Below are 72,089 nucleotides of genomic sequence, written 5' to 3'. Positions count from 1 at the left end.
GATCAACCTATAGCATTAGGATTCATCTTAATCAAGATAAAATGTGCTTTCAATCATGTTATGTGTGGTGAGAGCTCCATAACAAGATGCACACGGAAAACCATCGGTCATCGCATCTCTGAATAACCACCGTGGCTAGCCTTCTGCAAACCACATGTTGACCATCACAATTAAGGGTTTCCCCATGGTTATCGATATGAGCTTGGCGAGTCTCCCTTTATCCCCTCTCCTATGTGTTAAAGTGCCGATACGGTGATGTCACTTCTCGTCGTACATTTTACCACACTTCAAAGGGTAGTTCCCTCTCGAGACCATAAGGCAAATATTACATGGTGCAAAACATATAATATCAAGAGAGCGAACTAACACACATTAATACATCCAAAAGAAGCCTAGTGATACGTGAGCACGCATCCGTTGAGTGACATGTGTCTAACGCCATCCGTTCTCTCCGTCAAGTGTTGTACTACTAAAAAATTGTTTCACAGGGATTCTTTTCCTCCATCTACTCCCACTCCGAGCCGCCCCCATCAGCGCAGAGGACTGGGGAGGCCATGCTGCTCTCCGCGCAGCCGCCGATGTGTCTCTTTCCCCGTGGCCGCCGCTCCTCTGCATTGCCGACCGCGCCGCCCGAGTCAGCATCAGCCGCCGGCGCCTCCCGTTGAGCCTCGCCGCATGTTCCCCGTCGTCGTCCGGCAAACCGCCACGCGCAGGCCCGCGCACCGCCACGACCATCGCTCCGCCTGTCTGCCTCCAGCGCGAGCGCGCCCGCCCACCGCCATGGCCAGCCGCGTCCTACCAAATCCAGCTCGACATCACCCGCGAGGGCGAAGGCGCGCGCGAAGAAATCGGCAACGGAGAGCCTCGCCCCGACCTCCTCAACCGCGGCCGCAGGGAACGCCTCGGCCGAACGCTCCCTAGCATTCGCCGGGCTTCCGAGCGCGTTGCTAGCACGGCGGCCACGTCGCCACCGCTGGAGAGCGCCGCCTCAAGTTCTCCGCCACGGGCGAGGTGGTGGGAATCTTCTTTTAGGACCCGGTGACAGCGATGCACATGTTCTCTTCTTATCCATCCTTCTTCGTGCTCTCTCCCTTCCCAACAAACCAAAAGAATCCCCACGAAATCTCTCTCTATGCTCTCTTTCTCGTATAGACTTAAATCAATCCCCTTTTCTGATTGTTGTTGCTATATGAACCTATGAATTAAGATTAAAATGTTTCTGCCTTCGAATGGCATAAATCATCTGCAATTCTGAAAAGACAAAAAGGGGATTCCAGGTCCGTTCCAGCCATAGCAGCACTGGCGGCCACTCTCTGGCTCCTCGTCAGTGACTCGTATGGCCGCCAAAACGGTGCCGCCGGCCAGGGCGAACTGAACGCCACCGCCTCGATTACGGACGGGGAGCAATACAGCAAGAGCCGCGAGATGCGAGCAGCGCCAGAGCAGAGCCTTGAGTTGGACGAACCTGCAGTGGACGCCGTCTCCAGGTGAAGGTGCATTGAATCATATGCACAACAAATTTCATAGAAGAGATGGAGAGAGAGACTATGAGGTCGATCCGTGAGTGTAATGGCCGCACCATAGTCCAGAGCGGCGACGCCGGTCGACAATGGAGAAACAGTGAGGCAGAGGACGGAAATCCGGTCTCACCTGGACCGGGCCCCTTGCCTCCGGCCTCGCCTAGACTTGGGCCAGCGTCTCCGACCTCCGCTCAACCCAGCTCCACACGAGCATCTCCTCACCGGGCCCGGGATACAACAGCTGATGGCGCGGTTCGCCGCAGCGGCGAAACACGGTGGCGCGGCGGCGTAGGTGGACTGCGGCGACGGTGTTGGGGGCGAGTCCGGCGAGCAGTTGCTATCGGTCCTTTCCAAACTCCAAACCAACAGCTCGGCCCACGTGGTCCAGAAGGGCCACATCAGCCAGAAAAAGTAGCTATACACGCTGTCTGTCGCTGTGAGCATCTTCGCGCATGCAGTACGAATCTGAAAGCAAATCCAATGATGGCTAGTGCGTGCTCACCTATACACCTGGTTACCAAATTCACTCTCCTTAATACATCAAAACCATAGATCATCTTTGATTCATCTCATATTCATGCTAGGTTTCTCCATCTCCCCAAGAACAAGAGGAACTACTCAAACATGGAAACAATCAAGAACCTCATCATATTCTTATGGATGAAATGAGAGTAATGGTATGAATTCGAATACAAATCGACAATAGCAATCAAGATCACAACTATGGTTGAAGGAGAATGGGAACGGTGATGGTGATAGTGATGCAACAGTTGTTGGTGAAAGGGATTGATGCCTTGTCCTCCGATGATCTGTGTAGCAGCCCGGATGATGTCTTCTCCAAAGTTTCTCCTCCAGATCTATCCCTTAGGCGATGTTTCTATGTTTCCCGAGGCTTTGTATCCTAGGTCTCGCTGCTGTCTGCGCGAGATGAAAGTATTTGACGAGGCGGTGCTCCTGGTACGGCGTACGGGCGGACGGTATTGGTAGGGTCTCCCTGTATCGGTGTCCGCTAAACCTTCTGATGTTTGTCCTCGCATTCCCCTTTCACCCAGGCGTATGGGTAAGTGCTTAGATGATTTTTATCACGTCAAAATACCATAAAATGATAGTTTTTATTGATATTTTATCATTTCTTTAATATTTTTAGATCCCGCGTAAACAAGCATAAAAGACGCGTGGAAGCGCAGTGAAATACAAAAATCCTATTGCTACTCAGAGATATCTATATGAAATAACGGTGTAAAAGCACTCTAAAAATGCACTCATCAACTATCTTCTACTAAAAACTAACACGATCACGTTAACAAATGAACAAAACAAAGATACATGAAGTAGTTTCAATAAAAACTAGCACAATTATGTTTACAAATGATCGAAGCAAATATACATGAAGTACTTCCAACACGATCATAGCACGATTAATTAGTTTTTTTTAACAAGATTAATTAGTTGCATAGTATGATAATCATTTAGAGATGGGCTAAAAAGAGAGCAGCACGCATGTACTAGCTGCGCACGGACGGATAGACCAGGAATCACTCGATCGGGTGCGACAGGGACGCATGTTATGACGCGATGAGCACGCGGGAAAAGGAAGAGAAGGGGACGAATGCATGCAGAGTGCTCCGCGTCAACTCGACCCTGCTGTAGCTACAGCTGGTGAATATAGTTTTCCATGTACAATTTCTAAGTCTATTTTGGACAATAGAATTGAACAAACAAGACTTTCTTGCATGAATAGTCTGAAGGGCAACATCCTTTGGATCGACATGGAAATTCCCCAAATTAACAAGGAATCAAGGATACAGAGTGTGACATGATCGTTGTTTGGGGAGAAAAAGGTTTTTGCGATGCTCTAGAATTTGAAGCAACATGAAGTTCACCGATGTATAACTAAAATCGGAAGAAAATTGCATGCATGTCTCCTAGATCGATTACGAGAATGGCAGCTGGTTAGCGCAATCCAAGTTTGGTCCGAGGTTTCGGACGCCGAGGATGTCGCCGTAGTGGCGGTAGTAGCCGACCCTGTCGTCCGCCTGCGCGTTGCCGGTGCGGTTGCACTCGAGGCCGCCGTTGATGATGTTGGTGGTGAGGCCGAAGCCCGTCCTCCGGTTCGCCGCCTTGTCGGCCCTGGTGGGTCTGTAGCGCCCCACCATGACGTCGTGGCACGACGGCTTGGGCGGCTGCGGCGTCATCCAGAACCACAGCGCCGCCTTGAACGCCACCACCGGGTCGCTCGCCACCACCTCCGGATTTCCTAGCCCGTCGAAGTCCAGTGCCTCACCCGCCGGCCCGTAGTTGTAGTTCCTGGTGGTCAAACAAGTAGAGTTTAAGATATTACCTGAAAATCCATGGTAATCGGGGTGGAAAGCTAAGCTCACCAGGAGAGTTGCATGGGTCCGCGGCCGTGGTAGGACTTGCCGGGGACGCAGGGCCACTGCGTGTTGTTGGCGTCGCAGTAGTTGCTGGGCGGCGTCAGCTCCTCCTTGAAGCAGAGGCCCCACGCAAAGGGTCCGTCGGGCGCGGTGGCCCACCCGCCGGTGGTCTCGTGGGAGATCTGCGCCAGGAAGGCGGCGACCTCGCGCCGGCGCGTGTCGAAGTTTCGGCCCGTGCTGCCGAACTCCGGGAAGCGCTCCGCTGCGGACACGAAGGCGGAGTAGTTGTAGAAGCCCTTGGCGGGGCAGGCAGCGTCGTCCTTGTGGAGGAACAGGGAGGCGTAGTCATCCTCGGAGACGATGGACGAGATGTGGTCGTGGTGGCCGTACCGGCCGCGGAAGATGTGGCGCCACCCGTGCCAGTGCCACGCTTCCGCGACGCCGGCGTTGGAGACGACCGACGCCGCGGCCAGGAAGAAGGCCAGCAGGACGGGAGAAAGAAGCGAGCGCGCCATCTGAGCTATCTGCTGCGTATGAGCAAAGGAAGTCTTGCTCATATGTAGAGTTCCGGATGTGGTATGGTGGAGAACGTGGCACGTGATGGTGCCATTGGCGCGCGTAGCAGCCGGACGGAGAACACGGCGACACCTGCAGGTGCTCGGTCGGTGTGTTCGCGCGAGAGGCCATCTGCATGTGGTGTAGAGTTTCATGGGGTTTGACTTGAGATGGGGGCAATTACTGCTCCCGCCCTCCTTGGAATCAGTGCTAGGTCAATGGCTAGCTTCCTGGGTAGTTTAGTAGGTCAACGAGCTGGAAGCATGCGGCGATCGGAAGGCCACGTGCATCCTTCCGTTTAGCGTTATAAACAGAGGATGAATGGAATGCAGACTGTCGTGCTGATCCATGTACTTGCGCCGAGCATCAGTGATCTCACTTCAAAAAAAAAAAAAAAAATTATTATCTGTAAGCTTCATAAAAATCTGAAAATAAATCATGATGTAGCCGGTATTGTATCCCACAATCATGTAAATTTTGAACTGAAAATAATGTGCATTTTAGGCCGCACAAAAATAAAAAATGCATAGATCTGAGTGTAGTGATTCAAATCTACAAAAAGAAAACAGATTTTGTCATTTTTATATAGGTCAAAAAACAAAACATTTGAAATGGAGATTTTGTAGGTTAGTGGGGTACATCATTAGGTACTTTTAGAATTTTGTTACATAATTTTTTTTAAACATATAAGTATAATTTTCGAAATTTTTTAATCTGTCAAGAGCACTGGTGCCCAGGATCCAATATGACTTTTCGGTTTTGATTGGAATACTCTATCTGAGCTACACAAAAACAAGAAAAGTGTAGACATGAGTATAGTGAAAAACGCACATTTCTAATAGTCGTAGGATACTTTACTGTTCATTTCTAATTGCTGGGAGAGGCCGCCTGTTTGCGTTTATGATTCCATGACTTCAGATCTTAATAAACCTGGTGCTCAACCGAATTTTGTGGGTTCTCGGCTCTATTTGGAACTATTACTTGGTCTATTTGGTTGGCTTAGAATGATCTGGTTTCAACAATAAAACCTGCGGGATCCTCTGTTGCTAATATTTTCAAGATGATCTCATTCCTTTGGCAGTGGACGACACTGTTACCAAAAGCATAGGACAAAGTGCATGAAGATGATGAATCGGGTGAAGATGGCCACGAAGAACTCCTACTTCCTTGTCAGACCACTTGGATGGATTGGATAATGTATGTTCATCTGGTGGTGTTTAGGCTAGTTGGTGTCGACTCTTGTGCGGGTTCTTTCATTCATGTTAAACTTGTGGATGTTCGCTAGCATAATGTTTTGTGGCTAGTTGTTTTTGGTGATGTGTGTGTCTGTAATAACCAAAGGTCCCAATATACTACTCCCTCCGGACCAGGCGCGCATGTAGTTTAAAAAATTATTTTGACCATTATTTTGGTCAATAAAATGTAGAATATATGTTATAAAAATTATATCATTGGAAACCTTGTTTAAATACGAATCTAATGGTATAAATTTTGTAGATATATAATTTATATTTTATTAACCAATTCAACGGTCAAACTTTACCTTAAATTACGTGCGCACCTGTTAAACTGATCCGGAAGAAGTATGTGTTTTCTTCAGAAAGCAGGACAAGTGATTGTCTTTCCTCTGAAAACAATAGGTGTGGTTATTATTTTGGCAGTGCTGAGCGTGTCCCGGGGGATCAGAACTCCCGATCCCCCGCCTCCACTGACTGACACGTGTCCATATCATCTTTCACCTTTCTAGCATCGTCCTCCACGAACTGCCCCAGGATCGAAAAAAAACACACGCAAAAACGGGGATGGGAAATCCCACCCGGCAACTCCTACCGCCCACCCCTCTCGGTTGGCTCTGGTGAGAGACCTTGCCGGTGTCGACCACGCTGATAGCACCACCGCCAGCCTTAGGTAGCATCGCCATTTGCCGAACGTAGCACACCGACACCGTCCTTTTGTAGCACCGCCACCAACCTTTTGCAGCACCACCGCCGGCTGGATGTCGCATCTCCGCCGTCCTCTAACATCGCTTGTAGCACCGCCGACGTGGCGTGTAGCGAACGCCGCCGCCGCTTGTAGCACCGGCCGACGCTGCGTGTAGCAAACACCGCCGCCGCAAAACGACGACAGCCTTCGATGTCGCATGTAGCACCGTCAGACGCTTCTTGTAGCAAATGTCGCTGCCGCTGGTAGCACCAGCCGCCGCTGCGCATAGCAAGCGCCGCCGCCGCTATATGTAGCAAGCTCCGCCGCCACTCGTAGCAAATAGGAGGCGCCCTTGTAGCATGCGCCGATGCCGTTTGTAGCAACCGCCGACGCCGCCTATAGCACCACCGGCAGAGGTGGAAGAGCTACGATGTCCCCGGGCCGGCCGTCCGCGCCCTAGCCCAAGGCTTGACGCAGCCGGTGGGCCGTGTGTCCGCCGCCGCTAACCGCCCCCTCTATGGCAGCCCGTAACTCGGTCCGAAGCTGCCGTTGCGGTCAGCCGCCGCCGATTGTCCGCTTTGTGGCTGCCCTCGCCTGAGAGAAAATGGAGAAAGCGCATCGAGGAGATGGCGCGGGACGGCGCCGCGGCGGCGTTCCGGCGAGATAGGAACTGCGGATGCAAGTTGGCCGGCGAGGAACCAGAGCTCTGCGTCGGTAGCAGAGCTTAGGAGGAGAATTTCATGGCGTCCCGTCCCGTGACAGTAGAGAAGAGAGAGCAGAGATAGAAGACGAGCGGTGGAGAAAAGAAGAAGATAAGGTTTGGGGGAAGCAGTGTTGTGTGGGCCCGTAGTGGACGCGTGTCACCACGTGAAGGCGGAGGCCGTGACGCGCTCGATCCCCCGGGGGGAAGGAAGCATTTTCCTTATTATTTGGTCCTTCTTCGTAGCTCGTGAAACAAGCCCATCAAAACAACCGTTCTTGGTAGCAGTTTACCGTCAGCTTCAGTTATCTTAACATAAAATATTTGTTCCTGTTCTGTTTTAGTATTCACTAGGCACACAACAAAACTCATAATTTGTTTCTGTGCGGCCACTTCTTGAATCAGAGTACCAGTGCAGCAATTCCAAGTAGACCGCAAAACGATATGTTATATTTTCTCATCTAGTATTAGTACTCCCTCCGGCCCTGTTTAATACTCATGAGAGTGAATTAAGTTGTAAATCTGATCAACTTAATATGTGATATATGTTACAAAAAATATATCATAAGAAACTTACAACGCTATATTTACTAATGGTATAACCTTTAGGTTATATAATTTTTATTATATGGATCAAATTGATGACTTGGAGATAGAAGGATTGAACCTCTCTTGTTCCCCTCCCCACCCCACCGCGCTCTCTCGTTCTCCACCAGATCTGGGCCGTACGGCCTATCCCCCTCCCTGCCCGGGCGACTGCCGGTGTCATGGTAGGTGAGGGACCCCTCCCCTGTATAGAGGTAGAGTAGATCTAGGTTTTTGGTTTGGCTGTTACCTTGTTGGCGTTATGCCGTTGTGTTGGAGCGTCTCACCGTTATTCTCGAGCTGACGGTGGTCTTCGGTACTACTCTTCCTCGTGCTGACGGCATGGTGCCGTGAGTGGCCAGTGGGGGTGATGCCGACATCTCCTAGAATAAGCTCGATTTCATCTTGTAGGTTGGTCGCTGGTGGTTACGACTTTGGGCTCCTTCCATCTCCTCGAGGTGATGCTGAGGAAGGGAGAATCCCTGACCGTGGTTGTTGGGTGGCAAGTCGGCAGCAGGGGAGCTGAAGCTGCTCTCCGGAGAGCATCCATGGTAGCCCATCTTTGGCTACCTTCTTCAATGGTCGAATTGCAACCTCTCCCACCTCCATCGCCAGCTATGGTTTTTTTCGTGGTGATTGAAGGAGATGAACAACTTCCAGGCTGCCATGCCAACCAGGAGGCCCCCAAGCTCCAGTAAGCTCTCGGTACTGCGCCCCAAGTGGTTCTACCCATGGCGGCATTGTGCCTGGCTATACTGCGGCGTGTTGATGCGGTGGCAGTGGACCTGGACCCGATGGAATTTTCTGTTCTACTTTTAGGGCCCACATTGCTATTTGTTTGGACTTGATTGCAATTTTCAACTTTCTTTTGGTCCTCTTTGTAAGTGTTTCCAGTGCTGAATGAAAGCTTCTAGGTCTCTCTTGGACCGACCCCTTATAAAAAAAAAACTTGGGGACACACGAATAGGACTTACAAACCATATCAGAAGATTAGGTATCGATATGTTCATTTCATTTGTGTAACGATCTGATCAGACAACTCTCTGGACTACTACACCCATGTATCTCGTAGGTATGGCAATTTGGCTTGTCGGACTGGTCGGGTCCAACTTGTCTGTCCCCGAACCATTGCATGGGCTATTATATATGTCCTCTTATCCCAAGCATTAGAGATTGTCTTTACTTTGTTAGTACTAGCAAGTGAGATAGATATGCCACGATTACCTTACATGCAATGTTGCATATCTATTCTTCTTCCGAAGTAGTACAATCTAGCCTCTGCATCAATCGATGATACGGCTTTTTATTGCAAATATGTCAGCTGAATATTAATGGGAATTGTCGTGTTGCATCTAATTTATTTCTGCTTTAAATATAGTGGAGAATTGTTTATATATTCAACATAATTTGGGTTGGTTTGGTCCATAGTAAGACAAAACCCATTGCATCCCAGTAGTATGCCCTATGCTTCGGTAGTTTTTAAATTTACTACTCTTTCGGCTTATTCACTAAACACATAACCAAACTCTCTAGTCTGAGTACCGCTAATTCGTGGATCATTATTTGTCCATGTAATGGCAGGTTCACCCCAACCCACGATCCTTTTTCTTTTCAGGATTATTACGCATATATTCAGGTGGTTTAAATGTTTGGATTTGACATAGCAGTTCCTGATCGATTCATATGTGCAATTATCTTGCTCCACTTGTACGTGTAGGTAATATCTCTCTTTTACAACGACATGTCATTTCTTAAGGAATAGGATGCTCCAAAGAATTATAGTCTCAACGTACCTCTTCATATTACAGACGATCCACAAATCTGAAAGTGTGTCGATCTATTAGTAATTCACTACTGGAGGTCAGTTCCAACCAAGGTTCAACACAAATCTTAATGGAGCATCAGCAACAAGAGTAGCATCAACAGGAATTTACTATATTATTAGGTAACTCTTCATCATAATATTTTACATGACCGAAACTCAATTGTTATGGACCTCAATAAAACCAGGTCTTTTTTTTCTGTTGAACAATATTTATATAGTGCCTTTCTAATCACATAAACTTCGGAAATATTTGTCTTCGCAGGTTTAACCGTTTGGTTCTCAGACTACCCTTTAGTCTGCTTCTTTCCCTGGTCAAGATATTACATGCATGCAGTTATTTTTTTCCTTTCTCTAAATGGAGGTTGAGACCCCCCCCCCCCCCCCCCCCGGGCTCTGCATCAAAGAGATGCATACGATCTTTATTTACATTTTCTTCAACAAAGATCTGCTATGAACATACATCACACAATCCGAAGCCATCACTAATCAGCTACAAACCTGACAATGAGTGAAGAACATGACGTTAGGGCCTCATGACCTAAAAACACAAACAAATGCCTTACCGGTTATTTCCCGGAGCATCGCAGAGTCACCCTATGACGAAGCAGGAGGACACATCTTATCTACCCCGGCCCGCCCCTAGCGAGCATCTCACACACTTGCTTCAAAAGATGTCATCCCCATCAACCGCTGGTCTGAGAACATAGATCGGCATAGTTCTTGACAGGCATGCTGACGACACTTACTGGTGCCACATAGTGCCCCCACCCCACGGGATTCCATCACATCTGGTACGTGCATGCATGCAGTTCTCCTACATGGTTCGTGCCAAAAAATAATAATATAACATTAACTGAAACTACTCTAGCCACTCCGACACTAATGGTAATATTCGAACATATAGGCTCTATGTTGGATTATCTTTGGCCATCAAAATACTTAATTGTTAATAATGTTTTGTGATTTGTGTTACCCAAGTTCCCAAGAAATTATTTACTCCTTTTAGACTACTGTAATTCTACTAGCCTGGTTGTTATTATGTGGGACTAGCTTAAACTACTTACCTTGCAAATCCACTATTTAATCTTTTGTGAGCCTATACTTTCTTTTAGATAGTCATAATTTCATAAATGAAGATACCATGGTGCAGTCGTTGAATTACTCCGGATATAGAGCAATTTCAGCACGCTTACTACAAAATAAGTACCTCCAAATTGCCTTGTGTTTGTTTTTCCTTTTAATTGCATTGATTCGCATGGAAAGCATATATTTTGGTTTATTTAAGTAATTATGAAGTGGATTTAATTCTACTTGGTTTACTTCTACTTAATGCTGGTAGTTATAAAATAATAACCGGTAATACAGTTTCTACTTAGTTGTTCGCTACCATGACATTCCGTAGATAATTTATATATATGTATTACAAAATTTACGCAACAACATCTTACTCTTTGACTTAAGCAATGTAATTATATGCTTAATAATCTGTGACTTTGGGTGCATCGATCGGTACATATTAGTTATAGTCTATTAGTACACCATCAATTGTTCAACTCAATATAAGTCATAGTTGTTGTTTGTTAGCATTATTCGGTATCTTTTCATGAGAACCTTAAATATGTCTGAGAGCCTTGGTTCTACATGGTTTTTAATGAAATTTGGTAAATATCTTTTGCCAAGAATACAATCATTTTTATCATTTTATCTATAGAAATTTATTTTGATATTTGCATAAAACATTAATTTGCATACCGATCTACTATATGCAAGCATATCAATTCAAAATGCTTATAGTGAAATAAACGGGGCTATGTGCTCGATTTTGGATTGGCCATAAATCACACTCCTTAAGGGTTGAATTATCTTCTGCGAAAAAATCAGTAATTTACAAAAATATTGTTCGCTGTTTTGATTTGTCCAACTATACTTAGTATTGCAATACAACCTGTGTTTTTTTTTTCACTTTACTGCCTAAAATCTAACCTGCACCTAGTCAGCTTAAAATTCTTTGTAACTCAAGCAATCTGTGTATCATCCGAGATACTTATAGTTATAGAAATTCATCATACGTGTGCCAATATTGGGCCACTACATGATAGAGATTATATATTTCGTTTGTCACTAAGCAAGATGTTCAAAGCAGTTACTTTACCTTTTTTTTTGGGGAACCAGCAGCTCCAAACCGGCATAGATATATTGTTTAAAAATTCAAATTATAAAATTGCAAAGAAGTTATCTTTCTTTGGTATCCAACTGGTTCCATTCTACCATATGGTGTCATGATAATACATAATTACTTTGGTTTTCAAGAGCTTAATTAGATTCACATGATCCAAATACAACTATTGACGATGTAGTTTCCAAGTTCTAATATACCATATATTACCGTGCTAGTTTGGATAGAAGATATGCATGCATTTTAAACAAACAAGATTAATTCTGTGTTGATAATCATATAGTGTTCCAGAGGTTATGGAGGTCTACGTTCTTGAGAATGAGACAAAACCAGTTATCTTGGCCTAAAATAGTGATGAACTAAGGCTCTCTGGCATATTCAAGACACTCATGAATAGTTACCAATTAATTCTAACAGACAACAACTACAACTTATATTGAATCTTCCCTCAGAAAAACTTATATTGAACAAGAACCTGGGCTGTATCTAAGTTTCACTATAGCTGGTTTAGTAATAAATTATTATTAATTTGTACACATGCATCCAAAGGCATAGGTAATTAATTCCTCGTCTTCAACTTGTTTTCCCTCAAATAATCGTGTTATGTAAGATTTTTGGGTCTAGAGTTTACCTCAATAACTGGTTAAACTCTTTTCTTCTTAATTATTGCAGAAAGGCGCGGAAACCCCGTGTGCTCCCAATGAGGTTTGTGAAAACAATTTGTAAGACTTTCAAAGCCCTTAGTATAGTTCAAGCACCAAAATGACACGGGAAATCATTTTTTTTTCAGGAAACAAGGCATATATCTTAGGAAAAATTACAAATTATGAAGTACTTCTAGTTTGGTTTCATTTGGTTTTGCTTGTTGTCAGAAATTGACATTGGATTTTTTTATAGAAATAACCGTATAACGGGGGATTCTTGTCGACTTCTAGGATGCCTTCTCCCAAACGCTACCCTCCCTCGGCATCTTTTAGAAGCACGTCTCTCAAACTTGTTTAAACTTCTATTTTTTTTCAATACTAATTTAGAAACTAAAAAAAATTTAGGAGACGAGATTCTGGGAGAAGCTGAGAGAGGGCAGCTTCTCAAAAAAATTCCTTTTAGAAGCTGAATAGAAGTAGGCCTAAGCATGTTTCTACTTAGAGCATCTTCAGCAAAAGCGTTATAACGTGCCCTCGCCAAAATAGCTGCTAGTATAGAGCGTGTGAGGCTATTTTTGTTGGAGATATGCTCAAGAAGGAGTAATAAAGTGGTTATTATTATATCTTTGTGTTTATGATTAAAGTATACATCCCATGCCATAATAGTATTAACGGGAAACAATAATATTTGTGTGTTTGGTAAACATAAAAGAGTCTCTAGTAAGCCTCTTGTTAAACTAGCTTGTTGATTAATAAGATGATCATGGTTTCCTGATCATGAAAATTGGATGATATTAATAACAAGATCATATCATTAGGTGAATGATGCACCCATAGTAAGCATAGCATTTCATCTAGTCATTAAGTTCATTTTGTTACAAACTTTAAGATACATAGTAAACTAATCGACCATAAGATCATGTTAATCACTTACACCAAATGGATACGTTGATGACATCAAACACCACTTCGTAATTGGGTGGTTATAAAGGAGGCATTAAGTGTTTTGAAAGTATGACTTGAAGCACATGGATCAAGAGTGAGATTTGTCCATCCAAATGACGGATAGATATACTATGGGTTCTCTCAGTGAAATGTCATCCAATTAGCTTGCAAGCATGTGAATATCTCACAAGGGATGTCATATCACGGTACGAGTAAAGAGTACTTATCGGTAATGAGGTTGAACTAGGTATAGAGATACCGACGATCAAATCTTAGATAAGTAAAGTATCGCGCGACAAAGGAAATCGATATCGTATGTTAATAGTTTTTCGATCATGAAGTTATCGTTGAATATGATTGGAGCCTAGGGTTTTCCACCTATATATAGAGGAGGAGAGGGGAGGGGCCGGCCACCACATTGGCTGCATCACCCAAGGGCACCAAGGCCGGCACCCAACCCCTCTCTCCCAAAATCCTAGCGCCACCCTCCCCCACCTCTCTCCTGCACGGCTACGACGAAGCCCTGCAGGAAATCTCCACCACCACCGTCACCGTGCCGTCGTGCTGCCGGGATTCCTAGGAGGATCTACTACTTCTGATGCCCGCTGGAACGGGGAGAATGATATCTTCATCAAAACCGTACGTGTGACCGAGTGCGGAGGTGCTGCCGGATTGCGGCACCATCAAGATCTTCTACTCACTCCAGAGAGCGGCAAGTGATCTACTACTGTTGACCACCAAAACCCACGGGCAACACGAAGAGCCGGGAGGCTCCCAGGACTGCTGGAGGGCCCTGGTCCCTCGGGCGACGGCCCGCAAAGCTCCGGCACACACGTCCGATGCTGGTGCAAGGGCGTGCCACCTGACCTATACCTGGTCAGGAAGGTGATGGATTGCTTCGACTAGTTTCCTGCATGGCATACACGTAAACATTAAATACGAGCCTCGATCGGCTCTCAGGTTGTCCTGTGAATCGGCTCAAGGAGCCGATCCACCCATGATTCGTATGAGATCTACGATAACATGGTGGTCCTGCTTGATCAATATTAAGTTAAAACGATCTACGACGATCTAGGGTTTTCACCACATAACCGGAACGTCCTACACGTAATTGAGCCTGGCAGACACGAAAGATGATAATAAACCAGTCCTAGACAAGGCCTAAAAACCAACGTGGAGTTGATTCCCGGAACATCTTCTTTAGGACTAGCAAACTATACCCTACGTGCTACTGGATCCTTCAACCCGTTTATAAGGCCTAACTATGCAGATATCAAACTAATCCTTGAAGAACAAGGAGCAATCATAACGGATCGAATCTACTAAACAATGACTAAGCAAGGTGCCACCCTTGCACCTAAGATCGGTACAAGGGTGGCTAGATATCCAGGGGTAGCATGACTAATCAAATACATCGAGAAAGTACCGATGCTAACCCTAACATATCCATGATAACGGTGTTCTCGCCATCAAAAAGGCTTCAGTACGAGCAACACATGAACAACAGATAAACAGGATTCTGCCTAGATCGCAAGATGCGATCTAGGCAGCATAGCGCTTACCCGGAAGAAACCCTCGAAACAAGGGGTGGCGATGCGCCTAGATTGGTTTGTTGTGAACGTGATCGTCTTCTTTCTCAATAACCCTAGATACATATTTATAGTCCGTAGACTTTCTAACGTGGGAATAATCCCAACCGTGTACGAGCTAAACTCTACCATTTAATCCTAACCGACACGTATCCTACTATATTTACAGATACACGGGCAATTTAGCCCAAACTCTTTATACAAGGCCGATTCATGAATAATTTCTACGTATATTTGCTAAGCCCACCTCAATCACGGCCCACTTATGATTTGGTTAAAATCTGGTGATAACACATGCCCCCCTGGTTTTGGTAATGATAATTCCAAAACCACTCTGTTTTTTTTTCGTCGGGTCATGTCGTGGCAGAGCAAAACCGTCGCAGTATCCTTCATCATGATGCCTTGCCTTCTCAACTTCTCCGCGTGATCTGACATTTTTTTTTCTTTTGGCACCACTTCCTCGGAAACTGCTGTGGCATTAAATCTCCACTATATCCCCTTTTATTTAACCGCGCCGAACAGTTCGCCTCTTCATCCCCTTGCTCTGTTCTAGCCATCGGCACCAAAAAAACCCCCATCTCCTGTAGCAATGTCTTCCTCTTCCTCCTCCTCCGCCTCGTCGGGTCTCTCTTTTCAGTCCTCCTCCTCCAGCGAACCAATACCAGAGCAGGATCTGATGGCGCAATACGAGGAAGAGGCTCCCGAACACTGGGACGATGAAGAGTGGGACTTCACCGTCAGGGTGAATGATGACCTTCCCCTGGCCGCCATCGGGTCGGACGACGACCTGTCCATGACCGACGGGGAGGCGGATCTCCGGTTCCTTGTCGACGGGGAACTGGAAGGAGAGAGCGAGGACGACCTCTACTCCTGGGCGAGCTTCACCTCCTACGACGAGGAGGAGGAAGAAGAGGAAGAAGAAGAAGAGGAGGAAGAGGAGGAAGATGACTCCTCCTCCGCCGGGTACCCGCCGGCTAAGCGCTTCCGCGCTTGGTCAGAGGACGACGATGACGATGATGATGAGGAGGAAGAAGCTCCGGGCGAGGGCGAGGGCTGGGGCAGCAGCGACGAGGAGTTCTCCGGAAGCAGCTCCGATGGCAGTTACGACGCCGACGACGAGGCCAGTGATGGCCCTTAGAATAGGAACCACTAGTATAGGACTAGTAGTAGTTCTTGAGCAATCGGCTCTTCTTTTGTTCTTCCTTCCTTGAGCAATCGGCTCTTCATTGTAAAAAACCCCTTTTATTAATGAAGGAGTGCTTCCAATTCATCTTGCCGATAGTCAAAGTTAGTCAACGCCCAAAGAGCCGATGGCATCGCATCGGCCTTTACCATAAAATGCGAGTAAGGCCAAATCAGTTGTCTCCTCAAACGGTAACCTGCAACCTCCGTCTGAGAGATTAAACTCAGATCCCCAAATCGCCGCTCGAACAGATCCAACTCACGGCCACACGAATCTCAGATCTCATCCGCGCCAAACCAACTCCGCAACGTATCCAATGGCGGAATCATCCAACGCCAATGCTATGGTCTCCGGTCTGAAGGTAATCCTTAACCGTTCCTCGCTACCTGGGTAAATGCTAGGATTAACAGCAAATACCTGAATTAATGTCCTATTTCGTTATTAATTTTAGGTTTCAGACATCCTGCTGCCGCATCCTTCTCTCCCAAATTCTCTGTGTCTTGGCCCCCGTTCTTCCGAGAGTCCCGCTCATCTAATTTCATGCGAGGCCAATAGAATTCCCTTTGTAAACCAGAATTTAGATCTGACTTCTTGGGCCGACTGCCTACGAGCCTGGCCTAATCCTCCTGGGGGTTGGGTGGCATGGTACAGTAGAGTATCCAAAACTCACCATGCCACATGGGAAACTATAGGGATAGCCGATGCTTTGTCATTATCATTGTCTCCCCTTGAGAAGCACGAAAACCTTCTGAAAACCATCAGCTACTTCTGGTCTGATGCACTGAATTGCTTCATATTTGGCCATGGTCCCATGACACCAACTCTGCTGGACGTGGCCATGATCATAGGTCTAGACATTGCATCCCCAAGCCCCTCTGCTTTTATGCTGCCAAAGGTTCCTTTCACCCTCTCCTCCAAAATAGAGTGTACCAGCTGGGGTGCCTACCTTAGGCGTTACATGAAAACCAAAGGGCCTGTGACAGAGAAAGAGCACACAACCTTCCTGAACTTCTGGTTAGAACACTTCATATTCTGTGGCCCATCACTCGCCCCAACCAAGAATTACCTTTCCCTGGCCTATGAACTTGCCAAAGGCACCCAGCTTGGCCTCGGGAAACTATTCCTTGGAGAGGTCTATCGATCCCTCCAACTGATGTCTGTCAAACTGTTTTCCCAAAAGACAGTTAAAACAGGAGGCCCCTGGTGGTTTATTCAGCTATGGGCTCAACTGTACTTCCGAAACCAGGTCCCAAACTCCCCACCTCTGGCCACTTGCACCTTCCCAAATGCTAATGGGAAGGAGATCCGATGCACCAGCTACGGCCAAGCTCTATATAGCCTTCCAGGCAGCAGGCTGATCCCAAAGGAAGCGTCAGAGTGGTTCAGAATTTTCTTCCAAGGCCTGGACAGTCCCCTGTTCTTTCCTTACACTGAATCTGAAAATTTTGAGAATCCAGTTTCCTTCAGGTTGGACAGCTTTGCCGATGACCCCAGCACTCGGCACTTGTACTCCATCATGATCCGTCCTTGCTTCCTCCCGGTTGGCATGAGCACCTCAAACAGGATCATCAAACCTGGTTATGAATCCTATCAGCCGGTGGTAGTGGCCCGGCAGTTTGGTCTTGGGCAAGTGCCTCCACACTACTTCCTTCACCACTTGACAGAGAGCAGGGCTGAGCTGCCTGATGTCCTTACTGGCCAGCTATTCCTTCTTTGATGCTCTGGCCATTCCAATCCCTCACAACCTTCGTTTCACCACCACCACCGATGGTTTTGAGACTTGGTGGTCAATGTGGAAGACCCACGCCTTCAGGAGAGCTCTAGGACCGTTGCTGAAACAACTTGATGCTGAATACGACCTTCCTGCAGAACAGGTACCACTACTCACAATTTTCTTGCAGTGGTTCACAATGATTATCTGTAACCCGGCTCTATTTCCTTGCAGCAACGAGATGGTCCAGAACCTGTGCAGGCTGACGGCTCCTCCTTCAAATTCCTTCCACCAGCTCCAGTGGTTCTCTTCTGCAAGAGCTCACCACCCCTGAAGAAGGTCATGATGCAGAGCCAGCCGATTTCACCGAAATCGGCTCCTAGGAGCAAAGCATCCTCTGGGACAACTGCCCCCCGAGCCTCAATCCAGGCGAGGAAAGCAGTGAAGAAAGTAGCTGCCAGGAAGACCCTGAAGCGCCAAACCCCTATTCCCGCTCAAGAAAGCTTGCACGTAAGCTGATCTATGCCTTGACTAATTTCATCTGTCCTTCTAGGCTTCTGCAACATGCTTGTATTCCTTTTACAGACCTCCACCGAGGAGAACTCCAGCGAGGAGACACAGTCCAGTCGAAGGGACTCGAGCTCAGGTAATTCTGGGAGAACCACCACACAGAGCCAGACAAACTTGCCATCGTTGGCTTCCAAGAAAAGGTCAGTTCCCGAACCTGCTGCTTTTCAAGCTCCGATCAGGGCAGGGCTACGCACGAAGAGTCGATGTGTCAAGAGGGCTCGCAAAGAACCGCGAGCTTCTTCACCAAGCCAGGAGGTTTCAGATGTAATTATCTCCCCCGGTCCATATTTCATACTATCCCACCGCTACTCGGATCGGCTAAACATTTCTTTTGTAGACTGATGGCACCTCTAGTGGGGACGTTGAAGAGATACTGATGCCATCCGCCACCCTGGATTTAGCAACTTCAAAGAGCGTGGCTGACAAGGTGGCCAACCTAACCAAGCCCACAGAAAAGCCGATCACCACAACATCGGCTGCCCCTCCGGTCTTAGGAGAGGTATACTTCATTCCCTCGGTTCTACCCTTTTCTTTCGCTGCATACTGACGTTGTTCGTGTTTATCTGTCAGGGTTATGACCTCTCAAGCTTGCTGACGTTCGACCCTGAATCCATCGAACCAGCTACCTCCAGGGCAGGTGAAGAGCCAAGACCTAGCACAACACAAGGTCAACTCCAGCGTCTCAAGGCTTTGCTTTCTTCCTCAGTTGAGACATTGGTTGAAAACCCTGAGGAAGTAAAGGGCATTCTTGAAGACATTCAGCCCCACCTCCCGATGACACTGCAGGTGAAACTTTGGCCAGTTGTGACCCTTTCGGCCTTCAGGTCAAGGGTGCAATTGGCTCGTCAGAGAATTAACCTTCGCCATTCTCAGTTACCATTGAAAGCCGATATTGCGGACAAGTGTCAACGGCTCAATGAGAAGAAAGCTTCCTTGGATGCCAAAACTGACACCTCTGTCAGCAGTGCCGAACTCGAGACCCTGCGCAAGGAACTGGAGAACCTTGAAGAGAGGGTCAGGGTGACCAAGCAGCTTATCCAAGACAAGGAAGCTCTTATTGCTCGCTCTCAAGAGGAAGCAAAATGCCTCACAGCTGAACTGAAGACTGATCTGGCTGAAATACGTGCCCTGGACAGTCAGCTGGTGATGGGCAAAGACGAGGATGACAAGGCCGAGATCGCCGAGGTGGATCGTATCCGTGCTGACGCCCTTCATGCCCTCAATGTATTCCTCCAGTAGAGCCTTTCCGTGTAAACTGATAAATGCTTTATTGAACTTGTACCTCTAGAGTCGATAGCTATGCATCGGCTTTTTTATTCTGAAGTCGATGTCTGTGCATCGGCTGTACTTGTATGCTGTTGTCTCGCATATTTTCTCAAGTCGATGTCTGTGCATCGGCTGTGATTTGTACGTACATTTTTTGTTTTTTTACTGGCCGATTTTTTGTGCATCGGCCCCCATATTCCCCATATTTCATTGCTTATGGGTTATGTGCCCCCCGAGCCGAATCGTTCAAGTAATTGAAGATATCAGCTCTCCAGTCATCCTGTCTGTATGGCTTGATGAACCCGGCGGTCAACATTTTCTCGACCTCTTTCTTGACTTCTTCTAGGATATCGGCCTTCATCTGACATGCACGTTGCTGGAATGGCCGAAATCCTTTCTTGAGAGGGAGCCGATGCTCAATGATGCTCCTGTCTAACCCAGGCATCTCTGTGTAATCCCATGCGAAGCAATCTGGGTATTCTTTTAACAGAGCTATCATCTGGCTCCTGAGATATGGATCTAGCTTTTGGCTGATAAAAGTTGGTCGTGGCTTATCCCCAGGACCAATGTCAACCTCTTCTAGCTCATCAGCCGATGTAAACCCATACCCTAGCTTTCCGTCGCCTGCTAGATCGATGTTAAACACAGGCAAAACGTATGGCGAGGATAGTATGGGCCGATTGCTGGAATCGGCCCCCATTTTTATTGCATTGCCCAATGAAGGTTTACATCTTGTTCGTGCTTTACTACGACTACGTGGCATGCTTGATACGAGATCATCACTTTTTATTTTTTGGGGCCGATCGCAGGGATCGGCCTTGCCACGTATGTCCATTGTCTTTGCTCTTGCTATACTGTCAGGCCGGTGGATAAGACCAGCCTCACCCCGTTTTTTGTCACTTCGATGCACTCACAGCCGTCCAAACTGATTCCGGAGAGCGGCTCTTGGCCTCCCGTTTCCCAAATGTTCATGCCAGCCGTTGATATTTCGGCTGAATCATCTGCATGGACGACCTCCACTTCATCTCCATCCCACTGTATCAAGCATTGGTGCATTGTGAATGGAATGCAACAGTTAGCGTGGATCCAATCTCTCCCTAGCAGGACAGCGTAAGTGCTTTTGCTGTCGACGATGAAGAATGATGTAGGGATGGTCTTTCGGCCTACAGTTAAATCCACGTTCAGAGCGCCTTGCGCCTCTGATGCTTGGCCGTTGAAGTCGTTCAGAGTGACGTTGGTTTTGATCAGGTCTGCGCTAGAGCGTCCCAAGCGACGTAGCATGGAGTATGGCATTATATTGACTGCCGCTCCCGTGTCGACCAGCATCTTATTGACAGGCTTCCCATTGATATAACCTCTTAAGTATAGGGCTTTCAGATGCCTGTAGCTCCTTTCTCGTGGTTTCTCAAAGATCACTGGCCGTGGGCCGCAGTCGAGCTGAGCTATAGGTGCCTCTTCTGTTCCTGGAGCACAAAACTCCGATGGAAGAATGAACACCATGTTCGTGCAATCCGATGTCGTATCATCGGCTTTCTTTTGTTTGGGGCGCCACTCTTTCTTCTGTGGACGACCCTCCTCGACCAAAGTTTGCTGAATTTTCGCGGCCAGATCAGGCCGCGCTTTCCTTAACGCGTATAGGTATCGTCTCTCGGCTTCCTCTACGCTACGTAGTCGCTGAACCCTATGCTTTTGAGAATGACTGAGTCCATCAGGGCACCACCTTGGCCGGTGGTATCTATCTTCTTCTTCTTCGTCATCCTCTAACTCCTCGAGATCTTCCACCCGAGAGGACTCAGCTTGCTTGTTCCGAGATGGGAGAGGCCCTAGACGCTTGAACACTGACACGTCTCCTGCGTCCCTCTTTTTCTGTCTGCACTCTGGGCAGTTGCCGATTGTAGGCAATCGGCTCATCCCTGAATCCTAGCAATGCTTGAAGAAAGGACAATCACAGTGTCTGTCCACGTCGTCTTGCTCTCTTGACTTTTCCTTGACGCGGCGCTCATATCTTTCGTCGTCTCGATCGTACCGACGATATTTCATGTGATCCACGCTAGACCGACGATCTTTTTCGTCGTCGCTGTCGTATCGCCGGCGCTGGTCGTACTGACGCTCATATTTGTTGAGGAGGTGCTCGGAGAGAGGTCGCTGGTATCGCACGTTCCTCACTTGCTCCTCTGTGATGTAGCGCTTGTCGCTACGTTGGGGCCGGTCACGTGGATCGGCCTCCTCTTTTTCTTTGCCACGAGAGCGGCTGCTCTCGCCTTTATCCTTACCAGGGTGGTACACAGGTCCTACCATGTTGATGCTGAACGAGAAACCTGGCTGGCACCTCCCAGGGTAAGTGCACTCCACCATGTTAACGGCAGGGAAGGGGTGCGTGTCAACTTTCATGGCGTACTGGCTGAAAATTAGACAGCCTTGTTCTATCGCCATTTGGATCTGCTGACGCCACACCCTGCAGTCGCTGGTGGTATGGGTGAACGTGTTATGCCACTTGCAGTATGGCCTTCCGTTCATCTCTTGCACCGTAGGGATTTTATGGCCTTCGGGGTAACTTCAGCTGCTTCTCCTTGAGTAAGAGGTCGAAAATCTGCTCAGCTTTGCTTACGTCGAAGTCAAACCCTTTTGCAGGACCTTGTGGTTTAACCCATTTGCAGGACACGGGGTTTGCCCCCCGAGTCCATTCAGCCACGGCTACCTCCTGATCTCCCGCAGAGTCTTCATCCTCCTGTGTCTCCACCAGGACTACCGCGCGCTTGAACTTGTCCTGGTACAACTCTGGGTGGCACTGCTCATATAACGATAATTTCTGAACCATATGCGCCAGTGAAGTGTACTCTGCTTGGGAAGCCATATCCTTGATCGGTGATGCGAGACCCACCACTGCCAGATCGACTGCTTCTTTTTCATTCATACGAGCCGAATAGCATCGGTTCCTGACGGCCCTGAAGCGCTGAATGTATTCAGATACCGTTTCTCCGCGCTTCTATCGTATTTGTGCTAGATCGGCAATGCCAGCCTCGGAATCTTCTGAGTGATATTGCATGTGGAACTGTTATTCCATCTGCTTCCAAGTCCGGATTGAATCTGGTGGCAGAGAGGTGTACCACCCGAAAGCCGATCCTGTGAGAGATTGCGCGAAAAACCTCACATGTAATGGGTCTGATGCTGAGATCATGCCCAACTGCGCCAAATATCGGCTCACATGCTCAACTGAACTAGAGCCTTCCGATCCACTAAACTTGGAGAATTCAGGGAGCCGATATTTGGGTGGTAGTGGGATCAAATCGTACTCGTTGGGGTACGGCTTGGAGTAGCTGATTGCCCTCCTCTTCGGCACCATGCCGAACTGGTCCCTCAAGATTGCACTGATCTGATCCACGGTGCTAGCTGCAGGAGTTGAGCTCTGATGAGTCGTTGGAGTGGCATACTTAGCTAGCCACGCCTGCTTCTCGGGATCCGATCCAGAAACCCCTCCTGCTGTTCCAGAAATCCCTACTGTCGCAACCTGGTTCGTGCGCGCCCAGTTATTGCAGTCTGACACATATGTGCACATGTATCCGTGCGGGATCTCCTTAGGCGGTTCATACAAGAACTGGTAATCACTAGGATCGCCACTGATCTTGTAGATGACGTATGCCAGTGAATTCGGCAGTTCTGGTGCTGCTAGCGCGAACGGCAGCGGTGGTCTGGTCTGGAACGGTATCTCTCCTTGGTGAGTCCCTAGGGCAGGCCCTGACAGAGAGTACTGATGCTTCATGATTTCCTGGACCACGCGCAGCGCGACACGCTCTAAAGCGTTCACCAGGCTCTCAGAATGGCGGTGTAGCGAATGCGCTACCATGTGATTAACCTCCTGACGTAGAGACCTGGTGCGTTCTTCTGAGGGAGTAGACAGATCCACTCCATCGAGAGCACCTTCAGCTGAGAACCCTTTCCACCTGATGTCGTGTGAGCGGGTCCTCTGAAAAGAGCCGATGAGGTCGGTTTCGAAGAGAGCTTTGATCTCGTCGTACTTCTTCTTGTACTCCTCAGACAGGTCTTCGTACGTGACTGGATCTTCCGCCATCTCTGATGCGGATGTTGATGCAGTTGTTGTAGAAGAAGGTCCCACCGGGCGTGCCAGAATGTGTTGACCACCAAAACCCACCGACGAGTAGCGACGGGCAACACGAAGAGCCGGGAGGCTCCCAGGACTGCTGGAGGGCCCTGGTCCCTCGGGCGATGGCCCGCAAAGCTCCGGCACGCACGTCCGATGCTGGTGCAAGGGCGTGCCACCTGACCTATACCTGATCAGGAAGGTGATGGATTGCTTCGACTAGTTTCCTGTATGGCATACACATAAATATTAAATACGAGCCTCGATCGGCTCTCAGGTTGTCCTGTGAATCGGCTCAAGGAGCCGATCCACCCATGATTCGTATGAGATCTACGATAACATGGTGGTCCTGCTTGATCAATATTAAGTTAAAACGATCTACGACGATCTAGGGTTTTCACCACATAACCGGAACGTCCTACACGTAATTGAGCCTGGCAGACACGAAAGATGATAATAAACCAGTCCTAGACAAGGCCTAAAAACCAACGTGGAGTTGATTCCCGGAACATCTTCTCTAGGACTAGCAAACTATACCCTACGTGCTACTGGATCCTTCAACTCGTTTATAAGGCCTAACTATGCAGATATCAAACTAATCCTTGAAGAACAAGGAGCAATCGTAACGGATCGAATCTACTAAACAATGACTAAGCAAGGTGCCACCCTTGCACCTAAGATCGGTACAAGGGTGGCTAGATATCCAGGGGTAGCATGACTAATCAAATACATCGAGAAAGTACCGATGCTAACCCTAACATATCCATGATAACGGTGTTGCTCGCCATCAAAAAGGCTTCAGTACGAGCAACACATGAACAACAGATAAACAGGATTCTGCCTAGATCGCAAGATGCGATCTAGGCAACATAGCGCTTACCCGGAAGAAACCCTCGAAACAAGGGGTGGCGATGCGCCTAGATTGGTTTGTTGTGAACGTGATCGTCCTCTTTCTCAATAACCCTAGATACATATTTATAGTCCGTAGACTTTCTAACGTTGGAATAATCCCAACCGTGTACGAGCTAAACTCTACCTTTTAATCCTAACCGACACGTATCCTACTATATTTACAGATACACGGGCAATTTAGCCCAAACTCTTTATACAAGGCCGATTCATGAATAATTTCTACGTATATTTGCTAAGCCCACCTCAATCACGGCCCACTTCTGATTTGGTTAAAATCTGGTGATAACAACTACATCATCCACGAGATTTATCTTTTTAACGCTTTGCTTTGAGATTATATCTTGGCTTGTTATTAGTTCTTGCGGTAGGAATTTTTTTGTTTTCTATGCTACAAACTCCTACATTTTTCCCACCTCTAGCATACGCGGTAAAATCACGCGCGCTCTAACTTTTTCACGCGTGCGGCATATTGCCTCCTTCCGCGCCTCAAAATTGGCGCTTCCAATCGAGCGCGCGCTATCTCTCTCGCTTGCGCTCGAAGAACCAAACACCGCGCTGAACTTTCCCCGGTGCAAGCGCTCTCGATTCCCCGTCGATTCCGCTCGGTCGTCGTGGTAATTTCGGCGATTGGCGGCCTGTCCGACGACCCCTCCCTACTTTGTCCCCGCCACAAACGGCGGTGCCGTCGTAGTTCTGCCGCCGCCCATGGCAAACGCTAATGCTGTCGGTGCTGCCGCGGCCGCGGCCGAATGCGTACCCCGGCTTCGCGCTGCCTCCACCAGCGCCAGCGCTGAAAGGAAAGACCGGCGCTTTGAAGCGGCGCACAATTGATGTTCTTATTTTGATTTGGGCCATTTGTTATTCTTATCTTGATTTATTTGATCATGAAGATGTTCATTCATATTGTAAAACATGTCGCGTTGGTGCAGCGTGTTGCATTTTAGCGCCCCTGCTAGGCGAGTTTTTGCGCTGCATTTTAGCGATGTGTTTTAGCGCTTCCCATGTAGGATAAGCGGGCGCTGCACGCTATAACACGATCTAGCGTGCTGCAAATCAATTTTAGCACACCGTAATAGAGCGTCTGTAAAGTTCCAAAAAAATGGGTGACAAACGTGTGTAATTTGAGTATCGTATTATTATTTAACAAAAGTTTGTTTGAATCTGTATTCGTGCAAACTATCCGCAAAACAAAAATGTTATGTGTATTTTGCCGAATCACCCGTGGCACTTTCTTTCCGATAGCATAGTTTTATAAAATTTCAATCAATTTATTTACAAGTCTAAAATGTTACAGATTAGCAACTAAAAATATAAAAATAATGGCACTTCATCTAGATATTCAAACTGTTATCGTTGCATATGCACTATTGCATAACGGATGATCAATCTTTGGCGCGATTTGAAACATGTTAGGGTAATAGACTTGTTGTATTACCAGGGGGTCAAATGCCACAATATATAGTACAGGCAGGTGCAAATATGCAGGAAAAACCCCCTAACATATGAGAAAACTACAATATACAATATATACATCTAACACCCCTCCTCAAACTCATGGTGGATCCACAACACTGAGTTTGGAGAGTAAGAAGTCATGCTGCGCTCGGATTTATGCCTTAGTAAAGAAATCCGCCAACTGCAAATCTGAAGGCACATAATGAAGCGCAACAACCTGAGCCTGCACCCGAGCACGTATAAAAAGCATTAACACCAATATGCTTGGTAAGCTCATGCTTGACCGAATCACGTGCAATACTGATAGAACATGTACTGTCAGACAAAAGTGGAGTGGGTGTCGTAACAGAGACCCCAAAATCTGCAAGCAACCACCGCAACCAGGTCACCTCAGCAATCAACAAAGCCATAACCCGCAGCTCAGCCTCAACACTCGAACGGGAAACCGCTACCTATTTCTTCGTCTTCCAAGCAACAAGCGAACCACCAAGAAACACACAGTAACCAGAAAGTGAACGACGATCCGTAGGATCACTCGCCCGCGTAGCATCCGAGTAGCACTGGAGCTGGAGAGAGCTGGAACTAGGAAAGAAAAGGCGACGAGTGAACGTGCCACGAAGATAACGAAGAACACGGAGGAGATGACTGTAGTGAACGGTTGTAGGAGCTGAGACAAACTGACTCAGAATATGAACAGGATAAGAGATATCAGGACGAATGACAGCAAGATAAACAAGACTCTCAACAAGATTTCGATAACGTGTCAGATCAGGAAGAGGATCACCATCAGTAGGACGAAACTTAACACTGAGATCCATAGGAGTCTAAATAGTGCGCTCATCCTCAAGAGAAGCACGAGCAAGAAGATCCTGATTATACTTTTCCTGAGAGATGAATATACTTTTCCTGAGAGATAGAAAAGTCATCAGAAGTGCAGGAGACCTCAATCTCAAGAAAGTAGCGAAGAGGACCAGGATCAGTCATAAGAAACTGATCACGAAGACGAGCCTTGACAAAGGCAATATACTCAGGATCATCACCACTAATGATCATATCATCAACATAGAGAACGAGAAGAGTGCGTCCACGAGGAGAAGTGTGAACAAAAAGCGCTGGATCATGAAAACTAGGAGAGAAACTAGCAGCAGTCACCATAGAGGCAAAGCGCTCAAACCATGCACGAGGGTCCTGTTTCAGGCCATAAAGAGAACGCCCAAGGCGAGAAACCATCCCATCAGGAATAGAATACCCAGGAGGAGGCTGCATGTAAACCTCCTCACCCAACTCACCATTAAGAAAAGCGTTCTGAACATCAAGCTAGGACACAGACCAGCGTCGAACATAAGCGACATCAAGAAGAGTACGCACAGTGGTCATATGAGCCACAGGGGAAAAATTCTTATCATAGTCACGGCCGTGCTCTTGCTGAAAGCCACGGGCCACAAGACGCGCCTTATAGCGCTCAAGAGATCCATCAGAGCGGGTCTTAATTTTATAGACCCACTTACACGTGATAGGACGAACACAAGGAGGGGGCGAAACAAGATCCCAGGTGCCAGTGCGCTCAAGCGCAACAATCTCCTCAGCCATGGCAAGCTGCCATTCAGTATGACGCTCGGCATCCCGATAAGAAGTCGGCTCAGAGGTAACAGAGAGACCATACTGACTAGGAGAGTAACGGTCTGGAGCACGACGCTGACGAACATGCCATGAAGAGAGAAGCTCATCAGCAGAAGATGACTCCTCGAAAGAAGAGGAAGAAGAAACAGCAGAGGAAGGGTCCGAAGCCGGAGAACAAGGAGAACTAGGGGAACTAGATGGAGGAGAGGATGGCGCCGAGGTCGAAGGGAGCGCATCAGACCTAAGAGGTCAAAGAGAAGGCACAGTGGGAGGTGCATCAGGAAATAGAAGAAAAGATATATCATCCACTGGGTAAGTACCAGAGGTGGGACGAGGATAGAAGGGACGCGTCTCATCAAACGTGACATCACGAGAGATGCGCATCCGACGACCAACGGGGTCCCAACAGCGATAGCCCTAATGCTCATCATTGTATCCAAGAAAAACACACTCAACAGACTGAGCGGTCAGTTTGGTGCATTCACGAGGAGGTAAGAGGACATATGAAACACAACCAAATAAACGAAGAGTCGAGTAGTCTGGAGAACTACCAGAGAGACGCTCGAGAGGAATGCCACCTTGAAGGGCAACAAAAGGCTGAATGTTAATGAGTTAAGTCGACGTAGCGCCAGCCTCAGCCCAGAAATGCGGCGGAAGAGAGGAAGCAATCATCATAGCACGGGTAGTCTCAAGAATATGATGATGCTTACGCTCGGCGACACCATTTCGAGCATGGGCGCCGGGACACGAGAACTTAGCGAGGGTGCCCTGCTCAGCACGGACACCACGCAGGTGCTACGAGATATACCCACCTGCAGAATCAGCACGAAACACACGAATAGGCGTGAAATAATGAGTACGAACCATGGCCGCAAAGCGCTGATAAATAGAGAGCACCTCACTGCGAGAGCGCATAAAGAACAACCAGGTGACCGTGAAAAATCATCAATGAACAAAATATAGTATCGATGGCCCCCTTTTGAAGCAAAGGGAGCCGGACCCCAAACATCTAAATGAACTAAATCAAAAGGGCGCTGAGATACAGACACACTAGTAGGGAAGCTGAATCGGTTTGCCTAACCTACAACCCTGACAATTTAAAGACACATCTCCTGAGACAGACCCCAGAAGACCACGACGGACTAATAACGATAAACGGGCGCCACAAAGGTGACCCAGCCGATGATGCCACTGCTGAAAAGAGCCAGTGAAGGAAGCAGCAACTGCAGGAGAACTGGCAGAAGAAGTATCAGCGGATGGAACGCGAAGCCAGTCTAACTCCCATAGACCCGGAGACTCAAGGCTGCGAGGGCCAGCTCCAAACAGGGCCTGTGTACGGCGGTCCTGAACCGCACAAGAATCAGCGTCAAGAATGACGCGACAACCAGAATCAGTAAGCTGGCTAGCAGAAAAAATGTTCATCTTAAGACTAGGAACATGAGAAACGTTAGGAACAGAGAAAGAGGGAGTAGAGAGGGTGCTTCGACTGGAAACAGGAAGAGAAGTACCATCAGCCGTGATAACACGGACATGAGAAATAAGAGAGCGAAGAGCAGAAAGAATAGAAGACGCAGAAGTCATATGAAAAGAAGCTTCAGAATCCAGATACCACGGGGATGACGTACCTGACTGTGTAGAAGATGGTGGTCGCGCAGTGCCAGAAGAGCCAGGCACAGAACCAACAGTACCCTTCGAGGAGGAGCCTGTAGCAGCGAGCAGACCACGAAGACCACGGATAATGTTCTGATCAGACAGTGCAACTGCAGAAGATCCTGAAGAGCCAGCCTGCTTACGAGCATGATACTGTTGTCGTAAACTGGGATCCCTCCTCCAGCAGCTAGAGACATCGTGGCCAGGCTTACCATAGTAGGAGCAGGGAGGACAAGAAGATGTTGTCATACCACGAGGCTGCTGAGCCTGACTCTGGCCCTAGACCGGAGGAGTAGAAAGTATCGGCCCTAAATTCTTATTTAGATTTATTTAACACTTTAAAATGTCTATCCCATGTAGCAGGAGCATATGCTCTCATGTTTAAAAGTGGATTTTCCTTAAACATCATGTTAATTTGCAAATTTTACTCGAAATGATCTCAAAATTTCAGAGATTTCCGATATTTCGGATATTTCGATAGGTCCCAAAATTATTCTCGCACCGAAATTCAAAATCCCAGCGAGGGATTATTTTTGTTCTACTACACATGGCAAAATACATATATGAACGTTGGAACAATATTGCTGACTCAAATACACATGTCGTTATCCTGCTTTTGGTATATCTAGAGTTTAATACACTTCTTCTCTATAAAGATCTGATCTTTACTGGATGATATATTTTGCGATCTTGACAACCAAAATATTTAACAGAAATTATTACCATCGAAATATTTTCTGCTATAAAATGGGCCCTACCGTCCCTCTTCTTCTCACAAGTCAAAAAGCAGGGGGGCAATGGCTCGTAAGGGAGAGAGGGTGAAGATCCAGCGGATCACGGACGAGAAGAGGCGCAAGGCGACACTTAGGAAGCGCCTCCCCATTGTTGTCAAGAAGGCCAGGGAGCTCTCTATCCTCTGCAACATCCCCGTGTGTCTCATTGCGTACCGCCCAGGTGACGCCCGGCCGGTGGTCTGGCCATCACCGGAGGCGGCCTCCGCTGTCGTGCGCCGGTACAGGGACCTACCGGATTTGGATAGCTGCAAGAACAATCTGGACATCATCGATTTCCTCAAGCAGAGGAACCAAAAGGTAAGAGTGAAGCTGTCCAATGTCCAGAGGCAGACCCGCGACGTGGAGATCAACCTCGTCCTGTTCGACTTCCTCGCCGGTCGCCGCAAAAGCTTCGACGACCTGCCTATTGACATCGTCACCGCCGTCGGATCGAGGGTGCAGGATAAGCTCCAGGCCGTCAAGGCGCGCCTCCAGGAGCTCCGGTCGGCTGCGGCACCCGCGTTGCTTCCACCACCTCCTCGTGAACCCGTGGACGTGCCAATGGTTGATTCTTTGCCCATGGTGCAGCCACACAATGGTGGCTACCGCGAGCTGCTGGACGGCAATAGCCTCTCTACCACTGAGGAAATGCATGCCCTCTTCGTGCAGGCTGGGATATTTTCCCCACAGGTGCCGACCCAAGCTCCCTAGAATCGTAGAGTCTTGATGGTTTGACTCGATCAACTTTGTTGCTCCAGCTTAACTTTCTTGATTTAATGAGGAGTATTACTGGCGGATCTCAGGGTTAGTTGGTTTGCATGAGCGAGAATGGAATTAGATTTTTTTTTCTCTGTCACCGCGTTGCTCTCTTTATGTCTGTACTAGACAAAGATTCTATGATGTAATCCAGCCATATTATTATATAATGGAATTCACTGTTGTCCAACCTTTTGAGATTCGGTGCCATAATTATTTTTATTGATTAACTGCTTTCCGTTGTGCTTGTTGCCTTTTCTGTGTATGGAAACATGCATATACAGGTCATATGGCGAGCACTGCATAGATGTGGTCAATCCAAGCCTTATGTGTGGGAGAAATTGGCATATAATGTATGGTGTACCTGTATTTTAACATGGACTAAATACATGAATTGAGATTAGCAACGGTGGCCCTTGTTGTCATATTTGTATTTTAAGGAAACACAACACGGTTCATGAGTGAGAAGCCCAGCGCAATGCTCCCACAGCCTACTCATTAAGCGGTATATATATTTTTTAAGACGGGAGAATTAAGACTAGATGGTTAGTTAGTTTACGTCCATTAGAGGCCTAACTCTCTATTCTAGTCCATTTATTTTTAAATATCTTATACGGTTCGTTAGAGGCCTAACTCTCTGATCAAATCCATTTATTTTAACTTTGTTATGTTTCAGAATTAAGAGCAAGACTTCAACAACGCCCAATAAGTACTTTCTAGCTCAAAAACTTGTCAAAGACATGCTTACGGAATAAATTTGGAGATGATTTTTTTGCATTGCATGGTGCTTATTGGGAATAAGTAGATCCAAATTTACAAGCATGGCGGCCAAAACGTATATATGAACTATTAAAAAGTACCTTTACAATTGTTAAACACATGTTTATATATTTATTATTTACATTTTTTCTAGTGTTAAGTCTCTTATACGGTCATGTCTCCCCTTGGCTATACCATATGCATATCATTTGTTTTAGTAAAACATGTATTGATCAATTTGGAAGGTAACATAATAGGAGCTCAAGCAATTCGTAGACTAAAATATGCTTAAACTTGCGGCATAGCTACAATCAGTTTGATCCAACACCGCCCTTGCTGTTCGCTAGAGTTCAATTGATACTTCACTTCTTAAAAAATGCAGTTTTTGCATATCCCTTTCTTTATGTGTTTCAGGTCCTAGATACAGTGTAACAAAATATTTTCTTAACAAATTAAAGTAATCGTTTTGTTGTTGGATAAATCCCATATGAACAACCTTAAATCCTTAAGTAAATACATGTGTGCTTTGGTTTATAGGAGAGTGCTAAGTAACTATAAATAGTTATACGGATTAACCAAGGAATATTCATCCCTTCCCTTTATTTGCTCCTTGGGTATGGGGACTAACTTTTGTGAGAGTTTCTCCCATTTATGTCAAAACTATGCACTACTACATATATGCCTTCGCAGTTGGATTTTCCACTTCAGTGGTTAATCGAACCAACTACTGTATTCATATCAACATGATGTCTATTATGATTTTACACTTCCACTAATACAATGGTCCTCACAAATGGAGTGATCTTTAGTGTGATGAATGTGTTTCAAAAGAAAAAAAAAACAAAGATATATGGCCTTCGCAAATGGAGGGAGTCATCTTTAATATATATGTTCTAGAATATGTTCGAAAAATGATTACCATACCATTTACAAGAACACCATTGTAGATTGCATGTGTTGATTGTATGTGCTATTAGATAAGAACATATAACCAAAGTTTTTATTGTGCTACCCTATATATAACTTATGCTGCAATGGGTAAATTGCCAGAAGATGCATATGTATATTTATAAACATGTTTTAGTTACATCAGAAATGAATGAATTATATTTATAACAAGAACACCATTTGACAAATTTTTCACCAGTATTAAGTTCCAACGCTTCAACGGTTAAATATTATGTAGGTACAGATGTACTGTCATGCAGATATTTCAATTGTGAGGCCACCAGATTAGTGGAGGAGTGTTTTTATTTGTTTGGGAATTTTTTAGCTCAACTATATTCTCTTTGTTGGTCATACATGTGCATAACACATAGCAGACGTGGTGTATGATGCATACAATGCTGCACATTTTTACAGTAATACTACATATCTCTTCACAATTTTTTGATCAGGTCTTTATTGAACTATTGCATTTTAGATAGTCTTTTGCATTGAATAAAAATTTAATGCATGTCTTGAATAGTGCTAATGAATTCATCTACAAAGATAGAGAGGAAAATAAAACACTTAGTTTATGACCTTAACTTCTACCCTTCCGTCCCAAAATATAAGATGTTATTACGAACTTATTATTCGAATATCGAGGGAATATCACTCAGTAGTACTAATGGATTCATCAGACGCGAATAGTACTAATGGATTAATCTACAAGAGAAGCGTGTCTGCGATGCAAACAAAGAAATTTGTCATGCAGGCATGGATATGTTCCCCTCTTCATGACTTAGCCCAGTCCATACTTTATTATTAGGAGAGCTAACACATTGTTCAGTTCAGAGAGAGGGGAACTTTGGTAGGTCAGGGGCGAAATCTCCAGTGATTTTTCTGGAACAGTTTAATAAATTATACTAACTTGAGGATGGATCCTAGCAAGAATCGATCGCAGGCATCCTTTACAGCATGTTACGGTTGAGGCTGAACTACAGGAGCTTTGGCATGTCAATGTTTATATCTATCAGAAGTTCTATGTACGTACTTCCTCAGTTTCCAAATATAAAATATTTTAGCAGCTCAAATTAAACTGCCAAAACGTCTTATATTCAGAAACAAAGGATGAAACGAAGTAGTTCGTAATGCATTAGCGACGAACCTGTTGGGGAAGCCAGGGATCCCAGAACATTGACAAAGAGAAGCTTCAGCTCTGGCTGGATGGGGGAGGGAATCAAGCTCATGTTGCCCACAATCCTATAGGCGAGACCGGATGAGCTTAGAATGAACGTAGCACCTGAAACCCACATGTTTCATGACAGGGCCGAGTTCGGAGCTTAGAGTGGCACGTGATGTGGCCACCAGGGCTGCGCGAGCGATGGCCATTTGCAGGGGCTCGACGCCGACACGATTGACCACAAAGAAAAGCAACTGCTTGCAGATGTCGAGCAACGGCTGCACAACGATGGTCACCAACTTTCTTTTCGAAAAGGGGAATGCAGCCCCGGCTTCTGTGTCAAGTGACGCACACTGCCTTTTTTATTTTATTTCATATAGCAAAATCCAGAAGCCGGACAAGTTTGATCTGAAAAAAAACTTTGGTTACCAATTGAACGCTGCGCTTTTTATGAGCATGAACTCCTGTAGCACTACTCTCAAGAGGACACGACGAGGTTGACTGTACAGACAAGTGATGATATATGTTGTTGGTTTAGCTAAAATTTGGGATTACACACATGAAAAATGTGAGGATGTATCAATGACTTAGATAGATGATCAACCTTATTTGAAAATATATATTACCAGTCTCATGCGCGCCCATGAGGAATTGGTCAATGGTGCATGTGCTGATGTGGGTTAATTGCTTGCCGAGGGAACGCGGACCACATGGAATGTTTCATTGTTTCGTGTATTGTAGGGAGCGGGAGTGAATGCATGTCACATGAAATTCCACATCCCCCCACATAAAAATGTCTCAAGATTTTAATGAAAATATTTTTCGTTGGAGGGTTTACCAACAATGGATCAAATGCATTTATGTGGAATATCATTTTGTCTTGTGGTGCTCATGTTCATCACATATCTCTTAGTTTTCAATATTACATTTATAAATATACTACATCAATGTGATACTCAACTTTATTACATTTTGTTCTTATAAGGAGGACCGGGATATCGTCCTTTTTAGGAGGGTGATGGTGATAGTGCTCTGCACAGGTTGCAACAGAGGAGGATGACTGAGATGAAGTAAGAAAGAGCTGTTGATTATATGCATCTCTTCATGTTTGTCTAACTTATTATGGAATTTAAGAGTTTTTCTCTTACCCGGTTCGTTGTAATCAGAATATCGTGATGCTATGACTATCAGCTTCACTACAGGAAAATCAGGCGCTGCCGTGCAGCAAATCATTGCCGTGAGCTACCGCACGGCAAAGATTTCTTTGCCGTGCGACGCAAGAGGCACGCACGGCAAAGAAAATGTGCACGGCAAAGATACAGGGTGGCGCACGGCAAAGATTCGGTTCACGGCAAAGTCAGCAGCGCCGCACGGCAAAGTATCAGCGCACGGCAAAGTCCCTCGAAAGCCCACGGCAAAGAAGCTAGCACGGCAAAGAGCATAAGAGCCTCACGGCAAAGAAAACCTGGTCGGCAAAGGGGCTGGGACATTGCCGTGGGCCTCCCTTTGCCGTGAGGCCAGGAAAAGTGCACGGCAAAGCCTCCTTTGCCGTGCGATTTCTTCTTTGCCGTGCGCCGTCATTTATTTTATTTGTTTTCTATTTTATTTCATCTAATACTTATATTTTTTTATTAGTTTTACTTTTTGATGACTATTTATTAGTGTTACTTAAGACAATGTGCAATACAAAATTAGTCTCCATGCTCATCCCCCACAAATATCAGGGTTCCGGTGCTCCGGCGGCCGTCCCCCTCCTTCCCCCCAAAACAGCGGGACGACGGGTCTACCCCCGTTGATTTCTCCGCGCGAGGGTGCACAATGTACTTTTTCATTCTCTTAGGTTTGTTAGGGTAGGTTTTAGGTCCAGTTGCAAGTTTTGGTTGCATTTCGGTGCTCCGGGGGTCATTCCCCCCCTAAAAACGGCTGTCTGTGGGCCCCGGATGGTCTACCCCCTAGATTTCTCCGCGCGAGGTTCCACCAATATACCTTTTCATAGGTTTAGGTTTGTTTAGTCCATGGACATATGGAAAACCATGTGTGGCACCCTTTGGCACAGTCTAGCCCCCGATATACCCGCGGCGGGACACTTCAGCGTACACGTCCAGAATCATAAGTGTTATCGCCCGAAGGTGAGGAATGTCAGACCGGGGATCCATGCCATGCACCATTTTGTGAATCACACCTTGCATCACACTTTGACACATATCATAGGTCCACATGCAAGGTTTGGTGGGGTTCCGGCGCTCCGGCGGTCGTTCTCCCCCTCCTCCCCCCAAAACAGCGGAACGCGTGCCCCGGCGGGTCTACCCCCCTAGATTTCTCCGCGCGAGGGTGCACCAATGTAACTTTTCATAGGTTTAGGTTTGTTTAGTCCATGGACATATGGAAAACCATGTGTGGCACCCTTTGGCACAGTCTAGCCCCCGATATACCCGCGGCGGGACACTTCAGCGTACACGTCCAGGAATCTGTTAAGTGTTATCGCCCGAAGGTGAGGAATGTCAGACCGGGGATCCATGCCATGCACCATTTTGTGAATCACACCTTGCATCACACTTTTACACATAGAATAGGTCCACATGCAAAGTTTGGTGGGGTTCCGGTGTTCGGCGGTCGTTATCCCCCTCCTCCCCCAAAACAATGAACGCGTTCCCCGACGGGTCTACCCCCCTAGATTTCTCCGCGCGAGGGTGCACCAATGTAACTTTTCATAGGTTTAGGTTTGTTTAGTCCATGGACATATGGAAAACCATGTGTGGCACCCTTTGGCACAGTCTAGCCCCCGATATACCCGCGGCGGGACACTTCAACAGTACACGTCCAGAATCATTAAGTGTTATCGCCCGAAGGTGAGGAATGTCAGACCGGGGATCCATGCCATGCACCATTTTGTGAATCACACCTTGCATCACACTTTGACACATAGAATAGGTCCACATGCAAGGTTTGGTGGGGTTCCGGTGCTCCGGCGGTCGTTATCCCCCTCCTCCCCCAAAACAACTAACGTGTGCCCCGGCCGGGTCTACCCCCTAGATTTCTCCGCGCGAGGGTGCACGAATGTAACTTTTCATTCTTTTTAGGTTTGTTTAGTACATAGACACATGGAGAACCAAAGATTGGGACCCTTTGGCACATATACCAGCAGCTAGAGCCATTATCACACGGTCGACGGTGTGCCTGGTCTACTGGTTAGGGTTAGGTGTAGGGTTAGGGCTAGGGTTTAGGGGCTAGGGCTAGGGTTTAGGTTAAAGGGTAAGTATTTATGGTTAGGTATAGGTTTAGGGTTTAGGGTTAGGGTTAGGGTTTATGATGCATGGTTCTGCAGCTCCGGCGTCGTGGTTTAGGGATTTAGAGGGGTTTAGGGCTCGAAGCCTCCCCAGTTTAGGGTTTAGGGTTTAGGGGAGCTACTTTTGCACCATTAGACCTTGCACCACACTTTGAAACATAGAATAGGTCCACATGCAAGGTTTGGTGGGGTTCCGGTGCTCCGGCGGTCGTTATCCCCCTCCTCCCCCCAAAACAGCGGAACGCGTGCCCCGGCGGGTCTACCCCCCTAGATTTCTCCGCGCGAGGGTGCACCAATGTAACTTTTCATAGGTTTAGGTTTGTTTAGTCCATGGACATATGGAAAACCATGTGTGGCACCCTTTGGCACAGTCTAGCCCCCGATATACCCGCGGCGGGACACTTCAGCGTACACGTCCAGGAATCTGTTAAGTGTTATCGCCCGAAGGTGAGGAATGTCGACCGGGGATCCATGCCATGCACCATTTTGTGAATCACACCTTGCATCACACTTTGACACATAGAATAGGTCCACATGCAAGGTTTGGTGGGGTTCCGGTGCTCCGGCGGTCGTTATCCCCCTCCTCCCCCAAAACAATGAACGCGTGCCCCGGCGGGTCTACCCCCCTAGATTTCTCCGCGCGAGGGTGCACCAATGTAACTTTTCATAGGTTTAGGTTTGTTTAGTCCATGGACATATGGAAAACCATGTGTGGCACCCTTTGGCACAGTCTAGCCCCCGATATACCCGGCGGGACACTTCAGCGTACACGTCCAGAATCATAAGTGTTATCGCCCGAAGGTGAGGAATGTCAGACCGGGGATCCATGCCATGCACCATTTTGTGAATCACACCTTGCATCACACTTTGACACATAGAATAGGTCCACATGCAAGGTTTGGTGGGGTTCCGGTGCTCCGGCGGTCGTTATCCCCCTCCTCCCCCCAAAACAGCGGAACGTGTGCCCCAGCGGGTCTACCCCCCTAGATTTCTCCGCGCGAGGGTGCACCAATGTAACTTTTCATTCTTTTAGGTTTGTTTAGTACATATACACATGGAGAACCAAAGATTGGGACCCTTTGGCACATATACCAGCAGCTAGAGCCATTATCACACGGTCGACGGTGTGCCTGGTCTACTGGTTAGGGTTAGGTGTAGGGTTAGGGCTAGGGTTTAGGGGCTAGGGCTAGGGTTTAGGTTAAAGGGTAAGTATTTATGGTTAGGTATAGGTTTAGGGTTTAGGGTTAGGGTTAGGGTTTATGATGCATGGTTCTGCAGCTCCGGCGTCGTGGTTTAGGGATTTAGAGGGGTTTAGGGCTCGAAGCCTCCCTGCCTTAGGGTTTAGGGTTTAGGGGAGCTACTTTTGCACCATAAGACCTTGCACCACACTTTGAAACATAGAATAGGTCCACATGCAAGGTTTGGTGGGGTTCCGGTGCTCCGGCGGTCGTTATCCCCCTCCTCCCCCAAAACAATGAACGCGTGCTCTGCCGGGTCTACCCCTAGATTTCTCCGCGCGAGGGTGCACCAATGTAACTTTTCATAGGTTTAGGTTTGTTTAGTCCATGGACATATGGAAAACCATGTGTGGCACCCTTTGGCACAGTCTAGCCCCCGATATACCCACAAGTGGACACTTCAACAGACACGTCCGGGAATCATAAGTGTTATCGCCCGAAGGTGAGGAATGTCAGACCGGGATCCATGCCATGCACCATTTTGTGAATCACACCTTGCATCACACTTTGACACATAGAATAGGTCCACATGCAAGGTTTGGTGGGGTTCCGGTGCTCCGGCGGTCGTTATCCCCCTCCTCCCCCAAAACAGCGGAACGCGTGCCCCGGCGGGTCTACCCCCCTAGATTTCTCCGCGCGAGGGTGCACCAATGTAACTTTTCATAGGTTTAGGTTTGTTTAGTCCATGGACATATGGAAAACCATGTGTGGCACCCTTTGGCACAGTCTAGCCCCCGATATACCCGCGGCGGGACACTTCAACAGACACGTCCAGAATCATTAAGTGTTATCGCCCGAAGGTGAGGAATGTCAGACCGGGGATCCATGCCATGCACCGTTTTGTGAATCACACCTTGAATCACACTTTGACACATAGAATAGGTCCACATGCAAGGTTTGGTGGGGTTCCGGTGCTCCGGCGGTCGTTATCCCCCTCCTCCCCCCAAAACAGAACGCGGGCAACGTGCCCCGGCGGGTCTACCCCCCTAGATTTCTCCGCGCGAGGGTGCACCAATGTAACTTTTCATAGGTTTAGGTTTGTTTAGTCCATGGACATATGGAAAACCATGTGTGGCACCCTTTGGCACAGTCTAGCCCCCAATATACCCGCGGCGGGACACTTCAGCGTACACGTCCGGGGAATCATTAAGTGTTATCGCCCGAAGGTGAGGAATGTCGACCGGGGATCCATGCCATGCACCATTTTGTGAATCACACCTTGCATCACACTTTGACACATAGAATAGGTCCACATGCAAAGTTTGGTGGGGTTCCGGTGCTCCGGCGGTCGTTATCCCCCTCCTCCCCCAAAACAATGGAACGCGTTCCCCACGGGTCTACTCCCCTAGATTTCTCCGCGCGAGGGTGCACCAATGTAACTTTTCATAGGTTTAGGTTTGTTTAGTCCATGGACATATGGAAAACCATGTGTGGCACCCTTTGGCACAGTCTAGCCCCCGATATACCCGCGGCGGGACACTTCAACGTACACGTCCGGTGAATCTGTTAAGTGTTATCGCCCGAAGGTGAGGAATGTCAGACCGGGGATCCATGCCATGCACCATTTTGTGAATCACACCTTGCATCACACTTTGACACATAGAATAGGTCCACATGCAAGGTTTGGTGGGGTTCCGGTGCTCGGCGGTCGTTATCCCCCTCCTCCCCCCAAAACAACGTGAACGTGTGCCCCAAATGGGTCTACCACCCTAGATTTCTCCGCGCGAGGGTGCACCAATGTAACTTTTCATTCTTTTAGGTTTGTTTAGTACATATACACATGGAGAACCAAAGATTGGGACCCTTTGGCACATATACCAGCAGCTAGAGCCATTATCACACTGGCCGACGGTGTGCAGGTCTACTTGGTTAGGGTTAGGTGTAGGGTTAGGGCTAGGGTTTAGGGCTAGGGCTAGGGTTTAGGTTAAAGGGTAAGTATTTATGGTTAGGTATAGGTTTAGGGTTTAGGGTTAGGGTTAGGGTTTATGATGCATGGTTCTGCAGCTCCGGCCGTGGTTTAGGGATTTAGAGGGGTTTAGGGCTCGAAGCCTCCCGCCTTAGGGTTTAGGGTTTAGGGGAGCTACTTTTGCACCATTAGACCTTGCACCACACTTTGAAACATAGAATAGGTCCACATGCAAGGTTTGGTGGGGTTCCGGTGCTCCGGCGGTCGTTATCCCCCTCCTCCCCCCAAAACAGCGGAACGCGTGCCCCGGCGGGTCTACCCCCCTAGATTTCTCCGCGCGAGGGTGCACCAATGTAACTTTTCATAGGTTTAGGTTTGTTTAGTCCATGGACATATGGAAAACCATGTGTGGCACCCTTTGGCACAGTCTAGCCCCGATATACCACAAGGGACACTTCAACAGACACGTCCGGGGAATCATAAGTGTTATCGCCCGAAGGTGAGGAATGTCGACCGGGGATCCATGCCATGCACCATTTGGTGAATTACACCTTGCATCACACTTTGACACATATCATAGGTCCACATGCAAGGTTTGGTGGGGTTCCGGTGCTCCGGCGGTCGTTATCCCCTCCTCCCCCCAAAACAGCGGAACGCGTGCCCCGGCGGGTCTACCCCCCTAGATTTCTCCGCGCGAGGGTGCACCAATGTAACTTTTCATAGGTTTAGGTTTGTTTAGTCCATGGACATATGGAAAACCATGTGTGGCACCCTTTGGCACAGTCTAGCCCCCGATATACCCGCGGCGGGACACTTCAGCGTACACGTCCAGGAATCTGTTAAGTGTTATCGCCCGAAGGTGAGGAATGTCAGACCGGGGATCCATGCCATGCACCATTTTGTGAATCACACCTTGCATCACACTTTGACACATAGAATAGGTCCACATGCAAGGTTTGGTGGGGTTCCGGTGCTCCGGCGGTCGTTATCCCCCTCCTCCCCCCAAAACAGCGGAACGCGTGCCCCGGCGGGTCTACCCCCCTAGATTTCTCCGCGCGAGGGTGCACCAATGTAACTTTTCATTCTTTTAGGTTTGTTTAGTACATATACACATGGAGAACCAAAGATTTAGGTTAAAGGGTAAGTATTTATGGTTAGGTATAGGTTTAGGGTTTAGGGTTAGAGTTAGGGTTTATGATGCATGGTTAAGTATTAATGTGTTAGGATTTATGGTTAAGTATTAATGTGTTAGGATTTAGGGTTAGGGTTTAGGGTTAGGGTTATGATTTAGGGTTATATGATTTAGGGTTATATGATTTAGGGTTAGGGTTATGATTAATGTGGCTAGATCAATGGGTTAGGATTTAGGGTTAGGGTTAATCACACATTTCTTGAAAAACATGAAACATATAGTATTAAATAATACACATTTTGAAAAACAAGTTTAATATAATTTACAAATAAAACTTAATGTTATTGATAATTTACAAATAAAATTCTTAGTGTTATAGAAGTGGTAAAAAAAAATGCTTTGCCGTGCGCAGGCGCACGGCAAAGAACCCTGCCGCACGGCAAAGGCCGCCATGCGCACGGCAAAGAGTGCCCGCACGGCAAAGGCCCTTTGCCGCACGGCAAAGAACGGCGCACGGCAAAGTGTGGGGATAAGGCCGGTACCTGGTCGGGGCACCTGAGCCACAAACGCATCGACACCTCGCCCGCATCCACGCCACGCCGCGCCGCCTCGCCCGCATCCACGCCACCACCATCGCGCGCCATCGCCGCTTCTCCCGGCCGCTGCCGCCAGCCACGCACACCGCCACCCTCCCCGCCGCTGCCGCCAGCCACGGACACCACCGCCCCTCCCCAACCACCGCCGCCAGCCACGCACGCCGCCATTCCCCGTCGCCGCCGCTGCTTCCCGCCCTCCCCACCGCGCCGCTGCTGCTCCCTCCCCCACCGCTGCTGCTCCCTCCCCCACCGCCACCGCGGCCGAGCTAGCTAGGGAGCTAGGTCCCGCCGCCGCCCCCGCCGCTCGCTCCGATTCCGGCGGGATACGGGAGGTCCTCCACCCTCGCTGCCTCGACCCGACGGCCTGCTGACCCGAAACGACGGCCTACTGCCCATTCCGCCAATCTGCCAATCTCTGCAGCAAGGTGTGTTTGTGTGTTCCCGACCCGACGGGTTGTTTGTGTGTTACATTGAAATGAACGCTGCTAGATGTAGATAAATTTGAAAATCTGTGAGCTATTTGTGTGATATTTTGACATGAGCTGGTATTTTATTCATATCATGCATGAAGTTAAAATACTTTGCCTTATGCCTTTACATGGATCAAGATAAGACACGTAAAGCACATTGAGATGCATTGATTTTGTGAAATTTGCATACACGAGCGTACGGAAAAATTTAGGTCTCGGTAGGTCAAAATTAGGGCCATTTAGCAAATAGGAATTTGAGGCAGAATTTAGTCTTGACTTGAATGACTAATTTATTTTTCTCGCTATGCAGACGATGTTTCGAGGTGGATACAGGGGCCGGCGTTGTCGGGGTGCTTGAGGAGCGTTGCCGGAGGGTCATTGGTCTTCTTCGCCGGCTGTCGGTCACGCTTCGAGGGTGAGAATCCGTTCGCCTCTCTTGTACCTAGGTTTTTTCTTTATGTCTAGATCACCAAGTCTGTCGCGATACCTAGGCGTCTCTTCCCGACCGTAAGGGTTACGCGGATAAATATGCATTAGTGGTCTCGCATATTATGAACCGTAACTCTTACGGCATTTATCGGGACAGCCGGCGGATGCGTAGTTGGGTACGTTCTCCGTGCTCTACCCCGATCCGAGACAGGATTTCGGTAGCGCCTCCCCGTTGTTCTCCGGATGCACACCCCTCTCGGCTTTTTGCCGAGACGTGTATCGGGAGAGCAGCGGGGAGGTGCTGCCGAAATTCTGTCTCGGATCGGGGTAGAGCACGGAGAACGTACTCAATCTACGGATCCGGCGGCTGCTAGGAGCCCACCTAGTAGAGTTTCGTGTTGATGCACGCGTAACATAAATAAATATATGATGCATTTATTTCGTATTTGATATATAAATGCTATGTTCGTCTGTTTTGTTGCTGATTAGAGGATGGATAATCGTGGCTGGATGTACGATGGCGTAATCGGTCAGTGGAACTATACTGATGAATGGGGAGAAAAGACCGAGCAGTTTGTGGATAGGGCGTTTGCCATCCCTAGCAGACCTATAAGTGTTTGGTGCCCTTGTAGTAAGTGCGCTAACCGAAAGGCACAGGACAAGGAAACTATGAGTATGCACCTGATCAAGTTTGGGTTCACACCGTCCTACAGGATTTGGACTTACCATGGAGAAAAGGCAAAGAAACGTGCTAGGAAGGAGGTGCGGCAGATTCAACCTAGGGGGGAATATGACACTGGTTTTGATAGGTGCTTAGAAAACTTGGCTAATGGTAATGTGCCTGAAAGCTCTCATGTAGAGGTTGAGACACCTCAGGATGCGGAGACAAGTGAGGACCCGGAGGAAAACACAAAGGAGTACTATGAGGCTCTGTTTGCTTCGCAGAAACCCCTACATGAAAATACAGAGGTTACCCAACTAGATGCCATCGCTCGCCTTATGGCCTTGAAGTGCCATAGGAACTTGTGCAGAGATGGGTTCGATGAACTTCTGGTCATCGTAGGCAGCCTTCGCCGAAAGGGCACCTCTTGCCGCAAAACTTCTACTATTCGACCAAATTGCTCAGTGACCTTAAGATGTCATCTCAGCAGATACACGCTTGTCCAAAGGGATGCATGCTATTCAGAGAGGAGCACGCTGACACAAATTATTGCATCAAATGCAATTCCTCTAGGTACTTTGAGGTAGACCGCAATGGTGATGGTCAGAAGAGGCAGACCACGGTTGCCAAGAATATCCTCCGCTATCTTCCAGTTCTACCGAGGATCCAGCGGCTCTTCATGACCGAGGATACCGCCCAGCAGATGAGGTGGGCCGTGGAAGGAAACAGATACACCGACAAGATGATACATCCGTCGGATGGTACCGCATGGAAGAACTTTGTGAAGAAATTTCCACCGAAAGCAGTGTGACCCGAGGAGCGTAGCGCTTGCGATATCAACCGATGGGTTCAATCCATATGGTATGTCGGCTGCAAGATACGCTTGTTGGCCGTTGTTTGTTATTCCCATGAACCTCCCCGGCGTCTGCATGAGATCGTAGAACATGTTTGTGTCGATGATAATCCTGTGGCCCAAATACCCGGCAAGAACATGAATGTGTACCGGAACCGCTGGTGGATGACTTGGTTCGTGGCTGGGAAGGTCGCGGGATCCGAACATATGACGCATCAAAGAAGGAGTACTTGATATGTATGTGTGGTACCACACGTCCCTGCATGACCTGCCAGCACGTGCTTTGTTCTGCGGGTGGTGTACACATGGGAAGTGGCCTTGCCCACAAGCAAGTGCATGTGCCGTGACTTTCTTCTGGCTAAACAAGGGAGGCAAGTATTCATGCTTTGATGAAGCTCGACAGTTCCTTGAGCGGAGGCATGCATACAGGAGTGATGTAAAGAGTTTCAAGAAAGGCCGTGTTGTCCGTGGCCCGAAGCCAATTCCGAAGACCGGAACGGAAATCAAGGCCGAGTTAGATGCTCTTCAGCCTAGCCCTGATGGGAATGGTTTCTTAGGATATGGGGAGACACACCAATGGACTCACAAGCCGTGCTTATGGAAGCTCCCTTACTTTGAGTTTCTCGAGCTCCCGCATAACATTGATGTAATGCACACCGAGAAGAATATCAGTGAAGCCATTTGGAGCACTATTGTGGACACTGAGAAGACGAAGGATAACATAAAGGCTCGAATTGATCAAGAAAGGTGGTGTGATAGGCCGGAGTTGAACATGCAGCCACCTAATGGTGCCAAAAAAACTTGGACTAAGCCACACGCTCCGTTCGCCTCACAAAGGCCCAAAAAGGGAGGTCTTCCAATGGATGAAGGACTCCTTGTTTTTCCCCGATGGGTTCGCAGCCAACTGGATGAGGGGCCTGAACATTGAAACGCTGCGAGTACAAGGACTGAAGAGTCATGACTACCACATATGGCTTGAGCGGATAATGCCGGTGATGATTCGAGGCTATGTCCCTGAGAAGACTTGGCGAGTGCTAGCGAGGTTGAGTTTTTTCTTCCGCCAGATTTGTGCTAGGGAGTTAGACACTAAAGTGATTGAGAAGCTGGATGAAGAGGCACCCGTGTTGCTTTGCGATCTGGAGAAGATCTTTCCTCCAGGGTTTTTTAATCCGATGCAACACATGATCCTGCACCTCGCGGAGGAGTGCTTAAAGGGGCCCGAATTGGGCCGTTGGCGCTTTGGTCCCGAGAGAGAAACACAAAAGCTTCATCAAATGACTGGCAATAAATGCAAGATCGAAGCATCCATAGCCGAGGCAGTCCTGAACGTGGAGGTGGCAAACTTCACCACTAAGCACTATGATCCCAACATTCCCACAAAGCACAACCCGGTCCTCCGTTTAAATGCCGCCAACAATGAAGAAGTACCCAAGCTTAGCATCTTCGTGGGGCTTGGTGGCAAGTCAAGTGGCTCGAAGCCGTACAGAACGGACCTACCTGAGCGGACCTTGATCCACTCGTATGTCTTAAACACCATGGTCGAAGTGAAGCCGTACATCGAGTAAGTGCGAACCATTTAATTATTCGCAAACATTCACTCGTATGTTCGTGGCTAACTCTTCCTCTTTTCATCGGTATAGGAAATTCAAGGCTATACATTGGAAGAATACCCACAGGGAGCCTACCCCGGAAGAATCCAAGCAAATTTTCGATAAGGGAGGCGGTTTCGGTTTCAGTAGCTGGTTTTGTAATTTGGTACTATTCTATCCAAATTAGCTAGCACTTCCTACATTTATCGGTCATTTCTCGTTCTAAACTTCTTGTGCTAAACTTGTAGGCAAGAACTGACAAAGAGATGAAGTCAGAGCTAAGAAAAATTGCTAGGGGCTTTGACCATTCCGTAGAAGCGTTCAACTCCTATGACGTGAACGGGTATCGCTTCCTGCACTCCATCAATACACAACAAGCCGGCCCAACGCGAAGACAATAAATAGTGGGGTGGTATGTCAAGGTGATGATGGGCTCCATTACTATGGAAGAGTCGAGGGTATATACGAGCTGAATTACGGGTTTCACAAAGGGCTAAATCCCGTCGTCTTCAAATGCCATTGGTTTGACCCACGTCGGGTGAGACGGGATCCTGAAATTGGGTTGGTCGAAGTTGAAAGGAACTCCGTTTATAAGGGAGAGGATGTGTACATCTTGGCAACCCAGGCCTTTCAAGTATTCTATCTCCCGTACGCGTGCAGAAACCCGACAAAACGTCTACATGGATGGGATGTTGTGATGACGGTGCCTTCACGCAATAGGCCGCCCCCGCCAAACAAGGACGATTACCGCCGCGTAGACCCCTCAGCAAGGAGTGTCGAGTTTTATCAGGAAGAAGGGCTCCCCGGCCATTTCACAATCGGCTTGCCGACTATCGATGACATGGTCGTAGACGATGAACAAGAAGACGCGGGCATGGATGGAGACAATGCGTAAGATGAAGCCGAGGATGTCTGTGCCCCGGAAGACCTGAGTTTGCTCGAGGCGTTCAAAGCAGGGATTGACCTCGATGCGTATGGACCACCTCCAGGTTTCATTGATGATTATTGGTTCGCCGAGCCTCGATGACGATGAGGAGACACGCGGTCCAATCACGGATGGCGACACAAACTCTACTGATCTATGTAGTAGTAATTGTGAGGCTAGCCTATTTGTAATAACTCCGTGTAATAGAGATTGTCTAGCTAGGTTATTTGTAAGAACTCCGTGCTATGTTTGAGAGAACTCTATGGTAGCTATTTGTTGCTTCCACTAATTAATTAATGTTCATCCTTTTGCATTATTTGTTGCTTTCATTAATGTTCATCTACTTATATTTCTGTTGCTTTCACTAATATTTATCTCTTTACAATATTGCGTACTAATAAACCACTCTCTTCATTTGTGTTTGCAGGTGATTGAAGCATGCCGCCAAAAAAAAGGGGTGGCGGTCTTAAAAAGAAGCTCAAGGACTTGGTAGGTGTAGGGACTTCGAGGCGGGGCCCCCCACCTAGCCCCCCTCCTAGCCCCCCTCCTGTCGCTCCCACAGGGCGGCCGCGTAGGAAGAATGCGACGCGGGTACTCACTCCTAGTCCTAGCCCCCCTCCCGCAGCCGATGATGATGACGAGGAGGAGGAGGTGGGTCGGGAGGACGAGGAGGAGGTGGGTGGGGAGGACCAGGAGGAGGAGGGGGGTGGGGAGGACCAGGAGGAGGAGGGGGACGAGGAGGACCTCTCGGAGGATGAGGGGTTGGGGAACTTAGTGTTCGATCCGGATCCAAGCCTCGAGTGGTGTGAGCCGGAGGATTACCAAGACGTTCCAGCTTTGGAGAGGCTGAGGCCACGTGATAGGAAGCCATATCGGCGTGGGATAACACAGCTCCCTCGCCGAGAAGCTGGCGCTACAGCACGTTGTTCTTGTGCCCTATGGAAGGAGGTACATGTTATTTTTTGGCATTTCGTTATCGCAATTTTGTCATTATCAAAATTATTATCACATACATATTGATGTTGTCGTTTCATGGTGCAGCTCGTTCCAGCTTGAAGACCCGACGCAGAGACCGCCACGTGGGTACTCGAACATCCTTGGGGGCCTACTTAGGTGGTATTTCCCTGGGATAGTCAACTTCCCTACTGGTGGCTGCGACGTAGCTTGGAGGTGGGCGCACTACAGCCTCGCGGAAGATCCTCTTGGCCGCGGCACCGCGGCGGATATGGTTGTTGCCAAATTCTGGGTACGTGACTTTTGACTTCTTACCATTCATACACTCTCCTTGGTTCACAATAATTGCACTAATGCCCCTTGTTTTACCTATGTGCATGGTTGCAGAAATACTTCAAGAGGGCCGAGGGCAAGGAGAATGCGTGCGATGATGTCCTACACCAGCTTGCAAGGAAGAGGGTGACTGGCATGCACTACGAGGCACGTATTCAATGCGTCCGCGACTGGCACGCCGACCGCTTCGTCCACATGAGTAAGGAGGACGCTCGCGACACGCTCATGCAGCCGTGGCGTACTTGCAGTGTATTTGCATTTATGTGTTATTGATTTCTTTATCGCCATGTAGTTTATTTTACCATAATGGGTTTATCTTGTGCATGTAGAACCCTCCTCAAGACGTCGGCAACGACGATAGGTGCTTTCGTGCGATGGTCATGTGGTGGACATGCCCCGCACCTCAAGAAGCACGAGGAGGGCAAGGCGAAGCGGGCAGAGATGCGAGGTGGATCGCATATCCAAGGCAGCATCCCCATCTCTCTTCACCTGCAGAAGGAGGTGAGCAAATTAATGGTTCCTTCATTCTTTGAATTCATGTTATATATTTGTTAACTCCGCAAGGGTGTGTCACTTCACTCAATTACATGTTCTCTTTTGCAGGAAGTCAGGACAGGAGCGAAGCCTAACGTCTTTGCCGTGCTAAAGAAGATGAAGCAAAGGAAGACGCCTGATCCTGAGACGGGGTCCTTGTGGGTTAACCCGCAATCCGAGACCCAGTGCACGGCGTATGTCTCCAAGTTCAAGCAGAAGCACGGCGAGGACGCCAATCCAGAGGCCGAGGACTTTGACCCTGAGGTCGCGGTGCTTGCGGGAGAAGGCTTGAAGCATGGCCGCCTATGGTTTGGTGACGGGTGCGTCGACCCAGCGAGGGTTCCCTCTCTCCGCCAGATCCGTCGTGGTCGTAAGAGCGGCCAGCCTGAGGTAGAGCCCCGGCCACGGGCTTCGGATCTAGCTGTCGAGCGGTTACGGGTATGTTCTTCCTCGGGTCTCTACATTTCCTTTACATGCTTTCCATTGAAATGTTAATGACATCGCGGCAACACAACGTAGGAGGAGATGGCAGCGAAGGAGCAGGCGGCCCAGGAGCACGCACGGAACATGGAGCGGCAGATTCTGGAGTACCAGCAGCAGCGGACACGTATGATGCAGCGGATGCAACAAAGAAGAAGAGATGATGCAGCAGCAGCAGTACGAATGAGCTGGCTCATGAGCCAGACGGCTCTGTCTTCTCCACCGGGGAGTCTTCCTCCTCCACCTTACTCCATGTGGATGCCGCCACCGCCCACTCAGACCCCGGGGACACCTATCACCGTCAACAACATGAACATCATCCGGAGCATGAACCTCGGTGAGTCCTCCTACGCTTGTGCCCAACCCGCTACTTGTGCTTGTTCAAGTGTTCAATATGCAAATGCATGTTAATTCCATCAACCTGCTTATAGATTTTATGTCACAAGGCAATGACAATGAGGCCGGCGGAAGCGGAGGAGGACAATAAGGTTGATGGCATGGTCTTGATGGATTTGTGGACTTTCCCGTTATGGATTGTACTTGTACTTGATGTGTGTTGATGTATTTGTGGACATTGCACTTGTACTTGATGTATTTGTGGACATTGCACTTGTTATGCATAAACTATGTGTGCTCGATGTATTTGTGGTGTTGTTCATGTGTTTGGTGATGCTATGGTGAATATATATGTTGTATATGTTATATATATGTGAAATGCAATTTTGAAATGCAGGGAATAAAGAAAAACAGAAAAAAAATGAAAAATTAGGGGCCTTTGCCGTGTGTATGCACACGGCAAAGGACATTTGTCACTTTGCCGTGTGCATACACACGGCAAAGGCGCCACGTGGCGCAAGCCTGTGCTCCTGGGAAGCCAGTGTGTGTCCCTGGAGAATCCTTTGCCGTGCGTGCTGGGGAGTGGGCGCACGGCAAAGAGGAGAAGCACGGCAACGAGCAGGCGCACGGCAACGTCGGGGCGCACGGCAGCGTCGGGGCGCACGGCAGCGTTTGGTGGCACGGCAGCGTCGGGGCGCACGGCAACGTCTGGGCGCACGGCAGCCTCCAGGACGCACGGCAGAGACGGCGCGCACGGCAAAGGAGTGGGCGCACGGCAACGAGCGCGCGCACGGCAAACGCTCGAGCGCACGGCAACGAGAGCGCGCACGGCAACGAGCCTTTGCCGTGCGGTTTGGTCAGGCGCACGGCAATGTCTTCTTTGCCGTCGAGGGCGTTGCCGTGCAGACGCTGCCGTGCGCCGACGCACGGCAAATCCTTTGCCGTGCAAATAGGCCCCTTTGCCGTGCGATTGGTCGCACGGCAACGTAGTGTTTTCCCGTAGTGCTTCATGTACAATCTGGTATTATTGCTGCTGTAAAAATTGCATTTGTACTTAGAAAAATATTCAGCCTCGCACTATTCATTTTGACAGCAATCTTTGCCATTTGTCTAAATTTTCAACCGGAAATGACCTCTATGTGGAAAACATACAACTTGGAGTAAGAATTGTAGTGATACGGGACTACAGTGGAATCAAATGGATTTGCTGTGAGTGGTGTTCAAAATGATTTAAACCACTACAGTGGAATCAAATGGTTTTTACGCAATACTACGATTTAAACCACTTGTTCAAAACGAGGCCTGAAATGGCTGAACTACCTTGGCAAATATTGGTTTCAACAATTTTAGCTAGTAGTTTTATCTTCAGTGACTAGTCACCATGTTTCGTGGATTTTTTTTTGGTAGCTTGTTTGGCCAAAAATAATCCCCAAGCAATAAAATATCTTTTGTTATCATGCAATTCACAACTAAGTTTAATAACCAAAATCAAAATCAAATATGCACTAGCAAATCTAATCACATGCAGACAAGCAAGCACATCTAGCAGATCTACCAAAAAAAAGAGCAAATCTTGGTGCATACATATATGTGGAGCCCATAGGTATTGACCAGGATGGTCACCACCACCGATCACAAGGGACATTGTTGTTATCACCCATGGTCTTGTCGAGTTCACCTAATCCGTAAATGTAGAAGATACACATTTGGCGAGAAAGAATTCGAACGGAGTCTAGCAGCCCAGCCGAGACACTCCCCAAAATAACTTATCGTCTGTCTCCCTATGCAAAAGCTCATGGACCGAGTATCGGAGGTCTACTTTCCCAGAGCTAGCCGAGAAGCCTTGAGAGCAGCGTAGGGAAATGACCTTGGTCAGTTGAGAGACTAATAGAGTGGAGAGATCTCAACATATGTTATGTATCTCATCTCCTGTATAGCCTGACAGGTGGAGGCACCGAGCCAATCAAACCGTCATGCGCTGGAAGACATGGCGCACGAGTCGAAAATGCTCCTCAGCTATCCCCAAGCAGGCATTGTAGATGGAACTTTGAGGTTTTATAATTTGCAGGCTACATGAGCTGCCTACATGTGCAGCCCATATAAATCCAACATAATATCTTTCTGCTAAATGCAAGGGCAATTGAAAGGCACTAGAAAAAAATCACACTGCAGTGTAAAGGATGCGATGTTGTTTTTAAGAAAGAAATGATTATCTTCTCTCTATATTTGCATTGCGTTGGACAGCATACTTATTTCAAAAATGAAATATTTTGTGTTTCCTTACATATATATTTGCCGGCCTAGAAATTACAAATGTCCAACGTCCTCTTGTCAGGTAATTTTCAAATTTGCTTAAGGCTTGGGGTTTCGGTGTATCTCCAACTGGATGGTGTAATGCTTGTCATATATGTCATTAATTAATGGAATGAATATTGTTATCGACAAAATAGTCTGGCGCCCGGCCATCTTCCGTTAGCCTTTTCTAATATCTTTCCTGTTTTTTTTTATTAAAACGGGCAAATTTGAGTCATACGACTGTTGGTGAATTGGTCAAACAAAACACGTGTTTTCTACATGGATCTGTACTTAGCTTAACACCTAGTCTATAAGTTCTTAGATGGATCACCAACCGTTGGAACTAGCAACTTTGCCGAGGCCGTGGTCACCTTGGGACAAACAGACGATTCTATAGAAAATGAAAAATATGTCTTGTTTGCATAAACTAGCAAGATGACCCTCGCAAATACGAGAGCATCATCTTCAATGCTTTGAATTATTAATTAATTATATTTACACATATATACTACTAAAATGGTGAATTCCAACTTTAATTAATATATATATTGGTCCATCTTATCTATTTCTAATCATTCATTAGATTTTTGGTCCTAAATATTTTGTAGAAATTTCATTCAGTTTAATTAATTTAATGGACATAATTGGGTAAAGTATTCACTTAGAAAATTCTCATCTGAAAACTTGATTTAGTTATAAGTCCATAGAAAAAATATAATAGCTGTAACACCCAGCATGTCGTTAAAGTCCGAAAATATAATAGTAGTAACTTAGTTTATCTTCTTTGATTCATCCTTTTCTCCGATTAGGTGTGCTTACTTTTTGCACTCTACTTGTCTTAATGTTGCAACGTGACTCATGGCTTCACACAGAAGTTTGAAGAGGCAGCAGTGTTCGTAGTTTCGATATTTCTGTACACCCATATGTATCATCTTGTAGAAATAAATATACATAAAATGAACTAAAAAGGTTCAGCCATGCCATAGAAGTGCACACTTCGGCATTTACAAGTTTGCATGAATGATCACGCGTTGGGGCCCTCTTATACGCGTTGTCAGATCACCATGCCATGTTTTCTTGTGATTTTCAACATTGTTTAATGCGAGGAAGAAGAGGAGGTCAAGGAAGGAGAGTAAGGTGGGGAAGGCGAGTAAGGTCAAGGTGAGGAATGCAAGGAAGGTGAGGAAGAACCCTTCAAAACTATTGTTGTTTCCGGAAGAAGCAATATTACGGAGGTTGAGCAAGTAAACCTCACATAAATCCAACCTCCCGCAGATACATATGTTGGGATGCTTTTTGTGATGCACTTGACCAATACGAACGTTCTTAGGTACATTTTCTTGCGAATTTATCTATTTTTGGGTGGACGTCCGCCAAACACCCGCACGGTGTGATATTCTCGAAGAGGGTGGCTGCTGGAATCGTGTTTTTTGATCACGGTTTTGTAGAATGGCAGACCAACTTGGGTTATATCTTTCCGGGCTGGCAGGAGTGGAGTTGGAGCCAAAGGGGGAGCCATCTGGCAAAGTTGGATATTTATGGAGCCCGGTGAAAAGTCGTGGCACTGCCTTGAGCCGCCTCCAATATCTGGTCAACCTATGCGAAGGTCTGGTCCACGATGTGTCCCTGCAAATTCGTAGGGAGGCGTGAGTAAGAGCACCTGGCCCGATAGTCACCCATGGCCTCGTATTTCGTCTTCGGCATATCAAAGAGCTCGCGATACGCGTGCTGGCGCTCCTGCTCCACGCGCAGCCCCATTCAGATCGCGTCACCATTTTTGAAGTGATGGACGCAGGAGCTGTTCGAGGCCAGAGCCGCATTGCCGCTGCAACCGTCTGGTTTGCAGACATGGGACCGGCGGTGGTTGTCTACATGTCTTTGATCGCTAGACTGTCACCGTGATGACGGCTGACATTGCAGATCCGCTAGAGATGGAGCTTACAGAGTCTCTGCCTGAATCGTATTCGTGAATGGTTAAAATTGACTCTTCACTCTTGTTGACTCCGCTTGTCACAACGAGAGTGTTGGTGTTAGAGTCGGCATGATCATCGAGGAAGCTATCCACATTTGGGTCCTGAAGCCCGGTGATTTCACAGGAGTCGCTGAAGCCGACGAAAGCGCTGATGCGCTCGATCAACACCGGTGGGCCGCGAGCGTAGTGTTATATTATGATCCAAATTCCAAGAAGAGGCTAACTTCTGACGAGCGGAGCGAGGCCCGCCCCCGCGGTACGGATCGTTGCCACCGTCTATATATATTCCCTGTAAGCCGCCGCTAGGGTCTGGATCGCATCATTGTACACCCACGGCGTTTGTAAACACCACCGAAATAGTGAAGTTTTGCTGGCTGGCGCCCGTGGTTTTTCCCTTGTGTGTTGCAAGGGTTTTCCACGTTAAAATCTCGTGTCCCCTGCAGTGTTTTACTTTTTGTTCTTCGTTTATTGTGCATCTCGATTATAACAAGTGGTATCAGAGCCCGTGTTCTTTGGATCTAGGGTTTACGAGATGTCGTCACTGAAGTTCGATCTACCGCAGCTGGACTACACCACGAGATTTGCTTTGTGGCAAGTGAAGATGAGGGCGATTCTCGCCCAATCTTCAGATCTGGATGAAGCGATCGATGCTTTCGGCGAGAAAGCGAAGGATACCTGGACCGATGTGGAGAAGCGGAAAGACCGTAAGGCTTTATCGTTGATTCAACTCCATCTGTCCAATAATATTCTGCAGGAAGTGCTGCAGGAGAAAACCACCGCCGAGTTATGGGTCAAACTAGAGGAGATCTGTTTGTCCAAGGATCTCACGGGCAGATTGCACGTGAAGATGAAGCTGTTCTCGCATAAGTTGCAAGAGGGAGGTTCGGTAATGAATCACCTATCTTCCTGGAAAGAGATTGTTTCTGATTTGCAGTCTATAGAAGTTAAGTATGAGGATGAGGATTTAGGTCTTCTTCTTTTATGCTCGCTGCCTAATTCTTTCAGTAATTTTCGTGACACCATATTATTGAGCCGCGACAAACTAACTCTCGCGGAAGTTTATGATGCTCTCCAACAAAAGGAGAAAATGAAATCTATGGTGCAGGCTGAAAGTTCGTCCTCAGAGGCGGAGGCATTAGAGGTCCGCGGCAAGCCTGAGCAGCGAGATAACTACTACCACAACAATAGAGATAAGAGCAAGGGCGACAGAGGTCGCTCAAAGTCCAAAGGACGTGACAAGTTCTGCAGTTATTGTAAGAAATCTAACCACAATATTGATGATTGTTGGAAGCTGCAGAACAAGGAGAAAAGTAACGGAACTTACCAACCGAAAAATAATGATGGTAATGGTAAGGCTGACGTTGTCACCGGTAAGGGTGAGGCTGCTGTTGTTGCTGGTAATGATGGTAGTGATAGTTCTGATGGAGATTGCTTAGCTGTCTTGGCTGCATGTGTTTCACGTGATGATGAATGGATTCTTGATACTGCATGTTCGTTTCATATTTGCTGTAACAAAGAGAAGTGGGTAGGTGCGATGCAAGAAGAGATGCAATCGCTTGAGAAGAATGGCACATGGGATGTTGTGCACTTGCCTAAACAAAAGAAGGCTGTCCGCTGCAAGTGGATGTTTAAAAGAAAGGAAGGTTTGTCTCCTAATGAGCCTCCACGGTTTAAGGCAAGATTAGTAGCAAAAGGTTTAAGTCAAATTCCAGGTGTTGATTATAATGATGTATTCTCCCCGGTTGTGAAGCATAGTTCTATTCGTGCTTTCTTTGGTATTGTTGCTATGCATGATCTTGAGCTTGAGCAGCTAGATGTAAAGACTGCTTTTCTGCATGGTGAGTTGGAGGAGGAGATATATATGGACCAACCTGAAGGTTATGTTGTGCCTGGTAAGGAGGATCTTGTTTGCAAATTAAAGAGGTCCCTTTATGATCTGAAACAGTCGCCACGACAGTGGTATAAAAGGTTTGATTCATTTATGCTTACACATGGTTTTGAGAGATCTCAGTATGATAGTTGTGTGTATATCAAGTTTGTTAATGGATCACCTATTTATTTGCTGCTATATGTTGATGATATGTTGATTGCTGCCAAGAGCATGAAAGAGATCACTATTTTAAAGAATCAATTAAGTAGTGAGTTTGAGATGAAGGATCTTGGTCCTGCTAAGAAAATACTAGGCATGGAAATTAAAAGGGACAGAAAGTCTAGTTTATTGTTTCTTAGTCAGGAAAAGTACATTGAGAAAGTTCTTCATCGTTTTAATATGCATGATGCAAAGTCAGTTACTACTCCTGTTGCTTCTCATTTCAAGTTGTCAGCTTTGCAATGTCCTAGCTCTGAAGATGATATTGAGTACATGTCTCGAGTTCCCTATTCTAGTGTTGTTGGTTCCTTGATGTATGCCATGGTTTGTTCACGTCCTAATCTGTCATATGCTATGAGTTTGGTCAGTCGATACATGGCTAATCCTGGTAAAGAACATTGCAAAGCTGTTCAGTGGATTTTCAGGTACCTTCGCGGCACATCAAAAGCTTGCTTGAGGTTTGGCAGGATTGGTGAGGGGCTCGCCAGATATGTGGATTCAGATTATGCTGGCGATTTGGATAAGAGAAGGTCCCTCACAGGTTATGTGTTTACTATTGGTGGATGTGCTGTTAGCTGGAAGGCTACTTTGCAGGATGCTGTTGCACAATCTACTACTGAGGCTGAGTACATGGCTATTGCTGAGGCAGGTAAAGAGGCAGTTTGGCTGAAAGGTTTATATGCTGAGCTTTGTGGAGATAATTCTTGCATTAAGTTGTTCAGTGACAATCAAAGTGCTATTTATCTTACTAAAGATCAGATGTTCCATGAGAGGACATAACACATTGATATTAAGTACCACGCAATCAGAGATGTGGTTGCAAAATGTAAAGTGAAGGTATGCAAGATTAGTACTCATGATAATCCTGCTGATATGATGACTAAGCCTGTCCCTGTGTCCAAGTTTGAGCTTTGCTCAAGCTTGGTTGGTATAACTGTTTAGCCCAAGTGGCTATTGGCGCCAGCAAGTGTTTTCTTTGTTGATTCAGGTGATTGTTGAAGTTCATGCTACAAGGAATTTGCCTCAAGGTGGAGTTTGTTATATTGTGATCCAAATTCCAAGAAGAGGCTAACTTCTGACGAGCGGAGCGAGGCCCGCCCCCGCGGTACGGATCGTTGCCACCGTCTATATATATTCCCTGTAAGCCGCAGCTAGGGTCTGGGTCGCATCATTGTACACCCACGGCGTTTGTAAACACCACCGAAATAGTGAAGTTTTGCCGGCTGGCGCCCGTGGTTTTTCCCTTGTGTGTTGCAAGGGTTTTCCACGTTAAAATCTCGTGTCCCCTGCAGTGTTTTACTTTTCGTTCTTCGTTTATTGTGCATCTCGATTATAACACGTAGGATGCCGCCACAGAGCTGCAGCCACATCAGGAGATGAAGCCAGTTGCAAATCTAGAATGCGACATCATCACCAACCGCGGAAAGTGATCCAGCCAGTAACACAGCTGCAGATTCCATTTGCCCCATGGTGGGCACCAACTATTGTGGCATATTCTATAGAGGGTATTTTAGAGAGGGTGGAGGCGATGGAGATTGGAGACTCATAGGACGAGACCGGGTCATTGATGTACCCAGGTTCGACCCTTCTTAGTGGAGTACTCTTGCCTGATTGTATTGCTTAGATCGATTACAAGGGCGCCAAAGGTTGGGGTCACGACTAATGCTAGCATCTGAGCGTAATGAATCTAAGGGTTGTGATCTCTAGCAAAGCCTCATATAAGCAACCTGACTAGGGTTTACATGATATGGGCCAAGTTGGTTAGGATCCGAGTCAACAACTTCACCGCCAAGTCTCCAACTACGCTTTAGATTCATGTCGTCCGACTGGGCCTTCGAGTTAGCCCACTTGATGGTGCTGCCTTGGAAGTTGGCAATCTCGTTGGGGAACCCCAAGGGGAAGGTGTGATGAGCACATCAGCAAATATTTCCTCGGTAAGAAACCAAGGTTTAATCGACCAGTAGGAGAAAGGTGTGATTTCAGAAGGTGTTGCTAGCTGACTATTGGCAGTGCGCACTACCGGCGTCAGCAACAACGTGGAACCTGCACACAACACAATCAAAATACTTTGGCCCAACTTACAGTGAGGTTGTCAATCTCACCGGTTTTGCTGGACAGAAAGGATTAAACGTATCGAGTGGAAAGAGATGTTTGCAGTAATTAAAGAGAACAATGTTTGCAGAAAATAAACAGAACATGATTGCAGTAGATGAATTTATCAGTGTAAAAGAAAGGACCAGGGTCCACAGTTCAGTAGATGTGTCTCTCCATAAAGATAAATAACATGCTGGGTGAATAAATTACATATGGGCAATTGACAGAATAAAGACCATACATGATAAGATGATTACCTATGAGATTCGTTTGGGCATTACAACATAGTACGTAGACCGTAATCCAACTGTTTCTAATAATCCACATTCCGGTTATCTTCCGAACCCCTTCCAGTATTAAGTTGCAAGCAACAGATTATCACATTAAGCAATGTGTGTAAAGTAAACAATAGAATTACCCTTGGATAAAACATTGTTGTTTTCTCCCTAGTAGCAACAACACATCCACAATCTTTGAAGTTATTATCACTCTTCCAGAAATCTAAAGGCATGAACCTACTATCGAGCATAAATACCCCCTCTTGGAGTCACAAGCATTTACTTGGCCAGAGTATCTACTAGCAACAAAGAGCATGCAAGATCCCAAATAACCTATGAAAAGTATATATAATCAATCTCAACATAGTATTCCATATTTATCGGATCCCAGGAAACACAACATGTAGCATTACATAAGGATAATCTTGATCATGTAGGTCAGCTCACAAGATCTAAACATGAGGCACAAATTGGAGAAGACAACCATCTAGCTACTGCTATTGACCCATAGTCCAGGGATAAACTACTCACACATCACTTCGGAGGTGGGCATAGCGATGTAGAGGCCTCCGGCGATGATCTCCCCCTCCGTCAGGGTGCCGGGAAGAGCTTCAGAACCCTCCCGAGTTAGGGTCTGGAATGGCGGCTGCGACGGAAGTTTTCATGGATGGAGACTCGAGTGTTAGGTTTTTCCCAAGATCGTGAATAAATAGGATGAAGGGCAAGGTCGGTGGAGGCCAGGGTGGCCCACACCAACCCTTAGCGCAGGCCTAGGCCAGGCCGCGCCAAGGCATGGCCGATCTGGTCGCCCTGTGCCTCCTCGTCGTCCCCCTTTGGACTCTGTCTTCGTTACGGTAAAATATTAACTTCGGCTTTTGTTTCGTCCAATTCCGAGAATATTTTCTGTACAACTTTTCTGAAATACAAAACAGTAAAAAATAGGAAACTGGCACTGTGACATCCCGTTAATAGGTTAGTGCCGGAAAATGTATAAAAGTGCAAAAAAGTGTGAGCAAAACATATAGGAATTGGTGTAAAACAAGCATGCAACACCACCCCCTTTGCGTGTATGCCCACCAAGGAGGCGGCCATGAGATGTCACATGTCAGCCTAGTGTGTTGATCCGACTCGGCTCCTCGGGACTACCTGTTTCTTATTTCGTCGCCATCCAATGCGAGGGCGACACCTCCTACAAACTGCGGCTTCTGGAAGCTTCCCTCAACTACTAGGTTATCCAAGTTCCGTAACTGCACCGTGTTGCACCTCCTACTGTCGAAGTTCCCACGGACCTGCCAGCACTTGCATCAGCAGCACCTGAACCTGTTCAAGTACTCCAAACAAGACTCTACCAATATAGCGGCGACACAAGGACGAAAGTGTGGGTCTAGTGGACGGGCTAGCCGGAGATGTTGGCGGCATGGGAGGACCAGCAGGAGCTCTTGCACAGCTTCCCGGAGGCCCCATTTCTGGCACACACTCGCTCTCAAAGGGGGGATAATACTACCGGCACCAACTCAATACCTGGTGTTACCACGAATGGACCAGTCAACATCGTCGCTCCTGATGTGATGTTGTTACGCCGAAGCAAGCGAGCCTAGAAGCCCAACCCGTGCTACATGTAAGCCGGCCCAGGTACCCTGGCCATATTGACATCGAGCAACTTAAGTGCAACACCCTGTTGGTGACCTAGCGTGGAAGATCTGAAGAGTGACAATGACTCTCCTCTATCCCCTTGTTTCTCCCTTCCCCAAGTCTTGTAACCCTGGACTTCCTATTTTGAATTTGTACGTGAGATAATAGTGGGATCATGACATATAGCTAGTAGTTTTATCCTTAGGGAGTAGTCCACATGCGGTGTGAAGTTATCTTTTTAGAGAACCAAACTGTGGTTGCATAGTTAGGAGTGCAGTGACATCCCCGGCCCACTAGAGTTTCAATTTCAGATTTAGCACTTTAGTGTCTCATTAGAAATGGTGGAATATTCTTCAGTGGCAGACGGCGTTCTCGTCGACAGCGAGACGCTCATGGTGACTTCGTCAATCTCAAGATCCACCGGATCAGTTTCTTGAACCTAGTCACTCGAAGGTGCAAATAGGGGTAGGGTGTGTGCGCTTGCGTTCATAGGGTTGAGTATATGTGCGTATGTGCGAGCGTCTGTGTTCGTACTGTGTTTTGTAAAAAAAAGTTTTTGCTTCAAAATTTGTATCCCGTGTCTCGTTCCGTACCAGATGTCAACTTTCAGCTCCTAACTTGCCAGTTGGTAGAAAAAACCAATCAGTAAAATATCATTCCTTCTAATAGAAGGGCTATAAGCCTATAATTAACGGGAAACAAATATCACTCTGAGGTGTGTGGTTTTCTTAGGAAAGAAATGGTTCTTGTCTCTCTAGATATGCATTGCCTTGGACAGCATACTTGTTTTCGAAGCAATATCTTCTGTGTTTCCTTACATATAAAATTCCTTCGCGCCTAGATATTAAATATGTCTAAATATTACACAATACGTTGGCTATAAAACGAGACCTCCTCCCCGCTTACTCTCTCACACAGTCACACACACCACCATTTGTTAGAACTTCTTGGTTTAGTACCATGGTTCGTAGCGGGAGGACCAAGCTTCAATACATCGTGGACCGCAAGGAGCGCAAGAGGACGCTGGAGAAGCGCCTCCCTAACCTGTTGAAGAAAACCAGGGAGTTCGCCGTCCTCTGCGACGTCCCCACCAGCCTCGTCGTGTACTGTCCCGGCGACGACCACCCGGTGGTCTGGCCTTCGCCGGATGTGGCCGCCGACTTGCTGCGCCGGTACAACGAGTTGGGGAACTCGCAGAGGCTCAAGCATAGGCTAGACGGCGCGGAATTCATCGGGAAGTTGGTGGACAAGGCGAAGGCGGAGCTGTCCACTGTCCAGCGCGAGATACGCGGCAAGGAGATGGACCTCCTCCTCGGCGACTTCTTCGCCGGCCGCCGCGGGAGCTTCGACGACATGTCGCCGGAGGTCTCCGCCGCCCTCGAGTCAACGGTGGAGAAGAAACTCCGGACCGTCAAGGCGCGCCTCCAGGAGCTCCATGGTGGTGCCGTTCTTCCGCCCCTTCCTACGCAGCTGGTGCAGCCACAGCCTCTCCTGCAGGACGACGTCCAATTCCATCAGGCGCTTGACGCCAGCGACGGCAGCGGCCTGCCTACCACGGAGGAGCTTCAAGCTGTCTTCATGAAGTCTGGGATATTTACCGCACCGCAGCCCAGCCCTTCCGTGGACGATATCGTGTAGATCGGGGGCTGCCCTAGCTATCTTACCTTCCGATCCTGCTCCTACATCTGGGGCAGAGTGATCATTCGCTTGGTTTTCTTAATGATATTGCTATTTCTCTGGCGCCTGAGATTCAAATCTCAGTCGATTATGTAACCGTTGGATCTGGATGTCAAGATTCGTGCTCTTTTTTGTCTTTGTCGTGTTCTAGGCAGCGACCTGGTTACTTTTTCTTTTTTTGAGCCAAGCTCCAACCATTTTATTCAACAATTGGAACAATGTTTATAGGAAAATTTAACCCCTCTGGAGGAGTACCAAACCAAACATGGCGACCCACAGGTAGGGTAGTAGCTAACCTAGCTAATTTGTGAGCGTCGACATTGAAACGTCTGCCCTCATGGCAGAAGCTCGTCCTCCCTCGACTGAACAGCCCCAGGTTCTGCCCCTGTCGCAATCCCCGCACCACCTCCAAACAGTCGGACGTGACCATGGTGGCGCCCATGTTCAGATCGATGGCTAGAGCAACTCCTTCCCGGCATGCAAGGGCCTCCAAACAACTTGGATGGGTGATGCCCTCGAAGACCACTGCAGACGCACCCTGGAAGACGCCACTGCGCGAGCGGCACACGGCACCAACCACACCCCGTTGCTGCGACCTCGCCACTGCGCTATCCACATTAACTTTGCACATGTCAGCAGGCGGTGGTAGCCAACCCCTCACCTGCTTGATAGCGGACCTGCCCTTCTTCTCTTTCGGCTCCGAAGACGTGCTCCCCAAGTCACGAAGGATGGAGTCTATAAAGGGATGTGTCGCTGCCGGACTCTGCTGAATATCTTCATGGATCAGCTTCCTCCTAGCGTGCCAGATTGATCAGAGAGTGACGATCATCCTCGTCAAATCATCGTGGTCCATTGATTCAAACATAGAGAACAGCCACTGCCTAGCAGGCGGCTCGATAGACAAACTGACATGTTCTGCTATGACTGGGGTTGAGAGAGCCCATATGCACCTTGACATGGTGCAATCAATCAAAGAGTGACGCCAAGAATCCTCCATACCACGGATCGAGCAGGCTGGAGACGGTGTCATACCCCTATGATGTCTGATATCCCCCCGTAGGTAATGAGCATTGAGCCAAACGCCAAAGAAACACTCTAACTTTTGAGGGAAGAGAGCACTTCCAAAGTTTAGTCCACAACTTCCCCTCTGAAACCACATTCGTAGATCCTGGCCGTTCCTCAATCCAGTCCTCCCTCGTGCGTTTCACATTCACAAGAGCATGATATGCTAAACGAACTGAGAAAATGCCTGACTTCTCGAAGTTACCTTGGATTATCTCCGCATCCATAGGCAGAAAGAACTCATTAGTTTTGTCCATACGTGTATGGGTTTGTGAGTCTCATCTGGGCCTTTTGTTTTATCATGTCCATACATCTAGGCTTCGTCTCCAATCTAATGGGCTTTTCATTTTGGTTGTATCTCCTTTTCTGTGGAAGCGGGCTTTCTTGTACAGAATGTGTTGTTTTTTAAAGGTGATTTGGGTAGATGTTTTGATACACTCCTATAAATAAAGCATAGTATTTCTTTGTTGTTTTCTTATCATCTAATTTGTTAATATGTTTCTTATTTTCTAATATTTATTCTTATTGTTTTCTTTTTGCCCAATGTCTAACTAAGCCGTTGGAAGGATTTTTGTTTACTTTGGAGCACAACCTTTAGTCTATTTTCTGATAATGTATAGCCGAGTAGTTTGCATGACCGCTGTCCACCTTTGTAGAAGAAAAAAGACAGTGTGCAACTAAAAATCATCTATACTCCAAGAGAGAACCACGATTCAGTTACATATGTTGTGTAACTAGAGGATACTTATTACACATGGTGTACTACAAAGAGATAGAAGAACGTGGGATTAAAATCGCATGAGTTACAGCTGAGATTTTTTGTTAGATTGTGTCATGAATAGTGTCGACATAGGTAGTTGTACATGAGTTGCAACTGAGTATTTTGGAATTGCACAAGGGTAGCAATATGATTTCTCAGGTTTTTTTTGTAGTTGCACACGTGTTGCCACCGAGGAAAAATTTCCCGTGTCGTTGGGTTGCGTCAGGGTGCATAGTGAGCTCGGGAGTTGCACATGAGTTGCAACTGGTTGTCCATGTTACACATTGGTTGCAGCTATTATTTATCTCAATTACACATGGATTGCAACTATTTTTTTTTCCAATTGCACATGGGTTATAACTGGAAATTTTCAAGTTGCACATAGGTTGCAACTAAGATTTTCCTGGTACCATATGAGTTGCAACTGAGATTTCTCACTGACACATGGGTTGCAACTAAGATTTTCCCAGCTACACATGAGTTTCAACTGAGTTTATTCGAGTTGTACGTACATTTCAACTGAGATTTTCCAGTTGCATCCTATTTGCAACTATAAAAAAATCTAGTTGCAAATGGGATGTAACTGCGATTTCATAGTTGTACATGTGTTGCAACTGAATTTTTTTAGTTACACGACCGGTTGTAACTAAGCAAAAACTAATTGCCCCGCCCCTATTTTTTGGGGTATGAACCACCAAATGGCTAACTGTTCTTACACTCTTTCAAGTAATTGATCAGCCAAAAGAAACCAACGCGAATGATTGCAAAGTTGGCAGTCTAGTAGATCGGGTAGCCCCAGCTTGGACCTTAAACAGTACAAGGATAGACCTGCCCACCTTACTCCAGAAAAAAGTAAAGAAACTCACTGCCCATGCACTAACATAGAAATTAGTCGAGGGGTTTCGTGATTACAATCACTAGTAGAAAAAGAGGCTTCCGTCCACCTCCATTAGTCCCGGAAATATTCGAACCGCGACTAAAGGGGGCTTTAATCGCGGTTCGGGAGGCAACCCGCGACTAATGCTCCATCTGAGACGAAAGGGTACCCACCAACCGCGACTAAAAGGGCGATGGAGGGATGCGGCCGGCGGAAAACCTTTAGTCGCGGTTGGGGACACCAACCGCGACTAAAGGGTACCCCTTTAGTCCCAACCGCGACTAAAGGTTTTTCCGAGTTTTTTTACTCCCACGCACCCTGCACCCCCCCCCCCCCCCGTGGATCGCCTTTTTTTGGTTTGTAAAATACAAAAGAAAATGATAGAAAATTCAGAAAAAAATGTTTTCAGATTCTTGTTTGTTATGCAACCTACTATTCGGAGAAATTAAGAAATTTGAATTTCACTTTTTTTTGCAAAAAAAGTTAAAAAATAGTAAAACCGCAATAACTTTTGCATACGACGTCGGAAAAAAACACGAAAGCAGGAAGATTTTAGTTTTTGCTATAAATTATGGATTTTATATTTTTTAAATTTTTCAAAAAAATAAAATTAATAATTGCATCCAGCATAAAGATTATTAATACTTTTACCCAATTTTTATATTTTCAAATTTTTAGGTTTTAGGTTTGGCAAAAAAAATATTTAAAAAATTTAAAAAAAAATAAAAAATAATAAAAATTAAAAAGTTAATGTTCATTTATTTATTCACGATTATTATTACATCATTATTTTTGTTTATGAAAAAAATTATTTGAAAGTCAAACAATAAAAAAATGTGATATCGACCAACATGTTAATAGGATTGATATGATACTAGTATCATATACATGTGCGTGTAGCACTTGGATGCGGGACGGAATGGAACTCGGAAGTTAAGCGTGCTAGAGGTGGAGTAGTGGGAGGATGGGTGACCGAGCGCGAAGTTTGACCACTATTAAGTAATTTGACTAGAGATAAGTGTAGTTAGAGATAGAGACTAAACTATGCAAATAACTGAAATAATAGAAATTCTGAAAAAATAGAAAAAAAACGGAGTGAAAAAAAATTAGAAACCCAAATGAATTAAATTTTTTTTTGACGAAATAGCCTTTAGTCCCGGTTGGGGACACAACCGCGACTAAAGGTCCTTCGCCTAGGCGCACGCTAGCCGCCCACGTGGACGGACCTTTAGTCGCGGTTCGTAAGCAACCGCGACAAACGGGGGGGCCTTTAGTCGCGCTTAATTGGTCGCGGTTGCGCAACCGCGACTAATGGCAGTTGCGAACCGCGACTAAAGGCCATTTTTCTACCAGTGAATGCTCGCTGAGTCGGTCTACTGAGATTTTTAATCTCAGTCACCTGAGCTCCAGGCACCCCCTTTTCTTAAACATCGGTGCCGTCGGAGTGGTCATTTGGTTTCCATCGAGTTGTCTAGTTCGACCTGTAGCATCAGTACTCCTTGTTCAGTAGCATCAGAATTTTCTAATTTACTTAATGCATGGGTTTCTCTCAATCTTCAATTGTATGATGTACTGTACTCCTTTTCATATGATTAATTAATGGAATAAATATATTGTTGTCAAAATAGACTGGCGCGGTGGCGCCCGACCATCTTCATTAACTATCAGTTTTCTATTTAATATATCTTACGTGTTTTGTTCATACGGCTGTTCTTCAACGTTTCAAACATGTGACATAATGCCATGCATTTGTGGGTGAAATTGTTCGTACACGATACTTCCTTTTACATGGACTCGTGGGACGGTTCGTTGGTTCTTTCAGGTGCCACCTCTCAGGTCTGGAGCGCAGAGAGAGGGAGGGGTTTGGGTTTCGATGGTTTATGTTGGGAAATTTGGGTATCCTGTGAGAGGGTATTTCGGTGAGACATCTAGGCTAAGTCAACTTCACATTTAACATTACATGAATCTTATCCATTTATCTCTTTAATGTTTAGTACTACCTCCGGTCGGTAATAATAGACGTGGGCATGCACTAATCAACATGCATGCCACTGAACTACTCCGCGTCGATTAAAAACGACCAGAGGAGTATATACTAGTTGAATACATGTGCATTGCTACGGCCTCGTTAAATTTTGTTTTGCCTCAAATGTAGACAGTAATGCATATAGAAAAGTCTAAGACGTAAATGATGTGTTGTTGCTTCCTATGCAGCCCGAGGACTAATTTCAAACATGCAAAATTATCATGAACAATATGGGAAAATTAATCACAAATTAGGCCATTCCATCTTTTGTGATGATATCATACAAATATAAAATTTGATATGGTCTTTGCATGTTAGAATTACATGTTTGATATTATAAAACATGCATAAATGGTTAATATGAAACTTCGTAAAGATTTTCGGTGCAACCAACATCATAAAACACTAAGGAATAGGTAAAAAAAAATCTCTCAAATGCCCAAGAGCTTTTGTTAGCGGAATAAACCTTCTCATTTAACATCTTAACCCAGGAACAACATAGTTGACATTTATGTGATGCAAACGATGAGAGACAAGAAAGGACACAAAATTAAAGTTTTAGTGCAGTAACTTTGACATATAGCAATACAAAACTGGTATATAGTATGCTTTGGAATAATCAAGTTAGTTGGTTTCCTTTTTCATAAAGGAAAACATAAAATAATTTTATTGAATGGATCTCAAGTGCAGTTCAACAGTAACATAGTGCACACTGATCTACTTGGGTCGTAACTTCACGGAGGTACTTCCAAACCAATTATCTTATGAATTACCAACGGTTCAGTTCATGCCCAAATTTCTGTAGTATCAAAACCATACATTCATGATCCACTGAAATGAGGGAAAGACATTAATTGGTGGATATATCTGTTATATAGATAGCATGCATATATTTCAAGATACTACTCAGTTAGCAGCTACAAAAATATTGATCTAAGATGATTATGGTCCTCACAAACATGATCACTAGAGCAATATAAGGTTATCATTTCATTGTAAAAAAAATTCTTCTAGAGAAACAATAATTTTCTTTCTCTAAAGGAAAGACAACATACTATTTCCTCAATTTGAAAAGCCAGGTACACATGTGCATAAGTGTCTTGCCTCAACTCAGCAAATTGACTATCGGAAGTCTAGTCATCTTAATTTCTTGTCTGGATAAGGAATTCCAATGACAGCCTTAGAGATTTACGGACTTTAGTGGACATTTAGAGGTCTGCAATGTTTAGTGGATAACTGGGCAATGGCGAATACATGTAGATTTAGATATACCCTTGGTACTTGTAAGTAATGTCAGGAGTTAGATGGGTAATACTGAACAAATGACATGAACTTAGTGTACAATATGTAGGAAAGAAAAGACTCAGTGTTGAAAATATAAGCAAATATCCATATGAAATAATCCGTAGAAGTAATTGATAAATCATGACTATGAAAATAACAGATAAACTAATCGTGCAGACTAGTAAGATAGATAAACAAATCACATGTAAACAAGACAAACCGATCGCATCTACCACAAAAACTAGAAGAAGAAACTCTAACAGAAACTAAAAGAGAAACGACAAGATCACATACTTCGCTGCAGCGTCGTTGTCGCCCATGTTGAGGTTGTCGAAGAAATCGCTGAGATCCGGGAAGAAGTTGTCGGTGTGGAGCAACTCGTCGTCCGATGACGACGTCGTGATTCCAGTAGTCACGCCGGAGCGCTCCCCAAAAATCTGATTGCCCCTCACCCGTACAGGTTCATGAGAGGCAGGGTTCCGGAGGCCTACTGTCCCGGCAGTCGGTGCACGCCGACGGACGGGATGAGGAAGACGAAGGCGGCGGCGCAATAAACTGGAAACAGGTAGTCGCGTATATGTCTCGTCATAGCGGCTAGGGTTGCGTCGGGTCTTATGTAGTGCGGTTCGGGAAGGTCGTGGGGCGCAGCTCACGTCGGAGTCGGCACAGCCACGATCCAGAAAAACCGGCAGGCAAAACGGCTGAGTAACGCGTCCGTTAATGACTCAAAATTGATTACACAATTAATTTCCCAAACAGCAAAAAGATAAGCTCGGCTCGGCGAGATTCCCACGGCGCGTCGTGACGAGGTGAGGCGGGCGGCGGAGGAGGAGGAGTGCGCGAGGGCTCTCTCTCTTCTCACTCACTTACTAGGACTAGAACAACCCACCTTATATACCACTCCAACTCTCTCCCAACTAGCAATGTGGGACTAAACTTTAGCCCCCACTAGTGCTGCCACTGATTTTTGGAATGGATCATGTGAGTTTCAGAATTTGATAATGGGAAAGGCCAAATGCCCCAAATTCCAGCACTCAGATCATAAAAAATCGCCTGAAAAGTAAGAATGTATCATAAACTCACCTTCATTAAACATAATTAACATAGGTACCTGCTTAATTAATCCTTTTTTCCTTCTATATGACCAGCATACTCATAGATAGTTGCTAAGTCAGTGTAAATATAACCGGGATAACCATGCCTTCCAGGTACTTCTCTTTAGTAGCAAAACCTGATAGGAAAAAAAATCAGAAGGTAACTCTACGTTCATATAGAGTAAGGGAACTGAACATGAAAAAGGACAGTGCACTCAAGGATCGGTTGAATCGAAACCATACAAGAACTATTTCTGTTCTCAGCCAACATCGCAACCAGGAATTTTTTACGGTATCATTTTTGCATACAGGTATTTTTTTCTTGGATCTTATTTCATAACTATTAATAGCTCAAACTAACATAAATGAACCTAAGTTTAACGAGGTTATTATAACACAAAAGCATAATCTGGCATAGCTACTAATGATACTACACATATAGTAGATGACAATTTTTTAAGCTCAAGTTAATGGAAATTTATGCTATATATTGAGTTATAACTTTTTTTTTTGAAAGTTATATTGAGTTATAACTTTGGGTCTAGAAAACTGATTTTTCTGTAATAAATACACATGTTAAGCTTCATTGCAACAAGTAAAATATAGATGCGAGATAATAGATAAGTAGGGTGCGGATAACAGAAACCTTGTGCTAACTCCAGTTGATGGGAGAGAATTGCTAACATGTTTTATCATAAAATCCAGGGGAATATTACTGGAGCATCTTAGTTCATGAAGTGCATCTGCATATGAACTCATGTCAGGCCGGATGACCAGCACATGCTTCGTACACTCATATGCCAAGTATTCCACTCTGGTGAGCAATTTTAGGAGAAATAATATGCTCAATGGTTGGATCATTTTCGTATGACAAAAAGAAAGGGGTTAGTTGGTAGATTATACAAAATCATTAAGTAAAAAAAGGGAAAAATAATCCAGACGTACGAGATTTTTATGAAATAAAGTAACAGTCTCTATAGAACCATCTATTATATACTAAAAGCAAAATACAGATGTTTAATAGAGTCATTAGGTTGATCCACATCATCTTAATTATTTTAATGGTTAGATCTAAAATTAATGTCTATGATTTAACAAAAAATTATTAGTTACGTAACGGTGCAGGTCCGGTTGACACCATGGTATAGTTCCATTTATTTATGTTGTTTGCCGGGAACACATCTGTCGATTGAGTCCTTTGTTAATATACACAGCGTATAAATAGGAATAGCTGCACGTTTAAATGGAAAGACTCCTTGCTCACGTGATTCAACCTCGAATGATGGAAATAGCCCATGACTAAATCAGGCAGATTTCTTGCTCCATACGAGCTCCATCCTTTCGGGTGTTAACCAGATCCGTTTGCCGCGTGAATCAAATTGTGAATCACAACAATTTGCATGCAGTCTTGATCAGATTACTGGCCGCCCAAAAAAATTTGCACGTACCAACAAAGACAAATCAATTCAACTTTCTTTCTCTGTACGTGATGCAACTGGTCTATTTATTTTGTTCTTCGGCGAAAAACAACTCACATGCCAGAACCAATTGCAATCAGGCTCAACAACAATGATTAGTATTTATTACTATAGCCTAGTATGATTTCTTTCTTGCACCCTGCGGGTCTGGAGGAAAATCTCCTATGACTCCGGGTTTGAGGTTCCAGTGATTAGTACTTATTTCTCTCGGCTACAATGATAAGGTAACATTTTTAAAAAGTTCGGCATAATACTTGTGAAATTTGTGTAAAAAATATATTTTAAAATATAAGTTATTTCTTTTGCGAATATGATCTAACTAGAGTCCGTTTGATATAAAAGAACCGGAAAGCTAGCCAAGTCCAATAAAAACATGCGGGCGGAATCCGACCGTTCGAAAATAAAAGAGCAGGTGAGCTAGCTAGCCGTCTGTTCGCCAAAAAAAACACACAATAGTTAAAACCACAGTTGATAGACTTCCATAACTTTGCATATATTATCAACAACCATGAACTTAGATTCAAATATACCTCACGTACTGCTCTGACAGCATACAAAATTTGGTGCTATTTGATGATCTAATGTCAAACAAACAAACCAAAGTATTTATCAATATCCCTTGCATGGAATAGTACTTATCGCTGTTGCATACAACGATTCCTTCCCGGCACACATGCCCGTCTGAAGGAAAAACTGCTATCGCTCGAGGTTCGAGCGATTAGTGTTCCTGTTCTCGGCTACAACAACAACAACATAATAGTTTTTTGATTTTTTTATTAGACAAATTATTATTATTTTTTATTAAAATAATAATATTTTGCAATACAAGTTCTAGAAATAGGCGATCGAGTCCCTTCGAAAATAAACATACACGGGCTAACTAGACGAGACCAATTGTACCGGCGAGCTATCCAAGTCCATTCGTAGAAAAAAAGAATTCTGGCACAGTTTGTTTGGAAAATAAGAGTACACCAGCAAACTCCCCTCGAAAAAAAGAGTAGACCAGCAAACTAATTAAGCCGCCCGTTTGTGGAAGAAAACGTACAATAGCTAGAACCACAGTTGATACTCTTAGATAACTTTCCATTTGATACCAACCACCATGAACTTAAATGTTAACTAACCTCAAGTTCTGCTTTGACATCATGCAAAAACTTGGTACTATTTGCTGATCTAATATCACACAAACAACAAATATTAGAAATGAGGTAACATCTGTTGTACACTTATTTGTTATTTTGTTTACGAACATATGCAATGGCCGAAGGACCGTAAATTATTATCCATAGTGAGACTAAGATTTCCATGAAAATATAACTTTATTTTACAATTTAAACACTTGAAAAGATGATGCCCTTGCATTTGCGAGGGCAAGCGTGCTAGTTCTTCTTAAAATATGTAAGGAAGCTTCATCTTCTCTTCCTCTATGCATTCCATAGAGGTACTATCAAATCATTTTCTCTCTCTCTCTATTCTATACACGGCTATAGCTAACATGGGATGTACTATGCATGTTCACAATTGCAGGCTCGCTAGAAGAACAAAAACACACGACAAACAAGTACTCTAGTGTATTAAGCCATTTTAACAAAGACAACCCATGCACTGCCAACGAAGGCCAAATATACTCTTCCCTTTGTCTGGTTATATCTAATACGTTACACTGACTTTATCTAAAATGTTGCACATCAGAAACTTGCCCTACAGTCTGTCATGTGAAGGCAAAAAAAAAAAAAAAAAAAAAAAAAAAAAAAATCTCGGTCGAGCTTCCAAGCTATATGAGAAAGAAAAATCTGGGCCTTGCTAATAGCCATGCCTTGAGTGCAGTAATGTTGCACGTGCTAAAATTTGAGCATCTTTAATGGCAACATTCAATACCCTGGTTGCATCTGTCTTTTACTCTTTTGCCACTACTGGAGACACCCTTCTGTCCTGACCCGTAAGGGGCTTTCGTCCCGGTTGGCCAATATTTTCCTATATCGGAACCTAGCAAATATTTAAATGCACACATTGGAGCAGGAAAGCTAAAGGACCTAGCTCCCAGATTGTAA

At 46.3% G+C, this 72,089-nt stretch overlaps 4 protein-coding genes and 1 long non-coding RNA gene across 5 annotated transcripts; 4 read left to right on the top strand and 1 right to left on the bottom strand.

The window, feature by feature from the left end:
* Positions 1–3,258: 3,258 nt before the first annotated feature.
* Positions 3,259–4,489, bottom strand: LOC127346843 (chitinase 10). Its single transcript, XM_051373100.2, has 2 exons — positions 3,902–4,489; positions 3,259–3,827 (listed from the first exon to the last, which is right to left on the bottom strand). The coding sequence occupies exons 1-2, from the start codon at positions 4,450–4,452 to the stop codon at positions 3,455–3,457; spliced, it is 924 nt and encodes a 307-aa protein (XP_051229060.1). The 5' UTR covers positions 4,453–4,489; the 3' UTR covers positions 3,259–3,454.
* Positions 4,490–30,100: 25,611 nt separating this feature from the next.
* Positions 30,101–30,787, top strand: LOC127330115 (agamous-like MADS-box protein AGL80). Its single transcript, XM_051356446.1, has one exon. The coding sequence runs from the start codon at positions 30,101–30,103 to the stop codon at positions 30,785–30,787; it is 687 nt and encodes a 228-aa protein (XP_051212406.1).
* Positions 30,788–42,206: 11,419 nt separating this feature from the next.
* Positions 42,207–47,433, top strand: LOC127346835 (uncharacterized). The gene is made up of 3 exons (XR_007879588.2): positions 42,207–42,281; positions 42,637–42,741; positions 47,211–47,433. It is a non-coding gene; the product is annotated as an uncharacterized lncRNA (long non-coding RNA).
* A 1,044-nt stretch (positions 47,434–48,477) lies between these two features.
* On the top strand, positions 48,478–49,271 carry LOC139831950 (uncharacterized). The gene is made up of 4 exons (XM_071821361.1): positions 48,478–48,571; positions 48,674–49,042; positions 49,124–49,211; positions 49,243–49,271. Exons 1-4 carry the CDS (start codon positions 48,512–48,514, stop codon positions 49,269–49,271), a joined length of 546 nt encoding a protein of 181 aa, XP_071677462.1. The 5' UTR covers positions 48,478–48,511.
* An 11,469-nt stretch (positions 49,272–60,740) lies between these two features.
* LOC127330103 (agamous-like MADS-box protein AGL80) lies at positions 60,741–61,418 on the top strand. The gene has a single exon (XM_051356442.1). The coding sequence runs from the start codon at positions 60,741–60,743 to the stop codon at positions 61,416–61,418; it is 678 nt and encodes a 225-aa protein (XP_051212402.1).
* The last annotated feature ends 10,671 nt before the right edge of the window (positions 61,419–72,089 follow it).

This window comes from Lolium perenne, chromosome 1, assembly GCF_019359855.2.
Source record: "Lolium perenne isolate Kyuss_39 chromosome 1, Kyuss_2.0, whole genome shotgun sequence".
Taxonomy (NCBI): Eukaryota; Viridiplantae; Streptophyta; class Magnoliopsida; order Poales; family Poaceae; genus Lolium; species Lolium perenne.
Note: the sequence above shows the minus strand (reverse complement) of the source record. Positions and strands in the feature narration are given on the sequence as shown.

Excerpts from the sequence above, each read along its gene's own strand:
- LOC127346843 (XM_051373100.2), bottom strand. The coding sequence starts at position 4,452 with ATGAGCAAGACTTCCTTTGCTCATACGCAGCAGATAGCTCAGATGGCG. Across the intron at positions 3,828-3,901 it reads GGACCCATGCAACTCTCCTG|GAACTACAACTACGGGCCGG; the intron begins GTGAGCTTAGCT and ends TTTGACCACCAG.
- LOC127330115 (XM_051356446.1), top strand. The coding sequence starts at position 30,101 with ATGGCTCGTAAGGGAGAGAGGGTGAAGATCCAGCGGATCACGGACGAG.
- LOC139831950 (XM_071821361.1), top strand. The coding sequence starts at position 48,512 with ATGCGAGGTGGATCGCATATCCAAGGCAGCATCCCCATCTCTCTTCAC. Across the intron at positions 48,572-48,673 it reads CTCTTCACCTGCAGAAGGAG|GAAGTCAGGACAGGAGCGAA; the intron begins GTGAGCAAATTA and ends TCTCTTTTGCAG. Across the intron at positions 49,043-49,123 it reads TAGCTGTCGAGCGGTTACGG|GAGGAGATGGCAGCGAAGGA; the intron begins GTATGTTCTTCC and ends AACACAACGTAG.
- LOC127330103 (XM_051356442.1), top strand. The coding sequence starts at position 60,741 with ATGGTTCGTAGCGGGAGGACCAAGCTTCAATACATCGTGGACCGCAAG.